Consider the following 72,089-nt stretch of genomic DNA (forward strand, 5'->3'; position numbering starts at 1 on the left):
TAAACCCCTGCTAAAAGCCCATAGAGTTAACACAGAAATCGCAAATTTAATGCAATTTCCGAATAGTAAAGTATAAAATACAGCTAGCATGATCAAGAACACAAGATAGTAAAGGCACAAAGCATTATAATTTACTTTACCGTTCGAAATAATGATTTGTTGGCTTTAAGTCCAGCTATTTCTGTTATAGTTTCCCCTTCTAAACTGACGTCAGCACCAGGAAGTTGCTGAGAAATTTGCTGAGTGGGCGGGCCGTGAATAGGGCTAATTGTCGGAGTGGCAACACTTCCATAGAGTTTAGGTTAGGGAGTGAAGACTTCAATATATTGTCCTATGCCAAGTCAAGGCCTAAGATGCAGTATAGAGAAAAGTGCTTTCGCCATCTTGTTTTTAAAAAGAAAGAATGTTGCAATTTTAAATTGGGTTGGTTCCCCTAGTTCATAAAATCCTACAGGTCATCTTGTAGTTTATGTCCTGTGGGTTTTATGTGTGAGACTGTGCATGGCACGATGGTCAAATTTCGTGAGCCAGAAGTGTTCTTATTTCTGACCGCATACCAATGGCTTTCAGATTTATACATTGTGCATAACTAACAACCCTATTCTCCCCCAATAATAGATTACAGTTATTGTCCACGACATTGCAAGCGGCGCGAAGGCCAGCGGACCTTGGTCCTGCTCTTCGTGCCCGAGCGCCGCAGGCGCGAGTGCCCGCGAAGAGCGGGCCAGGGCCGCGCGGCCGGCGGAGCGCCGCGCGAGTTACGAAGCCGTGGTGAATGTAATCGTTCTATTTATGCCCAGGCCGTAAGGCCTGGGCAAGCGCACGATAAACGCCATGATAATTTACTTACTTACAATAAGCAGATAAAACATCACAATAATAAACCAGATAATGTGTCAGTATATCAACAGCAATTCAACAGTAGCAATAGCTATTCAACCACAGCAACGGCTTATTCACTTTACATTTCAATAGATCTCCTTGGAGACGGAGCATAGTGGTCCTGACTTATCATACCTTGGGTGAGAAAGACCTCTGATGGCCCATCAGGACACTTGTCCTATTGTTCCCTCCAGGTGTGAGATGTGTTGATGATTCTGCTGGGTTTCTATCTGCCTACTGCTCTAGGGACATTAGTCTCCCCTTCATGTTCAGTCCCGCTGGAAACATTGTGTCTAATTTGTCTATCCACCGTCTCTCCCGGAATCTCCTTTGACCCATTGTCCAATGTGGGTTATGTTCTAGCCCGGTCACAGAAAGGGCTTCTATCCCATGTGTCCTAAAATGTCGTACAATCACTAATGTGTTTTGTTTGTCATTATTAATATTGTACTTGTGTTGGTTAATTCTATCTGCTATCGTATTACCTGTCTCTCCTACATATTGTAGGTTGCATTTGCTGCATGTGATCAGGTAGACCGAGTTGGTTGTGTTCTGGTGTATGTTCTGCTTTATTTCATATACTATTTTTGTGGTTTTACTTTTCACCAGCCTTTTGGGTTGAAAATATTCTGGTATGCGTGGTGGTCTGTTCGAATCCGCCAGTCTGCTTTTAACCAAATAATCCTTGAGATTTTTGTTCTTTCTGAAGGCAGATATGATTGTAAAGCCCTCCAATAGGCCCTCTGCTCTGTTCTCGAAGTTTCTTTTCAATCTGGTGTTTGCTATTCTACTCTGTGTAGAGAAGGTTGTTACGAGGGCAATTTTTGGCCTTTCGTCCCTCTCTCTTATCTGTTGGAAGGTATCATACGCTTTTCTCAGAAAGGTTCGTGAGTATCCCCTGTGTCTCAATGCGCTAAAAAGTGTTTTACAGGCTATTTTAAAGTCACTGACCTGAGTACAGATCCTTTTAAATCTTAAGAGTTGTGACTTTACTATTCCTGTGTAACAATGAGCTGGATGAAAGGATGTCTTGTGTAAGAGTGCATGTGTGTCTGTGGGTTTAAAAAATACTTTCAGATCCAGCTTTTGGCTAGTTCCAAACTCTGGTCCCTTGAACACTGTTACGTCCAAGAAATCTATTTTCTCTGCACTCAGTACGTACTTGATTGTGATTGACCTGTGGTGTGTGTTCAAAGTGTTGATAAACTCTTTGAAGTCCTCTTCACTATAAGGCCAAATCCCAAAAATGTCATCCAGGAATCTATAATAGTGGCTTGGTTGTTGCCTGCATTTTTGTAGGGCTGTGTGCTCCCAAAGGCTCATATAAATGTTGGCAAAACTGGGGGCGAATCTTTTCCCCATGGCTGTGCCCTTTATCTGGAGATAATACTTGTTGTTAAATTCGAAATCATTCTGCGTTAGATTTAGTTCTAGCAATTCCAGCAGTTCTTCATCTGGTCTGCTGCTATCTGGATACTTTTGGCACGTTTCTCTCACCGCTCGCAATCCAGCCTCAGTTTCAATGTTTGTGTATAATGAATCTATATCAATCGAGAACAGAAAGGCATCCTGTGGAATTGAAATGCTCTTGATTTTCTCCAAAAAATGATATGTATCCTTAATATAGCTGGGATGTCTGGTTTAGAGCGGTTGGAGAAAGTGTTCTATGTACTCAGCGGTGTGATACGTTTCACTCGAACAATCACTTACAATTGGTCTCCCAGGAGGTACTTGGTACGGTACAGTCCAGTTTTCCGGACTCTTGTGTATCTTTGGCAATAAGTAAAACACTCTAGGTCTAGGTGTGTCTTGACCCAGTAAATAGGTCTCTTGTTTTGCATTAATGTGTCTCTTTCTCCTCAGTCTCTGTATAATGTCCTTGGCTTTGATGGCCGTCTGTTTGTAAATGGGCTCTTCTAGTTGTCTGTAATGATCAGGGTTGCTGAGCTGCCGTTCACCCTCCAGCAGATATTGATGTCTGTCCATTAAAACAATGCACGACCCTTTGTCTGCTGGCTTTATAACAATGTCTTTGTTATTCGCTAATGATCTAAGTGCAGCTACTTGTAATTTTGTCAGATTGTCCTTTTCCCTAAAGTGTGCTGGGATACTGTTAATACAAATTTGGTCAGCTGTAATCAGCTGTTTTAGGCTGTTTGGGAGAATCCCGTTTGCGGGTTCCCAATTTGATTTTGGCTGGAAGGGTGGGATTTGCTCCTCGTCTCCTGCCCCAAAGTGGGTAGCCAGTTTCAGCCTTCTGTGAAATATTGCCATGTCTTTCTTGAGAGTTTTGGTTTGGTTTTTGTAAATGTCTAGTGTAGGTACAAATGAGAGCCCCATTTCTAACAATTCCCTTTCATGTTGATTCGGCTGGAAATAGTTGGATAAATTAATGAGGTTACTCATTTTATCCGTATCTAGCCCCGTTTGATTTTGGCTTGTGGGGCTGTCTAGTTTAAACAAGCTAACCAGTGGGTCAGCATATGTTCGCCTGTCTTGTCCTTCCAGTGGATAAGATCGTCATCAGTTTCGAAATCCCTTTCATCCAATTTGGGGATGAAATTAGCTTTTTCTATCTCTGTGTTTAAGTTTTCTAGAATCCTTTGTTCCCCATGGTGTAGTCTATCTGAATAGTTAATTAGTGGCATGTGTATCTTGGCATGTGGGAATGTATCCTGGGCCATTGTGAGAAGTGTCGCAATGCTTTTCTTACCTGAGACAGTGGTCCCTGCCTCCTTGTTGTTGATTCCGAGTGAAATAATGCAGTGTGCGACTTCCGTGTGGATTCTTGTTCTCTTCAGTAAATCCACTGCGTTGATGAACTTCATCCCTGAATAGGACTCGATTTGTAAATCCTTTCGTGAAAAGGCCGGCATCCTAGCGAGGTTTGAGTCTCCAAAGATGAGTATTCTTCTGTCTGCTCGTAGTGTCCAGTGCTGGGTCCTTCCTTTCTTCCCTTTTCGGTGGTATCCTGGTTTCTTTAGTTGTTCCATTCTTCTCTCTGATCTTCCGTGATTGGTGTTGTTTTCTGCGGCGGGGCCCGTGCTTTCCCTTGGATCCTGGTCTGTTTCCTGTGATCTTCTTGGGTAGGTTCTTCTGTTTGTTCTCTGTGGTTGTGGTCGTACGCTTCCATAGAGTTTAGGGTTAGGCATAGGGTTAGATGTCGGAAAGTAGACATGTAACCGTTGATGTGATGTGTGTGTGTGTGTGTTGTAGGAGCAGTATGTGTTCATCCACCAGTGTACGCTGCTCATGTGGAAGAAGAAGAAACAGCAGTCCATCACCAGTGATGTCATCTACGAGAACGTCAGCAAGACATAATGACCGCCACGCTCCGCAGACTGTGAGACTGATTGATTTATTGATTAGTTTGTTGATTACTTTTGATCTTTTTTTTTAGTTACACTTTCCCAGCCTGGCCAGAATGGCTTGTCTGTGGATTAGCCGGAAATTTCTAATATTGTATTATGATCGGAGACATAATATTATGTTTATAAACATTCAGCCCAACCCTCCTCCTTCTTGGACGGCGCTGTAATTTTTGTCAACCGATTTAGTTTTAGTCATATTTTAGTCATCTGAAATGTTTTAGTTTTAGTCGACTAAATACCATAAGATTTTAGTTGACTAAATGTACAGTTGATTTTGTCGACAAAACATTTTGGGCAGGCCTTGATGGTGTCGTAATGGCTGATTTTACACAATTGTTTGCACTCTGAAAATAGCCGATCTACGAGCATCTTGTACATCTGCTATTTTCAGAGTGCAACACCCGAGTGCAACCAAACATAAAATGACTTGGATCTGGATCTCTTCTCCACTAGTCTCTACTGTGAAATTTTAGTCTAGTTTTTATTTGTTGACAAAATTGACAATATATTTAGTCATAGTTTTAGTCATCATTGCTTAGTTTTTATTTCGTTTTCGTCCGTGAAAAAAGGTAGTCGAGGAAGATTTTTCGTCATAGTTGTAGTCGACATAGTCAACACTGCACTGTAGTCCGTGCCAGGGAGAAGTGTCATGTTGACCAACACATTGTGACCTTTGTGTGTTGCAGGTTGTGATCTACAGAGCATCTGAGCCGCGTCCATTCTGTGCAGAGAGACTCACGTCATCATCACAAACAAACAAACAAACAAACAAAAAGAATAAGAACAACAACAACAACAGCACCAACTAAATATCTACACCAAACTGAAAAATAGTTCTTTGTTGGAATCAGCGAATTGAGCAGGTGGGGGGTTTTTTCGCCTTAAGGGACGGTACATTCGAAACACCGCAATCCTGCCCATACTAACTGTCCCTAACCCTCATGTGACAAGGACACTGCGGGGGGCGGGGGCGGGGTGGGGATTGGAGGGTGGGGGGACCCACAAGGGACCTACAAGTGGATCCGCCCCTCAGTTTGGTCCTCGCGAGGTCGACACGGGCCGGGAGTCAGTGTTTTATTATTTTTTTACCGTTCACGTTCTCGTTTTTTTTGTTTTAATCTCAGGATTTACGCTGAAAAACCAGCAAGCACACTGGCCTCTCCTCTCCCCTCCCACCCGTCCACCCAACTGCTGTGGTTCAACATGGGAAGGTTGGCAGTTGTCGTGCACTTGATCGTACTGTAGTGTTTATCGGAATGATAGCTTGTGTGACTGTACAGTATAGGATTCACTGGTTAGTTTGTAGCGTTCATTTTTCGTTCTTTTTTTTTCCTTTCCTAATAGTGTTCAGCATTGCCAGCGTTCAATAGAAGGCAAAGATTCAAGAACAGCTCGACCTTTAACTCTAGGGGCTGTTTGTCAAAAGACTAGTAACGGTTTCACTGCCACCCATGCCGTATATGGGACTAACACGTCCATATAAGGACTGACTATCTATACCTGCTGGAACACCTTGCTCACAACTACTGCTTTGTCAAGCTTGCGGACAGCTCGACGCGGGGACCGCTGACGCACAACGCTACGGACTACTTGTACCGTCTAAGGATTTACAGGAGAATCCTGCCAAGAGAGGGAAAGGGCACACACACAAACGTTTATGGGAATGCCTTTCTTTGAGACTTGATCGGCCTCATGATACCAGGTCCTCCTGCTGTGAGGGTCGTACTGTAGCTAAGAGACCAGTTTAGATGCTAGAAACCGGCTCTCTACCACTACCAGAACTACGCGAACCGTGGCCCGTATTTCACAGGTTCTGGATGTGTTTCTGTATTACACGACGGCTCTTGTTTCACATACGGCTCTCTCAGCCTCATTTGGGCACCTGCTCAGGAGGTGGTACTTAACCCTGAGTTCGGGGGAAAAGCCAGAACTCAGAACTATATCGGCGTTGTCGGTTGGAAACCTTGTATGTCCAAAACCGCTCGTTTTGCATTTATTATTTTAAAAGTGATTGAAACTAGTGAAAACAGCCGATCTACAAGCACACAACGCCTCGCACCGCTTGGCTGTTTTCACTTTCTTCTGTGCGACGGCCTTGTGTGATGAAGCAGGGCTTTGCTTTGCCAAAAACATACAAATCTGAAACTTGGAGATAAAAAGGTTTCTGCCCGACAGTGACAATATACTTTAATTTATTTTTCTTGTGAGAAATTTTGAAAATAGCATATCTACAAGCTCACAGCGCGCCGTATGGTGCGACGATGTGATCTCATAGATCGTCTATTTTCGCTCTTTAGATTGTTTTTGCTTTTATGATGTAGCGTGACAAAAAAAAAGGAACACATCACAGAACTTCACGGGTTCTGGGAAAGTTTCAGATTATGGAAGGTTTCTGGTGTTTAACCCCTTCGTAGCGGTGAAAAGAGCTTATAGAGACTCTTGGTTGTAACTTTGCACTGAGGCCTTTGGGAGGCGCCGCCACCAGTCTGACCTGCTGAAGACGGGCGAGAGGAAGGAAACCGGAGGCAACGACCGTTGTTTTTTCCCCCGTGGCTGCTGCTTCTTCTGATTGTGGAAATATTTTACCTGTACAGTATTTGTCCATAGTTATTTGTACCGTTCAGTGCACCACACAGCGGCGGATCCCGTTTCTAACAAGAATCTGCATTTCAAAGGACAGATTTATGCGCAGAGTGGCACGTCGTCGACCGACGTGTCGCACTGCGCGTCTCTTAGCGCTGCGATTCTCAAACGTCAAAACATTTATGAAAAGGACCCCCAAATTTGGACAAGGATCCCATCTGAAAATATTATATGCCAGGGACCCCCCCATATAAGATTGTGTTGTTAAAATGTTTACAGTATTGCAAATTTCTCAAAATTGATTTTGTAGATGTAGGCTACTGCATATCCGGTGAAAGTGGTTAAACAGATTTTGATGCCATTTTAACTCATTTTGCTGGGGACCCCCGGGCCTCAAGTGCGCCTGGGGGTCCCCGGTCTGATGGCATTCATACGGTCTGCGAAATGCTGACGATGATGACGGCATGAAACGTAAACAAAGGAAGTGGACGTAGTCTCGCACATCTTCCCAACCGATCACCATATGACATGTTAATTAAAGGTAGGGTAAGTGATTTTCTATGGTTAAAATAAGTGTTAAATAGCTACATTTTGAAATCGTTTGTTCAGTAACAGGAGTCTCCTTGTCTCTCCAGCTCTTTATTTACAGTCTATTGGTTCCCTTGTCACTGTGACATCACTCTGACATCATGCTCTGATGTCATTTTCAGGATATAGAACTCAGCCAGGATACACATTAAACAAGTGAAATGTATCACTTCACTAGTAAAACAGACTTGATTTGCACTGTACCTGATGAGTTCATTTTCCATCTACGAAAACTCTCTTCACCAATAATAGCAGATCTACAAGCTCACAAGGCGTCACGTTGTGACACGTTGTGAGCTTGTAGATCGGCTATTTTTTGGTGAACCTTCCCCCCAGAATAGGCATGCTGGGGTTCAAGTGGTTAAACGTCAAGTATAACGTTATTTTCAGTCAGTTCTGATGGAAACGGATATTTCTCCAATAGGATGTAAGATTCAAAAAATGAACAGTGTAATTCAGGGGTGCCGTGGATGAAAAAGTTATTTACAGGGGTGCCCTGAGTCAAACAAGTTTGAAAGCCCCTGATCTATAGCAATGATTACTATCAGAAAAAAGAGCTTTAACCTTTTAATAAAAAAAACATTTTGTTTTAACCCACAAATATCACTTACTCTACCGTTAAGCTGTAACCTCTCATTACCAGAGTTACGCGACACTACTGACCGTTCCTTGTCGTTCGGACATCACTTTGGTAGCCGTGGTCACGTCGGCCGACACTTAACTTGGCCTTTAAGAGTAAGAGGGATGTCGGAAAAACATGAAATGGAGATGTTTTGACTCTTTTTTTTTTTTTTTTTTCTTCTTTTTTAGATGAACGGTGTGTGTTAGAAATTGAGCATATTTGGCACTTACAGTAATCCTAGCTGGTCTAAAGATAGTAAGTAAGTCGTTTTATTACCGAGGTAGTGGAACTGCCTGTAACATTTCCACGTTGATGTCGGATCACATCAAGACCTGCCGTAATACCTGGCTTCCCTCAACGGTTTTCACTGCACTGTAAGTAGTAGGGGGACAGAAACATGCCAGAAACATATCTTATCAGAAGCATATCTTTCGTATGCCCAGAAAATGTATGGTTCTTGTGGTTTCCGCAAAGAACCACCACCTTCAAAATAACCTTTATTTAGTGAATGGTTCTTCGTGTTCCACATAGAGATGGGATTTATGGTTCTTTGAAGTGAGCCGGATCTCTGGGATCTGTTCCTTTCAAAGAGCCGTTCAAAAGACTGGCTCATTTTAGTTACTAGTTACTTTGTAGATTTTGATTATGATTACAAATTAGGCTACTTAAACCCTATATACATTTCTGCCATTTCAAAATAGACGATCTACAAGCTCACAGTGTGTCGCAACGCGACACATTGTGAGCTTGTAGATCTGCTATCTTCTAAATGTTATTCATTGGAAAACTTGTGAAATGGGACATTCTGTATAATGAGTACCTTCTACTATTGATACTTTAGGTACATTTTGATACCAATACTTTTGTACTTTTATTCAAGTGCATTTTAATTCCAAACTTCTACTTGTGGCAAAGTATTTCTGCATTTAGAAAGGAACGGCTCCCTACTGCAAACCGGATCCCATCGTTCATTTCAAAGAGCCGTTCAAAAGACTCGATTCGTTCAAAAGACTCGATTCGTTCGCGAACGTCCCATCTCTAGTTCCACATATTGTTAGGGAAACTTTTCAAAGAATCAAAGTTCTTTGAGGAACCACAAATGAATCGTCTTTTGATGGGTCTTTGACTCTTACCCACTTAAACCCCAGCATCCCAATGTTGGGCATGTCTTAATAGGCGCACGTTCGCCAAAAATATCAGATCTTACAAGCTCATTGTGAGCTTGTAGATCTGCTATTGTCAATAGAGGGATTTGGTATAGAGATTTCTTTCTTTTTAAAGGAAGTGACCGGGAGACACCGGTTCCATGAAGTATAGGCTTTGAGTGGTTAAGGGTTCTTTATTGAATAAAATAAATGGTTCTTCGGTTGGGGTCTGAACCAAACACATCTGGTGAGGCCCCTTTCCCACTAAAATAACTTTGGTTCTAGAACTAGTTCCCTCCTGTAGGTTCTTGGAACCTTGGTCTTGGTGCTTTCACGGAACTGACCGTAAAACCAGCTTGAGTTTCCACCAGTTTTAAGCAGAACCATTATAATTGGGGGCGGGATTAGCTGATCCAGAAAAAGATTGAGAACCACTGGTTTTATGTGATCTGTCATCTTTCTATTGGAGGGTGGACCAGCAAAAAAAACAAAAAAAGAAACAACTGATTTCACACCGCCAAGTTTTGTCGAATATGTGTGATTAACCACTAACGCCTGATTCATACTTCAGCTATTTGAAAACAGCTGATGTACAAGCTCATGACGCGTCTTCGCATTGCAACGTGTCGTGAGCTTTATTATGATCACAAGAGTGGCCAATGGGGTTCAGCCAAAGTTTTCAAATTGGAGGGTAATTTGCTATGATTCGTTATGTTTTATGAATTGCTAACTGAATATGTAACAACTGAATATCCATCACGGGATCAATGAAGGTCTTATCTATCTCTTATCTAAATGTGTTATTGCCTAAATGGAAAGCAACAAATGTGTCTTACAATCTACTTAGTTCACTATTGAAGTGGGTTACCTTTTATTATTATTATTATTGTTATTAAGGTTTTATTCCCAAAATGTCTGGCAAGGTCAGTGTTACTAACATATTAATGATTATGGAGCAATTGTAGCATATCGTAGATATCGGGAAGAAACCTCATATCTCCATATTTAATTTTCATTATTTAGTATGAAAATGAATATTTTCAACTCGGGCGTCTGGAAGCGTTCCAGGGCAAGCGCAGCGACATTTTCAGACAGAAAAAAAAAGGCCAAGTGGACATGGCGCCTAACGGACATACAAGGTTCTCCCACAGACAATGTTTCCTGGTTCATGGCGATTGAGAGTGTTTGGGCAGGTTGTCATGGACCTGGAGCACAGTCAGATGGCTTTACAGTTCCGTGCAAAATGCCTGTTTGGGATTTATCAGTAGCAGAGCTGATTTAAACGTATTATTAATTAAACCCAGCGCCCCGACTGCAAATGCCATTGTTCTGGGCAGACTTTGTACAGGCACAGGGGATTATGCACTGGCTAATATGAGCACAGTGGCCTGCCTACGGACAGCCGAGTCCCCCCCCCCCCCCCCCATACATTCTGACATATCAGATTTAATTGGATATCGGGAGGATATCTCCAAAAGAATGCTCTGGAAATCACCTTCGCTGTATGAAGACATAACATTAAATTTCCTTGGCCATATCATCTATCCAGGTTACCACTGTGTGTGTGTGTGTGTGTGTGTGTGTGTGTGTGTGTGTGTGTGTGTGTGGGGGGGGGGGGGGGGGTTATTGAATGTTCACAAGAATTGAGATTAGACAACACCCATGGGGTTATTGAGCACTTCGTGTTTACTTGTATGAGGGGATATCTACTATGTCCTCTTGTATGAGGGGATATCTATGCTATGTCCTCTTGTACAGTATAAGTGGATATATATCGTCGCTGTCGGGTGAAAACCTTGTACAGTATGTCCAAAACTGTTCATTTTGCATTTATCAGTTTAAAAATTGTTTAAACTAGTGAAAACAGCCGATCTACAAGTACACAACGCCTCGCACCTTTTGTGCGATGGCCTTGTCTGATGAAGCAGGGCTTTACTTACGCGAAAAAACGTAGACTTTTGAAACTTGGAGATACGAGGTTTCTGCCCGACAGTGACGATATGCTATGTCCTCTTGTATGAGGTACCTAAGCTATGTCTGTTTGGTTTCTCATACTGGCCTTGGATCTCAATTGTCCCTTCACAAGCACACGCCTGTAGACTAGAGCAGTGGTTCTCAACCTTTTCAGGCCGCAACCCCCGAAATAATCATATTTCAACTGGGGACCCCTCACCCTGACAAGCACTTGGCATTGTACATTTAGTTTGACTCCCTCTGTTGCATTGTGAAAATAGCAGATCTACATGCTCACAATGCCTCGTGTATCGAGGCGTTGTGAGCATGTAGATCTGCTATTTTCACAATTTAGGCCTCTAATATTTGACAATTTGGCCAATGTTTGACCAGAGGTACTAAAAAGCTCGTAAAAATCCTTAATTTGTCACTTTAGAAAAGTGCAGATACCATGTATACACTTATACTGTATGTTGGTCAGTTTACTGTTGAGTGAGAAAACAATGTTAACATTAAGCTAAACATCTGGGAACCCCCCCAAAATAATTTTGGTCCCGACCCACGGGTTGAGAACCACTTGACTAGAGGACCACTCTAATGTTAAGAGACGTTTGATCCCAGCACGGTTCACCGCCTACTCACAATAGTAGGTTGCATCTCACGATTACCTATCAAATGTACTGTACATACTACTTACTGTGTAACTATTTGGTTTCTATGACAAAGTAATTCTTGTGGAAATGATTTGTTATTTTATGTTTCTTTTGTATTATTATTATTATTGTTGTTGTATACATGTGAGTGTTACATGAACCCAGTTCCTTTACGTTTGTCTCATTTCTACTGTTTCTACGGTGTTAAACTTTTTGAGGGGTGGGGTGGGGGTGGGGGGCTCATGTTCTGAGGTGAATAGTTGCATTTTGAAGCGACTGCCCGGTCATTTGGGGTGCATGTTGGGACACACAGCATTTCGGGTGCTCACGAGCGCCACCGTGTGGACGTGGAACGAACGCCTGGGCTGTGGCCAAGCAGCCAAATGCACTTTGTGTTTTAAAGTCTGATTCATACTTCATCGTGTACGCCAGTGTATGCAAACATAGCTGAACTGCAAGCTCCCAATGCGTTTGCCAGTGTTTTTCACGTCAAAGACCCATAAATTAATATCTATATTTTGCCCGGAGACCCCCTCAACTGAAAAGGGACCCATCTTTGTGACTTAAAGCTATACTATGTAACTTTTTAATAAAACAAATCTTAAAATTGTCCTAACTATTAAATCGCTAAAGTTTTAGAACACCCACTCCGTTTATTTCAGCCCCAAAAGCCTTTTCTTTATATGTTTTCTACTGAGCCCGTGTGGCCGTGACCGGGACTGTTTTTCCCGGCAAAATTACGTCATCTGCATCATTCCGTATACGTGTCTCCCAGATGATACACTACCGGCCAATCACAGCGCGGATCATAAACGACCGGCCAATCACAGTGCGTCTTGCAGTCTTCTCAGGAAGTAGCTTGTCTCAACAGCAGTGTGAGGAGTCATAGCATGTTACACCCGATCCCCTGGTCACAGAGGAACGTGAGACCCCTCTATGGATTCATCTCGGCGAGGGCAAGGCAGTCGCGGTGTGGCGGCTCCAGGTGAAAACGGCCGAAAAAAGCGGTCGCGATCGCGTTTTTTTGTAAAATACTTGCAATAGTGCTACTGACCAGTAGTCGAGCAACTTCCAGAGTATAACTTTAAACTGTTTGAAAAATATTCAAGGGGTCCAGCCGCATACCACTTAGGCACTGCCACATAGGCATTGATGCCTGACGGCGTCGCCGGTTCGATTCCCGATCTGGACGACCTTTGCCGCATGTCACTACCCATCTCTCCCCAAATTTCCTGTCAGTCTACTCTCCTATCAAATAAAGGCATAAAAGCCCAAAAACAAATCTTTAAAAAAAGAAAATATATATATATATATATATTCAAAATTGTTTCACTTTGAGAACCACTAGCAGATGCGATGGGTGCAATGCGCTGTGTGTGAGCTTGTAGATCTGCTATGTTCGGTGCGTAAATGAGGCGTTGCGGTGTGTTGTCATAACTGACCCAATATGTAGAGACATTTCCAGTAGATAAAAGCACTGTACACAGTTTGAATACCATGTTTCCCCTGCTCAGTGTGTCCAGTCAAATCTTGTAAATTGTTGGTGCCATTCTTGTGCATTGTGTCACTTGAAGTTAGCGGGGTGATCTCGGAGCTTCCGATCGCCGTCACAGAGTTTTATTGTACATGTGTGTGCGTGTTGGAAAAAGTAAAATAAAAGGTTGCAATATCACTTCTTGAGAGCCGAAACAGGATGACAATTTTTCTTCTAGGTCCAAATAAAGGAGTAGGCCTATAGGTCTATTACTTACTACTAGTAAGACGCCTCAGGGAGACATGCGACCTCGCCCTTATCTGGCCAGTGATGTATCTTGGACCAGTTACCCATATATGGAGACCCCTGGTACCCATATATGGAGATCCATTATTGTACTGTATATGGTACATCCCTTTAATGCACATACATGGAGATCCCTGTCTGAACCAGCCACACAGATATGGGCTGTCTTCCTCCATATATATGGGCATTCCCATATGAAGTCCTGTTAGATATGGGCTTAATATTGATGACATCAGGAATCTCCATATATGGGCATAAAGGGGATTCTGTTAAGAGTGGTTCCCATGACATCACAACATACAATCCCTTTTATGCCCATACATGGAGATCCCTATCTGAACCAGCCACACAGATATGGGCCATGTCTTGGCCATCTGGCCAGTGATGTATATTATCGAAGACATCAGGGATCTTCATATATGGGCATTTTAAGCAGCAGATGAAGAAACAAGAGTGAATTAATGAGTTGCACTGAAGTTGATTACTTTGTCAAGTGCTTAGTCGTGCTGATGGTTCCATGTGTCATGACTGCTCCCTACTGGCGAAAACCTGTTTAGCCTTGTATTGTAAATGGTAAATGGTGCATTAACTGCATTTATATAGCGCTTTTATCCAAAGAGCTATTTACATAGAATGTGCATTACATTCACCCAGTCACACACACATTCACACACTGAAGACCAGGCCTGGAATTCCGTCCTCTTACGGGCAAGGCCAATTGGCCTTTGGTGTTGTCCATTTTTTGAGGGCACAAAGGCCATCAAATAAAACGAGATGTTAGTCCATTTAAATAATTAATTGAATTTAAGGGTTACATTTAATATGTAGAATATCTTCTGTGAAATAAATAAATGGGTATTTACAATCTGATGCTCAGCCCTGCACAAATCAAAGATACTGGATTGGTTTAAAAATAGGGACTCAACAAGACACTGGTGTCTCTACATGACAAGAAAGACACTGGTGTCTAGATATTGAGAAGACAGAGACAGAGGAGAAAGTGGTACAGTCAGCTGTGGCATTAAGGCCACTGTGGTCTCAGGTCATGCCATTGGTTTGAGGGGCACAAGGCCAAACTGAGGGGCAACGACGGCCATGGCCTTCATGGCCTCCCTGAAATTCCTGCCCTGCTGATGATGGCGGGACACTTCGACACTAGTCTACTCCTAAGCCACTGCCACCCCCAAAAGTGCATTGTAAACTTAAGAATGTTTTCAATAATCAATTTCTAAACGATGGATCAACTATTGACGGTATTTTCTTATGAAATAAGTTCTACTTGCAGGAAATAAAAAATAAATAAAAAAGAAGAAGAGATGTTTACTTTACGTGGACGGTGTGCGTGCGTGCGTGGCTAATATGACCAAAATCTAGCAGGAAGGGACAGAGCAGGTAAAGTAAACAAGAAGAGAACGGGAAAGAGACTGACAGGCAGAAACAAGAGAAGGTAAAATCACACGCACACACACACGCACGCACGCACGCACGCACGCACGCACACTGATGACTAATTTAAGTGGTACTGCGGTTGCAACACAAACTAATTAGGTGTCCAAGACGAACGCAGACAGGTGAGTGATTGTGTGTGTGTGTGTGTGTGTGTGTGTGTGTGCGTGCGTGCGTGTGACTGTGCATGCGTGTGTGTGTGTGTGCGTGAGTGAGTGAGTACACGTGTCCGGTGAAGACAGAAAGGTTAAGTTTCAAGGCAGAAACACAAGAATAGGTTGTCTCTCTCACAGCACTGCTACTGTACCTGCTGTCCAGTCTGATGGAAACACTGTATCCTGTGAGTATCTTTCATATATACAGTGTGTGTGTGTGTGTGTGTGTGTGTGTGTGTGTGTGTGTGTGTGTGTGTGTGTGTGTGTGTGTGGCTATCACAGCTCCATGTGAATGTGAAGTTTATCAGAATCGGAGTAAAACAATGTGGGTGCTCACTGCTCAGGTGGCGCAGGGGAAATGTACCTTTCCTCTTGGGTCTAGGGGTCTCTAGGGGTTGGAATCCGTTGCGTTACATCCAGCTATAGTCAAGTGTCTGTTAAGAACACAACTGGCCTGTGTTCGGGATGGAAAGCCAGGCCAGGAGGGTGATATTTATGGCACCTGTTAGCGGGGAATGTTAAGCGGGAGGAGGAGGACAGAGGTGCTGCGACGTCCTCCCAGTGGGGGCTCCTCACTGGCAGGTGAGTCAGTAAAGTACAATAGGAGTAGGGATGGGACGATACGCAATATTATCGTTTATCGTGATAAAAAACACTCACGATAATCGTATCGTGGAGATTTAATTTATCGTGATATCATCCTCTGTCATGCACTGGGATCAATTCACCTTTTATTTGCCGAGCTGCTTATCCGGTACCATTTAAACCCTCTATATTCGGTAAAAGGTACTTATAATATACGTACTTGAAATAGTCTTTTTTTCACTCTCTATCAAATGTCTTAGCCAAAAAATTGCCGATCTACAAGCTCACAACGCGTTGTGACGAGTTGTGAGCTTGTAGATCTGCAATTTTTTGGCAAATGTTCCGTCCCAGGATAATGGATTTTGAGTATCGCGATAATATCGTAAATCGCGATTTCTTTTGTAACAATAATCGTGATATGACATTTTCATATCGTCCCATCCCTAAATAGGAGCTGCAGGCAGTAGGAGGAATCAATTGGTATAGCGACTAAACTGGAAGGGAAAATGGGTAAAGATAATTGTTGGCTATATACAAAAAAAAAAAAAAACATGTATTTATTTAGATATCTGCTGAAACTCAAATTAAATGAAAAGAAGGGTTTTTAAGGTGTGGCCGTAGGAGGTTTAAGTCGTTCTTATAGCTTTTTGCTATAAAAGTGGACTGCTATAAGGTTTTAGATGTAGCGCTTATAAAGGACAACACGATATTCAGTTGTCAACTCATTTCAAGAGAAAAATTAAATGGCACGCTAGACCAGATGAGAATCTCTTATTTCTGACAGTGAATACAAGTGTCAGCTCCTCACATAAACAATATGGTATCAATATTACATCCACTCTGCCTTGGCTAACAGGTAACTAACCTCCATTCAGGTGCATGTGTGTGCGTGCGGGTGTGAGGGTGCATGTGTGTGCGTGCGGGTGTGAGGTGTCATCTTTCAGTGTGATGAACAGGTGTCTGCTGTCACCTGGACACAGGGGTGTTGCACCAAACTCTGGGCCCTGGGTACAAGGATTCACTGCATTATTTTGTGCTTTAACTACTGAAAAATAGCAGATATACAAGCTCACAGCGCGGCACTCATCAAGTCTTTGGAGTTTTTTTTGAAAAACCTATGTTTATATGTCAGTGGTGCTCAAACCTTTTCATGTGAAGGACCCCCAAAATGATGTGTATTTTGGCCACGGACCCCCATATAAAAATATTTAGTCCCAGGGACCCCCCAGAAGCAAAAATAGCAAATCTACAAGCTCGCAGCGCGGCACTCGGTGCCACGCTGTGAGCTTGTAGATCTGCTATTTTTCAATAGCTAAAGTTACTAGCCCCCCCCCCCCCCCCCCCCCCCCCCCTTGTGACGCCCCTGCCTGGACATTACCGTCTTGGAAGCCCTTCATCTCTCTCTCTCTCTCTCTCTCTCTCTGTAGACGTAATTACCAGCTTTCATTGATGTCAGCGGATACCACATCCTGAGTGGGTTGCCTATTGTTGTGTTGTATGTGCTTAATGGCAATGTACTTCTATTATACTGTACAGTTACTATTAATTATTTAATGTGTTGTCAATTACAGGAGACGGTGGGAGATCGGAATCTCTCTCAAATTCAGGAACATGCAAGGTGTGCACAGTACAGCACACACACACACACACACACACACACACACACACACACACACACACACACACACACACACACACACACACACACACACACACACACACACACACACACACACACACACACACACACACACACACACACACACACACACACACACACACACACACACACACACACACACACACACACACACACACCTTTTACTCTGTCAAAACCTCATCTCCAAAACTGTTACTTTTCAGGATTCAAATAAAAAAATAGCAAAAGTAGCAGACCGACAAGGTAAAAAAAATATGGAGATGAGTGAGAGTTTCTGCCCGACAGCAACGATTTGTTGAGTTGAGAGAAGAAACAGACAGACAGATAGACACAGAACTACTGAGGGGTTGACAGATAGACAGACAGACAGAGGATATGTAATGCGAGATACATTTTGACTCAAGATAACAAGATTACATTACTGTGTGTGTGTGTGTGTGTGTGTGTGTGTGTGTGTGTGTGTGTGTGTGTGTACATGCATGTGTGTGTGTGTGTGTGTGTGTGTGTGTGTGTGTGTGTGTGTGTGTGTGTGTGTGTGTGTGTGTGTGTGTGTGTGCGTGCGTGTGTGCGTACGTATGTGTGTCTGTAATATGTCACTCATGATCACCGAGGCATGACTGTAGAGGAGGGATACATTACTGTGTGACCAGGTCTGACCAGGGCTGTATTAACCATTGGGCCAGTGGGGCCGTTGCCAGGGGCCCTTGGCTCTTAGGGGCCCTTGGGGGAACTGGGCCACGTGGTCATTAACAATTTACTAAAGTTAAATGTATGGGTTAATTAAAAATCAAATGTGTGGGGCTCCTGTTGTCTACAGGTGCTTTCTTTCCCACAGATGATCATCGTGGCTTAAAATCTGAGCTGGGTAGTGCGAGTCGGGAGGGAGGGGGGGTCCTAAAAAATGATAGGCCAGGGGCCCTCACTGGGGTTAATCCGTCCCTGGGTCTGACTGTACACACATTGGACTGGAAACTCTGTGTGTGTGTGTGTGTGTGTGTGTGTGTGTGTGTGTGTGTGTGTGTGTGTGTGTATGTCAGAGAAGAGAAAAAGCAGGCTTCAGATAAGTGTATCATCCCGTCTCTCTCCCCCTGCTGTACAGTTTACAGTTTAGGCATTTAGCAGATGCTTTTAATCCAAAGCGACTTACAATAAGCAGATAATACATCACTATAATAAGCAAGGTGATATGTCAGAAGAACATCAACAACAATATAACAAATGCATAGAAATATCAATCTAGAAAAAACAATAACATAGGTAGACCATGCACCTAATCAGTAAAAAAAACGTTTCTAAAAACCAAAAAAAAAAATGCTAACTAGCTTAATGTACAGTATGGTCAATGAGTGTTACAGTAGTGCTATGGGTTTAGGTGGAGGAGTCTGTAGCTAGGGAGTGAGTCTGTAGTTCTAAGTGCGACAGGGAGTTTATTCCACAGTTTGGGGACCAGGAGGGCAAATAGTCTTGGACGAGTGGATTTTTGTCCTGTGGTTTTTAGCGAGGGTTCTGTCAGCATCCCTGTGTTGGCTGATCGGAGTGAACGGGTGGGGTTGTAGTGGTTGATCAGGTTTTGGAGGTGTGGAGGAGCCGTACCTGTAGTCCCTGAATCCTCTGTATTTTTCCTGTCACAACCAAGGACCCTCAAGAGAGAGAAAGAGATGGACGAGAGAGAGGAGGTGGAGAGGGGAGGAGGAGAGAAGGCAGGGATGCAGGCTGACCTGGCCTCGCTGCCTCTGTATGAGCAACAGAGAAAACTGGAGGAGAACAGGAGTCTACTGCAGGAGGTGAACCTGCAACAAACTACTTCAAACACATTTTTTGGACACTAAAATCACCCTAAGCGGCACACGCACTCCTTGGTTGCCAAACCACAACCTCCACCCCTCATTTCTCACATGGCCCTCTTCTAGCACCATCCTTAGGGCGATTCTTGCAAAACACATTTTTGGACACTGCTCCTACAGATTTTGCCCTAAAATCATGCAAAGCGGTACACAGTATCTCTACAGTCATGTCATCAAAATGCATCTGTCCCATCTAGCGCCACCATCTGGAGGATTTTTTAAAAACACATTTTTGGACACTGCTGTCATCAACATGGATCTGTCCCATTTCCCATATTCCCTCCTGATTGGCTACCATTGCCTTCTAAAGTTTGTGTATGCGACCTGACGGTCCCTTATCTCCCGATTTAGTGAGTCTTACTGGTAAATATCGTTGAGATGATACAATGTCTCCACAATATGCCTTTTCGGAGATATCGTATGTATCGTGATACAATGAGGGAGCCTTATAAAAGATCCTGTTGAATTGTTAATACAGAGATGCAATGCAGAATTCATTTAAACCTGCATTTTGGTTTAAATCAGTAGTTCTCAGACTTTAAAATGTCATGGTCTCCCCTGAACTCTGACAGTGTACAAATGAAACCAAATGGACCCGTAAGGGTCCATTTGGTTTCATTTGTATACTGTCAGAGTTACATACTTGTTGTAAGGGTCAATTTAGACCCCCCAAAAGGAACCCACAGAGTCCCCGGGCCCCACTTTGAGGACCACTGGTCTAAATGGTCTGTTACTCCTTTTTCCTTTAGTTTTTGTCACCTTGTAGGTGGTTGTACTGTTAAATAACTTGAAAAATAACCATAAAAACCAACATGAAAAAGAATCGTGATAAAATCGTCGTCTATCGTGACATTGCTTGGAAACATATCGTGATATTGTATTTTTCCATATCGCCCACCCCTAAAACTACCGCACGCACAATTTCGGATAATTGCTCAATTGGGAGAAAGAATATCTCTCCTCTCCTCTCCCCTCCCCTCCCCTCCCCTCCCCTCCCCTCTCCTCTCCAGTTAGCTCACATCGAGGCAGACCTGCGGGCGTCGCTGCGTAGGGAGGCTGACCGAGAGAGAGAGAGAGAGTTTCTCAGACAGCAGGACAACAGAATGAACCGGCAGTATCTCTGCTACCTCAGACTGAGCCAACGAGTAAACAAGTATGCATGCGCAAACTAGGGCATTAACGACTAGACTTGACTCAGTTGAGTTGAAGTCGACTTCACCGTTTGATAACGGTATTTATGATAGCATAAATTGATCCTTTAAGGCTTTTGTTTTAATATTAATATTATAGATTAGTTAATTAATGGCTGAGTGAAAACTCCCTGTGCTAGTGTGCTTCATTTCATTGACAAAACACAGTTGGAAAAGGAGAGAATTATGATAGAATAATGATAGAAAAATACAACTTTCGACTTTCCCTGGTGGGAGTCGACTCGTGTAATGAAGTCGACTGAGTCGACTTGTTGACTTTTTGGGTAATGCCCTAGTCAAGTGCACACAGCGCACGCACGCAAACACATAAACATATAACACGTTTGTGTTATACCTGTTAGTAGTACATCAACATTTTAGAATGGGGATTTTATGAATGCCACAACACAACTGCACTAATATCTTTTATGTACGACACCGGCACACGACTAGGTGATCAGGCACAACTCAAACTGGACCTTTTCTTAATTGTAAGGTGTAAGCCATAAAAAAACATAAAACAACAATTTCTCTTGCGAGGACCAGAAAAATGGTTCTCGCAATATTCATTTATTTGTATTGAAGATTCTATTGCGTTACAATAATTATGTTTGATATTGTTTTCTTTTTGTGTGTGTTAACCATCAGATCCTGGGTGAGCAGTTACTTCAGAAGCTTCCCCATGCACATCTACTGTTTACCCATCCAAACCATCAGCCACGCCCCCAAGAACAACGCGAGGCGGGGCAAGAAGAAGAGATGAGGGGGAGGGAGGAGCTTTCAACCTGGCCCGTCATGACAGTCCAACATTTTAATCCAATATTTAGATGGCTTGTTTAAAGTCCAGCACAGTCCCAGGATAATCGAACAGAATCCGTTAACCTCTTGAACCCCATTGCCCCCGCCGGCGGGGGCAAAAGGTGTTGACCTCTAAACAGCTGTCAATAAATGTCAATAAATCAATAGAGACCAAATCAAACTACAATTTCATTGTTGATTATTGTTACAGTGGGCCTACAGCATAGTAATCAGCTGCCATTGTACTTTTCATCCATACATTACTCATATTACAGTATTATTACTACTTATTGTTACTCGTTTTTATCATTTTTCACCCTATACTTTAACATTACTAATATTACAGCACTGCTCTCACTAAAACATCTGAAGAGTTTACATAGTTTGGAATAAAGTCATACAATTTTGCCTATCAATTGATGACACCTTGGTGAACAATTTCTCTATTCACTATATATGTTTTCATTGAGGTCTTGAGGCTCATTCACTATTCAGAAGGCAAAATTTTCAATCATCTATTCCTAGGTAAATGATCACAGCAGGACAATTTGGTAAGAGAAATGTGATGTTTTACACTGCATTTGTGAATTATCAGGGGTTAGCTGACATTTGGTGGGTCAAGAGTAGCCAAAATCATTGAAGTTTTGGCGGATTTTTCCCCTGGACCCCCCTGGGGCTTAAGCCACGCTATGTAACGTTCCTGTTCTACTCCGGATCTGAACCGAGGTCTCCTGTGCTGACATTTTTGTCACTGAGCTGATAGAGTCTGCAGGCTTGCTAAGTGTAACATTTTAATTTTGACCAACATTTTTGACAAACTAGAAACAGTAACATGTCAAAGATCATGTCACACATGACACAGGATTAAGGATGTCTTGAATAGAAGAGCAGACCAAATGCAACCTCCCCAGATGTAAAAGTGACATAACATACAGATTGAACTAAATACCTTACATAAGTTACATAATACAGCTTGATTTGACAACATAAATAATTAAAGAATTCACATATGAATTCATAATGAACTATGAGCCTGTTCACCCAAGCCTGCACCTGTTTAATACTTTCCAGGTAGCACAGTGCACTAATCAAATCAACAACCAACCTAACTAATAACAATAATAATAATAAATAATAAAAAAAATACTAAAACAAAGTTGCTGTGTACATTTATTACATTCCATCTAACTTACCATCTCATCTCTAAAAGGTGAATTTTTGCAACTTCCATGCCAGCATGGCTCATGAGTCATGTGTTCATAAACTGAAGGTTTTGCGTTGAAAAACTCTTGAAGAACAATTTCACTCTCCATCCATGGGTTAAGTATTATTAGGTTCTCGGTCGCTGCTTCCTTGCCAGTGTGACTCAAGAGATTAGGGATGTTTTAAGTAATTTAAGTAATGTATCTTAAGTACTCACCAACTCATACTCGGGTCTGGATGACGATATCATTCTGATATGATATTCACATCATTCTGTTGGAAGATGGAGACAGATCAGACACAGCTCAGTAAATGGAAAATATATCGATGAATAATTGAAAGCATTTTAAGCTGAAACACTTTGATATTCCTATAGAAACCCATTGTAACTTCAAACTCCATTCATCAAAAACACACCTTTTTTTCTGGTGACTCATACTACCCTCCTAATACGTGAGCTGGGCATGTTTTTTCAATAACTTTTTTCATTTGATTTTATTATTGGGGAGTGTCTGACAAACTGAATATTAAATATCTAAATATTGAATCAAGCAAATTAAAAACTCTCCACGGTGTTCACAAAAGCCTGAGTAGACGATAAAATGACCAAACTTGTTTTTTTTTAAGTGAAATATCCCTTTAAGACTATACTTGAATTTAAACGACTAATGACCTAACTGCTCAACAAACACCATACAATGAGTAATAACATACTGTAGGCTCATGGACACAAATCACTAATAATTATCATGAAAACATCAGTTTGTTGACCTTTGCCAGTACATAATGGGGAAGGTTCTGTCATGACGCTACAGTTGTGGCTAAAAGTATTGGCATCCTTGCATTTGTAAAACAGAAAAAAACAGAAAAGTCTTCCAGAAGCTTGGCAAATGAAAACATATTTTGCATCAACAAAAACATACAGTACAACATAAAACTAGAATAGATACAGAATCCTAGCTCATTCTACACAGACATTTGCATAAATAGTTAAATACACTGTAGTTGAATTTCAAGCAGGCTAATTCACCTGGAACTCACCTGTGGTGAGTCCAAGTTGACTTTAATCTTTAGTAACCACTAATCCACCCAGTTTAAATGGAGTAAATCCCTCATTCTGCTGTTTTGTGTCACACACTGAACATGGACCAAATAAAAAGGAGAGAATTGTCAGGTCAGATTGTATCCAATCATGGACAATCTGAAGGCTCCAAGTCCATCTCCAGAGACCTTGATGTTCCTTCACTGTGCGCAATCTAGACCATTGTGTGTTGTGTTTTTTTTAAAACAAATGCAAGGGTGCCAATACTTTTAGCCACGATTGTAGGTGTCGCTGACAGCTTTTCAGACAGAAAGGTTAGTGTAACTGTGTACATATGTGTAGTCTGATGGGATGTAGTTTATCTGCTCATGATGGTAGTGTGGATGTGTGTCTCTCTTAAAACAACATACTTCTAATAATAAATGCCTGGACAATGTAAAGACTTTAAGGATCATAGCTGTGTTTAAATATTTATCAATTTTTTTAGCATGTTGGCAGCATGCACAAATGTGATGCCAATCATTGCAGTCTACAACTCACAGTAGCCTATGCTTGACATTACTGTTGACTATTTTCATAAGCACTGCCTGACAGTCCAGTTAAAATTGTTAATTAACTTTTCTCATCTAGCCTCGGAAACCCACGCTTTTATTTTGGCGATTGGAAGAAACTTGTCAACTGGTCAAAAGGATGTTTTTTTTTTCTTTTTTTTTTTTTTAAGGATTTGTGGTAAATATGATGAATAAAATAATCGTTAATGTTACAGTACTTAATCATTTATTCATGGAATCTAATCGATAATAATTCAAGGTTAGCCTGAGGGTTCTGATGTTTTACAGTTATAAGTGGTACAGTTATAACAGTGGATTTGAGCTGATGTTGACATCTTCAGCAGATGTACTGTACATTTACTGTCATGTATTCAAAAGTGTTTTTTTTAGGGAACCAATAAGCACGACTAAATTGGGGCAAACATAGATTGCAACTTTCCCCAGACGGGCCGGTCAAACTAAGCACAGAGAAGGACTTCTCAACTCCTATTTCTTTTATCAGTACCTCTGAGAAACTATTGGATACCGGGTAAAGAAATGAACCTAACAACATCTGTATAAACAACACGCTCCGTAAATAACATTCTAAGAAAAATACGATAAGTTTATGGTGACTGGCCTACCTTTACATGTCATGTGGCATCGATCTCTCCATCTGGCGTCGCTCCTTCCCTCAAGGCACCGGGGGGACTGTGCATGGCAGGGGCGTCCTCCTCCCTGAGCCAAGACTAAGCTTGACCGCATACCAGGGACGTGCTGGGCCCCTGATTCAGCCCGGGAAAAAGAGTTGGAGAGGCCCTCATTGCGCGCTATAGAGAGAGATCTCTCTCTATAGCGATGCTGCTACTCAAAGATTTGCCATTTCAGATCACGACAAGTGACAAGCCAGTGGGCCAATTACTGTACATGAGTTATCTTTTGTCGTTGTCGGGTGGAAACCTTGTTTGTCCAAAACCGTTTGTTTTGTATTTATCATTTAAACAATTATTTAAACTAGTGAAAACAGCCAATCTATAAGCAGTGCGAGGCGTTGTGTGCTTGTAGATCTGCTGTTTTCACTACTTTTGTGCGACGGCCTTGTATGATAAAGCAGGGCTTTGCTTTGCGAAAAAATTTATGAATTTGAAACTTGGAGATACAAGGTTTCTGCCCGACAGTGACGATTTACTTTGTTGGCCGCCCAGCCCCCAAAATGTAACAAAGGGCCGTTCGGGAGTTGTCCCGCTTTTCCCAATGGCCAGCACGTCCCTGCCGCATACCTCAACTGGACAGGAGTTGGGTGGCTTCAGCAGGTTATCAAATGTTTATTTGGAATGGAAACTATAGGATACCAGAAACTATAGGATACCAGAAACAAAGAAGCTATCATCTGCCTAAACAACTTTGTAATCTAAGAATAAACACCTAACTTTTACCTTTTTAACTACACTGGTTTTATCTCTAGACTTTATTCCCTTATCCTTTGTATGTTTTGTTTCTTAGAACACGGAGGGTTACCAGTTCGATCCCGGGCTCCCCCAGAGTTAGTGTCGTAGAGTCCTTGAGCAAGACTCTGAACCCCTAGTTGCTCCTGGTGAGCAGGTTGGTGCCTTCATGGTTTCCACTGCCATCGGTGTATGAGTGTGTGTGTGTGTGTGTGTGTGTGTGTGTGTGTGTGAGAGTGTGAATGGGTAAATGTAATGCACAAGCTCTGTAAAGCGCCTTGGATAAAGGCACTATATAAATGCACCATTTATCTTTTACTTAGATCTCTTCTACACAATGGAAATGCTTATTGTAACCATTTGAGATTTACCCAAATGTACTGTGAAGTGCATTATAAATCAAATATATTATTATTATGATCCAAATAACATTCTGTACATCTGTGGTCAAGCAAAACTAATCTAATTAACCCATTTAGACCGGGAACGCAAAATGCGTTTTTACCTTTCAGGTCGGGAACGCAGAATGCTGTTTTACCTTTCAGACCGGGAACGCAAAATGCGTTTCCTGTAGTTTTTACCCTTTTCTGATCTCGTGGCCAATGAAATGCATCAGGAGGCGATGGCGTATGCTTCCCTATGACTACCGCAAAGCATTCTGTTTTTTTTTTTTTCTGTTTGGGAGGGGGCTGCACTGGGAGAATCCCAGTGAAGCTTCTCATAGCGGCGAAATGGAAGACGCGTTGAGCGAAGGCAAACCGGACCCGCTGGAATTGGCATTGTTATTGTTACGTGATATGTTTGAAAACGACGACGATGATGAAGTGTTTCATGGATTTCATGAGGACTGGATTACTTTTCACGGACGCACTTTGAGACGGCTAGTTTCAGAGACCAACACGTTAGCCGAACAGCTAGTCAACCCCAAACTCCAGAACAACAGATTTGCAGCTATAGAGGTAATAACACTTATAAAATGATTATGATGATATGGTTCATTCATTCACATACACAGGCGCACACACACACACACACGCACGCAGTGCACGCACATATAATAATAATGACAAATGTCGCTCGCCAGATTTACCGTTATATGGAGCTAACAACTAGAATTGAAATATTGAAAATGAAAGTTTTGGTGCTTGTTGTTTCTTGTCAAAGTGGTGGTCTATGGTGTAAGGCCTATGGTGTAAGGTCTCAAATATTTGCTAATTATGTTTCTATGAGCTACATAGGCTGAGAAATATATTATTTATTAGACGTTTTATAAGATTTATTAAAATTTTTGAGTTTGCAGATTTCTTTTAAAAAATTATAAAGGTCTGGACCATGACAAATAATTTCCCATGAAAGCCAAAGGTGTGAGCTATCAAACAGTTTTGAAATTTTGTTTCTAGCTGCTACAGAGGCTGAGAAATAAATGTTTTAGTAGACGTTGACACCTCTGTGAAGTTTTCCATAAAATCTCAGGTTTTAGGGGTATTTTTCCAATCGGCCATAGGTTTTTAAGGCTTTTTTCCAGGCGGACTTAGGTCTAAATGGGTTAACAAAACATGTTAACATACAGTACCTCTGCCTAGTATAACTAGCAGTCGTTGATGTCGGGTGTTACTGTTAACCTTATATGTCAAAAACTATTACTGTTCAGGATTCAAATACTTTTGTGTGATACTGTAGTATGATGAAGTAGAGCATTCATTTATGAAAAAACAAGAAGTTGAAATATGAAGATACAAGATTTCTGCCCAATAGCAACGGTGTATCACAATAATTACAGTACCTTCCTGTTACTTATCCTCTCCTCCATACTGTACCTCCTCTCTTTTCTATCTCTGTGTCTTCCCGTCTCTCTCGTGCTGATTTGAGTGATTGACACAGAACAGTTTTACAACCAATGTAAATACATTTATTATTGACATTATCGACATGCTTTCAATGATACAATCTCACACCAATACAACATAGTTGAAAAAGGAAACAGTAAACGTATCATTGGCATTATTCTTACTGTTATTAAATTGCAGTGATGTAAAGTTCAACTCGGATCACACTGTACAGTATGTACAGTAGATCAGCCTGTCTATCAGACAAATGAACAGTCAGTCAGTCAGTATGTTTATACATCTCAGCTGTAGTGGAGGATTCATCCGTGTCATAAAATCTCTCTCTCCTCGACTGAAGCGCTTCACTGTCTCTGAAAAACAAACAGTTTTCCTGTTAGCTTCAGTCACTGAACCGTGTCCAGTCACTCTTCATGAGAGAGGTGACTGGATGGATGGTGACTAGGGCTGTCACAATTATTACATAATTTGACATAATCGCGATTATTTTTCATAATCGTCATAATCGTTTCCCTGTTGAAAAATGTTCATATATTTTTTTTAAAGTAAAAAATTGTGGAAATAGCCGATCTACAAGCTCACAATGTTGTAGATCGGCTATTTCCACTATCAGTGTTCTTTTTTAAGAATAAAGTTGTCAAATATGTCAGTAATTTCTTTGTATATTTAGGTTGTCATATCTGCCATGTGCAACTTCAAAGCCTACAAGCCAAACAGAATTGCAATTGTCAACGACAAATACACAATTAAATCGTTAATCACAATTATTTGAGTGACAATTAATCATCATGTAAAATGTTATAATTGTGAGTGACAGCCCTAGGTGACTGGATGGTTGGTGACACCAATAAAATGTACAGAGTGTATCTGAATCACAGTAATCAAAGGAGACGAAGCCGCTCATTTCATTGTCTTTATTTTTATGAATACAAATGTTACAGTAATTAATACCCCCCAGTGTCAATGATAGCTTAGTTGATTGAAAAGAGGCAAGAGGAGGACGCAAGGATGGACGTTTCAGTCAATGTTGATTTCGTCGACTAAAACTATGACGAAAAATGAGTTTTTTTCACTGTCGAAAACTAAATAAAAACTAAATAAAAACTAAGCTGTGATGACTTCACTAAGACTAAATATATTGACAATTTCGTCAACAAAAAAAAACTAGACTAAAACGTTAGGGAGGGACTAGTGGAGGAGAGAGTCATTTTATGTTTGGTTGCTCTCAGGTGTTGCCTGCTGAAAATAGCAGATCTACAAGCTCACAGCGCCTTGCGCTGCAACGTGTTGTGAGCTTGTAGATCAGCTATTTTCAGTGTAAAAGTGTAAAATTAGCCATTGCAATGTCATCAAGGCCTGCCGAAATACATTTCAGTTGACTAAATCAACTGTAGATTTAGTCTAAAATCTTATGATATTTAGTCGACAGAAATTAGACTAAAACTAAAACTTTTCAGGTGACTAAATTATGACTAAAACTAAAAGACATTTTATTCAAAAGACTATGACTAAAACTAAATAAAAAACAACACTGGTGTGTGTGTGTGTGTGTACTCACCCTCAGATGTGCGTGATTGTGTGTTTGTCTTGCAGACGAGAGAGAGAGGTCGACACACTGTGTTGCTGCTACACAAACACATCACATACTGGAGCACCGGGTCTGTGCCGTCTGTATCGCACACCTACACAAACACACACACACACACACACACACACACACACACACACACACACACACACACACACACACACACACACACACACACACACACACACACACACACACACACACACACACACACACACACACACACACACAATACAAACGCACTTTAACATGTTTGTATTATACAGTACTTGTGAGGACATTGTTTTAGGACAGCAAGTTCATGAGTGCCATTTTAAAAATGCATTGTGAGCTTGTAGATCGGACACAGGTACAAACAAAACCCAACCTCTAAATGTCCAATCCTAACCCCAACCAGATATTTTTCTTAATTGTAAACCTAACGTAAAGGGCTTTGCACACATGACCGTTGTGTTTTTTCCGTTTGCTGCATGATTAAAACGCATTGGATTTGGTGTGCAAGGCTGTGTGGAATCCACACTGAGGATCCGAAGAGGAGTCAATGAGTTTTTACCGCATGCGACAAGACGCACAAATCGAACTGGGTTCGATCGGGGGGAAAAAAACGCACAGTCGCAGCCACCTGCCGCATGGCAAATTCGGAGCCGGTGTCATAGATAATCATTGTTTTCTTAAAAAAAGAAAAAAAAAAAAGTTTTTTCTGTGTACAAAGCCCTTTGTGAGCACTAGAGCTGGGATCGGGCAATTTTTTTCTGTCCGTTCCGAAGCGTGTCCGACAGTTTTCTTATGTATTCTTATGTTCAGAGCATTCAGCTTGCCTGTTTGTTACCCTTAATATGAATATTAAGCCACACTGTGGCTTGTGAAAGTGTTATAATAGTACATCGATTATTAACTAATATAAATAGTAATGTGCGTTGCGCTGCACGTCTGGTATGACTACAGTGACTCGCTGCACAGGAGAGGACACTCATTCTGCAAGTTTCTCCGTCTATAGCCAATCTGCAAGCTCACAGCTCGTCGCGCAGCTCACAAAGCGTCGCGGATGCGAGGCGTTTAGTCCTGAAACATGATGGTCGTTGAGAGCTTGCAGATCAGCACACTTTTGGCAAAGAACACGCCGTGACGACGAAAAAGGTCTAGCTGCGAGCTCCCTTCATCACAACAACACGTTTACTTAGAGTTTACCTTAGAGTAGGCTATATCAAAAATATGACCGACCCGAATCAACGTCCGACAATTAATTATGAAAATACGTCCGCCCCTAGCCCGAGCCCGTCGGGTCAGTCGGTCCCCACAGGTTTTCGGTCGGGTATCCCAGCTCTAGTGAGCACCAGGAAAACTGTCTATTTATCAAATTCTACTATAGTTGTGGGGACATTTGACCCTCACAAGCACACACACACACACAGTCGCATACACGCACGCACGTGCACGCTCACCGACACACACACACACACACAGTCAGTGTTTAAATGGTACAAAAGTGACAAAAAACTATGCCCTCTCTTCCGAGGAAGTGATGTCACTGACCAGGCCACGCCCACTGGCGTAGATGCGCAGAAGACCCCTGCCCCTCAGCGCTCGCTGTAGCCCCTCCCACTGAGAATCGTCCAATCCCAGCAGACGTTGCAGCAGCTCGCTGGCAAACCAGACTTGACATTCACCTGTTCCATCTTCAACGCCACACCTGCGTGCACGCACACACACATCATCGACGTCAAACACAATATATACACATGTAGCGATCATAGGTGTCACCACACAAATAGATGCACACACGTACACAATACGGAGAGGAGAGGAGAGGAGAGGAGAGGAGAGGAGAGTCTTACTTGGCATGTCCCTTGAAGACAGAGGAGTTGGAAACACACTGCGTTCTGGAACAAGACTGAAAGTGAGAGAGAGAGAGAGAGAGAGAGAGAGAGAGAGAGAGATGCTAAATTCACAGCAGCAATGTCATTTCACTGCCACGTTCTACCACTGTGTCAGTGGTAGAACGTGTCACTATGCTTTGAAATAGGGGTGGAGTATGCACTACAGACTAGACTCACAACACTACAGACTAGACTAGACAAGACTAGCCTCGCAACGTGAGGCGGTGTGAGCTTGTAGATCGGCTATTTTCACAATTTTTGCCTCCAATATTTGACAATTTGGCCAATGTTTAATTTGTAATTTCAGAGGTATTAAAAAGTCCTTAAATTGTTAAATGTGCTACCTACACTTAAACTTTGTGTTGGTTTGTTTACTGTTGAGTGAGAATACAATGTTTCACAAGTTAATCATCTGGGAACCCCCCAATCCCGACCCACAGGTTCAGAACCACTGCAGTAGAGAAGTAAAGACAACCGTTGCACGTCTCTGCCAGCTTGTTTGTAAATGATCATGTCACTCACAACCACAGACATGCCAAATATATTGCATTCTACAAATGTTTCCAGTGTGAACATTGACTCAATGTTCCTGGAGTGAATTCACCCTTTGTCAGCCTTCTGATAGGTCCCTGACTGGCCAACCAGAAAAATCATTCACTTTTGCTACCGGGGGTGGAGTTATGCAGTGGGACAAAGTCCTTTCATTCGCGACACGGACGCGGCGCAGTACGGCGCTGCGCAGTCATAGTGATTCCGATAATTATAATGAATAAGCTTCAACAAACTAGTTCACATGAACGATATCGATGTAACTCTGATATTCGATTCGGTACATATATTTAAATGGGCAGAATTACAATTAAAATCCATTTTATGTTGAGGGCGAGGCTATAGTTCCTCTATTTCCTGGTCAGCACGAGTCACCCAAGATGCACTGCTCTCTCTCTCTCTCTCTCTGCCCTGTTCTTGTTTTTATAATGGAAGTGAATGGGAAAAAAGTCTTCCCTGGCTTTTTTGTCCCACCTAGTAACAGAGCGACAAGGGGTGGGACTTGACAAAGGGTGAATTGTCTACCATACACCATACTTAGTGTGCAATATGCATGTGTGTGCGTGTGTTTGCATACCCGTGTGTACACACTGCCACACACTGAGCATGCCCACTGCAACTGAAGCGATAGGATGTTCACATGACCCCTCACAGTACCCACAATGCCACGGTTCTCTCCACGCCGCCCCCACAGGCCCAGGTGCCTTATGGGAGGAGAGGGAGGGTCCTGAGGGGAGCTGATGAAAAACAAAGACAACAAAGGGGGGGAAATGTCACAGGTTCGAATCCTGAAATTCTCCCTGTTCACTCACTGAAAACACACGATACTAGTAAGACACCTCAGGGTGACTTGCGACCTCAGGGTGACATGCGACCTCGCCCAATTCTTGGCCATCTGGCCAGTGATGTATATGGGACCAGTTACTCATATATGGAGACCCCTTCATGATAGTTATGTTATGTCAAAACATGCCCATATATGGACATTACCAAATATGGGCATTCCCATATATGTCCTTAATATTGATAACATAATGTCCTTAATATTGACAATATAGGAATCTCCATATATGGGCATAAAACGTATGTTAATTAGTAATGCCAAGCAGGGCCTTGGTGAGTTAGGGCCTTGGTTTGATGCCTGTGGATCTCCATATTGGGCATAATGGGGTACCCTAACATTCTCATTTTCGGCCTGGGATTTATGACATCAGAAATCTCCATGTATGGGCATAAAAGGTTTTTTTCTTTTTCTGGGAATGACCATATATGGATTTTTATACCCTGAGAGATCTCGTAGCTTGTCTGACTGTCAGTACAGGAAGTGATGTCACATGACATCCTTTTTATGCCCATATACGAGTCATTCTGTACCACATCACTGTGACTCACTGACATCACTTCCTGTACAGCCAGACAGACAGACAAGCTACGAGGTTTTTCAGGGTATAATGCGATATTATATTTGCATTAATATTATACTGTTAATATTATATTTATTCCTCAAAAATAACTAATATTCTATCAATATTCTATTATAATATTCTACAATACTCACTGGTGGAGGCATTAAAAATTACTTTCAAATCAATAATAATAAAATTAAAGTTACCAGACGTCACCCAGACTGATGACTGTCACACTGCTGACAGGAAGAGACTTGCAGTACACATTTCCACTCCTGCACACACAAACAGTAAACATGATCAACACATGCTTTTTACTAGGGGTGTAACAAAATAGTAACTGAATCGAAAAATCTATTTTAATTTGCAATGATCTACTTATTCTACTATATTGATATGCAAAAGCATATAGCGTACTGTTTTGGCTTTGTATCGTATCGGTATCGTTTTAAAATGCAGATAATTGGTATCGAATCGTTTTGCAGTGCAAATAATTGATTGTATGGAAACTAAGTATTTGTGCCTTGTATTTAGCAATTTTAAGAAGGAAAATGAAAAAGATGGGTCTAATTACCATATAGCTACTCTTGGTATATCCATAAATGTGTAATCTGTTTTCATGTCAAGGTGCGGGTTTGTCCATATGTGTTGAAATACTTAATGTCCATGTATTGGCTAGAGAATCACAGTGTTTACTTAGTTATTTATATCCATAATAATAGATTAAAACATGCACTATTGACACATTTCACACAGACTTAATTTCTTTGCTAAATAGTTACTATATCGATTTTAAATCATTGAATCGAATCGTATCGTATTGCCATGAATGAACCAATATCGTCCATGTATCGTATCGTCAACCATGTATCGTGATGCGTATCGTATCGTTGTTAAAATGTATCGTTACACTCCTACTTTTTACCCATTATGAAATGAATAAACGACTAATAATGAACAGAAATGTAACAAATACATTGTGCCTGTGCATGTGCGTGTGCGTGTGTGTGTGTGTGTCACCTGGACACTCTATGTTGGAAGCCAGACAGCAGCAGAGTGTTGCCGGGCAACAGGCCAGGTGGGTAGGGGGTGTGGCTTAAGTCCAGGTATACCTGCAGGCTCCTCCCACTTTGATCACATAATGTCAGACGCACAGACAGACCCGCTACACACACACACACACACACACGCACATTATTTTATTTTGATGTACACAAGTACAGAAGTGCATAAATAACAGATCAGTGAGTGTGTGTGTGTGTGTGTTACACTGTGTGATCGCTTCATTACCCAATACTCGGGTTGCAGCGGTACTCGGTGTTACCGGTGTTGCCGGTGAGCGAGCACAACACTGAGTACTTTACTTGCACACCGATAACACCGTTAAATAAAAAGAAACGCAGCCGCTGCTCTGCTCTGCCCCGAGGAGCGGAGTAGAGATGTGACGTTCGCCAACGATTCCGCTCTTTTGAATAGCTCTTTTAAATGAACGATGGGATTCGGTTCTCATTCACGGGAGGCCGGGAGCTGTTCCTTGTATGGGCGTGTCGAGAATCAGAATTCAGAATCAGCGGATCATCCATGGGGCGAGGCACAGCCCATCAGACTGCATGATGTCTCGTCCCCACTCGCAGGGCACGTTCCTGGAGACTAGTTGTGGCTTTATAATGTCACAGCGCGCAGGAGGCGGAAAACAACGATGAGCCAAACAAGAAAACGCAGGGCTGTTGTAACACTAACAGTGTTGTTGCTTTTTTACAAAGCTGATTTTTTAATATGGTCAGATGGTTGTAGTTGTTTTACTGTAGCTTGAGGTAGCATTGGCTGCTACTGAGTGCTCACAAGACAACAAGACACACAATGGTGGTTGAAATGGTGTTACCGATAACCGCAGTGTTGACACAGACTATATTTTCTGTGTTAAAAATCTCATACCGTTGCAACCCTACCCAATAGCGGATGGATCAGTGCATCTGTGATGATGCGGTTGTTAAACAGTTGTAATGTGTGTGTGCACAGTACCTGCGTGTGTGTGCGTGAGACCTGTGTTGTACATCTTGTTGTCATGCAGACTGTTCCTCTGGGAGACAAACCCCTGGAAACACACCACATCTACTGGACTAACACACCCACAGGCACACGCGCGCGCGCACACACACACACACACACACACACACACACACACACACACACACACACACACACACACACACACACACACACACACACACACACACACACACACACACACACACACACACACACACACACACACACACACACACACACACACACACAGGAATGTTATATTTTGCCTGCTTATTGTCCGCATTGGTAGCACTTTACAATAATGACCTGTTATAAATCATTTATAAACATTTATAAGCAGTTTATAGATGAGTAATAAAACATGAACAAACTGTTTATTGACATTTGTAAATGTTTACCTAAACATTTATAACTGTTTTAAACATCATTAACATGTTATTAGTAAGGTATTAGTAAGTAGTAAACTAATCATGAATAAACCATTTATATACATTCATAAATGTTTACTAAATCATTTATAACCAATGCTAAAATTCACATAATGTGTAGGTAGGAATGCATTTACAAATGTCTGTTAAGGTGACCTCCATGTGTTGTTCATGTTTAATATACGCTTTGTAGATGTTATCAAGAGCCCTAATGTAAAGTGAAGACTATTCATTGCGACCGTGAGGTCGCAAGTTACTATACAAACCTCCACCGGATGTCCGTCACGTCACGTCACGTCACGCCACGTCACGTCACGTCACGCCACACTTTTGGCCCTACTCTTATCTCTGGCACCGTTGCCCCTATCCATGCCAAACTTTGCACACACTCCTTGGCTGCCAAACCACAACCTTCACCCCTGATTTCTCACATGCCCCTCTTCTAGCGCCACCATGAGGTTGCTTATCTCCTTACTGGTTATTTATATCTGTCTGTTAATGTGGCCTCCTTGTTTGTTCATGGTTATGCTTTGTAAAACATTCCTTAAATATCTATAAATCATTAGTAGATGTTATCAAGAGCCCTAATGTAAAGTGAAGACTATTCATAATTTACAACTGTCTGTTAATGTGGCCTCCATGTTTGTTCATGTTTAGCAGTTTGGCAAGTTTGGCTTGGATAGGGGAAACGGTGCCGGAGATAAGAGTAGGGCCAAAAGTGTGACGTGACGGACAGACTGACTGAGGGACTGATAGACAGCCGGGGGAGGTTTTCATAGTAACTTGCAACCTGATGGTCACAATGAATAGCCTTCACTTTACATTAGGGCTCTTGATAACATCTACAAAGCGTATATTAAACATGAACAACACATGGAGGTCACCTTAACAGACATTTGTAAATGCATTCCTACCTACACATTATGTGAATTTTAGCATTGGTTATAAATGATTTAGTAAACATTTACAAATGTATATAAATGGTTTATTCATGATTAGTTTACTACTTACTAATACCTTACTAATAACATGTCAATGATGTTTAAAACAGTTATAAATGTTTAGTTAAACATTTACAAATGTCAATAAACAGTTTGTTCATGTTTTATTACTCATCTATAAACTGCTTATAAATGTTTATAAATGATTTATAACAGGTCATTATTGTAAAGTGCTACCTTTGCGGTAGTTTACATGCTAGAATAGTGACTTGAGAGCTGTTTCACTGTGCAATTTAAGTCAATGGAGGCTATTTTTAATATCAGTTTCTAATAAATGGATTAACTACAGTTTACAGTTTAGGCATTTAGCAGACGCAAACTACTGAAGACATCTCAGCAATCATAACAGGTAACACACAACCCAAACCTCAACCAAACTGTCATTGTGTCTTCAGTCAAAGTGCTCAGTTTATGCTAATGGTCTGATTTGATTGATTGATTGATTGATTGATTGTTTGATTGATTGCTTGACTTACCTGCAGTCTAAAACGTTGGACACTGTCATCACGCTGGAGGGACGTTGCTGGAGAAAGACAGAGACAAAGACACATCGGTGCGTGTGGGGAGGGCGACATGGAGGACATTCTGATTACCAGACGTCCTCTTTAGTAACCGCACCTTTTTTCCCTCTACACACCAAATCTCTTTATTAAAACCCATTTAGGCCTAGAATTATTGACTGCTTTAACCAGTGAAGAATAGCACATATACAAGCTCACATTTGTAGATCTGCTATTTTTTGAAAAAGCCGTGAAAATGTGTGCAAATCTTTGACTATATGCATTTTCAAAGCGAACGTTTGTAACTCAAAGTTTGCTTCTGGGTGGTCCCTGGAACTAAATATTTTAAGATGGGGGTCCGTGGCCAAATAAATATCATTTTGGGGGTCCTTCACATGAAAAGGTTTGAGAACCACCGACATAGTAGTCTCTCAAGAACAGGCTAACTGAGCTCCATTTAAGTGAAAAGGACCTTTTCTTTGACGATGGCTGGCCAGATTGCTGACATACTGTAGAAACATAGGGTTTTTCAAAAACTCTTAGAAGGATTCAAAAGACACTTATAGAATCGGGTCAAAATTCAAATTTTCACAATTTTTCTACAAGCTTGCAGCGCGGCACTCGGTGCCGCGCTGTGAGCTTGTATATCTGCTATTTTTCAATAAAAATAAAATAATGATACACAATAATGTGTACCGTTCTGAATGGGTTAAACAGAAATAAAATGTTCAGGTCAGGATACCAATGTCATCCAATCAGGAGAGAGAATTCATCCAGCGTGTTACCTGGTTGGATGGAGACATGAGAAGTGGGCGTGTCAGCGTGTAGAACTTCCAGTCAGAACGCACCACGAGGAAGGAGCTAGCATGGAGTTCCACCCCACGCCGCCCCACAACACACGAGCCAATCAGAACACTGGAGTCCTGCAAGACACACAGAAACCAATGAATCAGAAGACTGAAATGCTGTCAGAGAGACACAAGGCAGCCAATCATAACACTGGAATCGTGTCAGCCAATCAGAGCATTAGAATTATGTGAGGAATAATATATCTTATCACATTAGTACTAGCCTCGCGTAGCCAGGCTTACTCATCTACGAAGAGAAAAGCCTGGTGACAATATCAGGCAGAGACTGTTCAACTTCCGCTGTGAGAATTTCAACGGAAGACTACAACGCATGACGTAACTTCCGTTAAACACAGCACTTCCGCCACTTCCGCTAGAACCAACCGGAAGTCATATTGTGGCCAGGGTGCATTAGTACCTAGTTAGGTTACCTTCGACTTTTTACTAGTAGGGCTAGTTTCAAACTTCAGCCACCTGTAGGTGTTCTTTTAGAGTAGTTAGGCAATCAAAACATTTGCAACATTGCAATCAAAATATTGTAGTTGTGAATACATCCTACATTAAAACTGACCAGAGGGTGGATTGAAAACGGATAATGAGAAATGTAAAATCCGGGTTTGCGGGGTGCACCGTTGCTCCGATCCACACCAAACTTGGCACAAACTTTGTTCAGGGGACTGCCATCGGAATAACAGCTACAGTTACTTCAGGACCATGGACAGCAGCTGCAGTTACTTCAGAACCATAGATAGCAGCTGCAGACATCTCTAACAAGCACCATTACTCCAATCTTCACCAAACTTGGCACTTAAAGTTATACCGTGTAAGTTGCTAAACTAGTGGTCAGTAGCGGTATTGCTTTTTTCGGCCGTTTTTCGCCGGAAGGGGTAGAACGTATCTTTTCTGGCCAGGATTTGGGGATTAAGAGGTTAAGAATCCTTCACCATGGTAAACACTGTAGCTGAGCGAGGCTACTTCCTGAAGACGCGGCAGATAAGCTGTGATTGGCCGGTAGTGTATCATGTGTGTATGATTCACGATGTGATTGGCCAACGTATACAGATGATGCAGATGACGCTATTTTTCCGCGAAAACCGGACCCCGGCAAGGATCATAGAAAACATATAAAGAGAAGGCTTTAGAAGTTGAAAATAACGGAGTGGGTGTTCTAAAACTTTAGCGATTTAACAGTTAGGACAATTTTAAGATTTGTTTTATAAAAAAAGTTACATGGTATAACTTTAAAGTACAACAAGTACAAGTACTCATTATGCAAAATGTGTCATTTTTAGTTTTAAAATGTGTACACATATTTTTTAAATAGCAGATCTACAAGCTCACAATGTGTCGCTTCACGACACATTGTGAGCTTGTAGATCGTCTATTTTCAAATAGCCAAAATGTATATAGGGCTGAAGTTCTTGATGCAGGTTTTGTAATAATAATCAAAATCTACAAAGCAACTAAACCTCTCAAATAATTGTTGTGGACACTACAAACACGGTTCAGTGGTCTGTCATGCAATAGTGAGGGGCCTCGGGTGGCCCCAGGCACACCATAGCTCCAATCCGCACCAAATATGCCACAAACAATGTTGAGGGGTTGGCCATGAGAATAGACACACCAGGGGCCACATTAGAGGCCCCCGGGGGTCACAGGCATACTGTTGCACCAATTCGCACCAAATGTGGCACAAACACTGTTCAGGCTGCCGTGAAAATAGTCATATATACTTTTTTAAATGAACACACATGGGGACGCTATAGCATGTTTAAGACGTGTGTGTGTGTGTGTGTGTGTGTGTGTGTGTGTGTGTGTGTGTGTGTGTGTGTGTGTGTGTGTGTGTGTACCTGTGTGTCAGTAACCACCAGCCTGTAGCAGCAGTCAGGTTGGAGAACAGGAAACCACCGCACACACTGACCTGCGAACACCAACACAACCTAACACACACACACACACACAAAAGCAAAAGGTAAAGGTATTTCAATGTTAGCGTCCCTCACTTTAAAACATTTCAGAACCACTGGTTAAAACACATTCACATGAAGAGTGCACTGTCTGAAAAGCCCTTTTTGTTTTCAAAATGTTCAAACTGTTGTTGTTTTTCACCTTCTTGTTTTTCTCTCTCGCCCATTCTCGCTCCGTAATTGGTCCGTTCCTGGGATTCAACCCCCATTCCACTGCTGGACCAATCGCATCTACTTTGACAGAGAAACCCAGGGATAGGCCCGGCCCCTCGGCTCCTGAGCCAATGGCAGCGTTCTTCCAGGCCACGCCCTCTTTCTCCTCCACGTGGATCACCATGGAGACGCTGGGGCGTGGTCTGTTGTTGCCAGGCAACTGGGTTGTCGGAGTAACAGTGGGTGTAGGTTGGGCGGAGTCTGTCGCCATCCTCTCCTCTTCATCATCCTTCACTATAACCATTGAAATAAACACACCATCCTTCACTGTAACCAATGAAATAAACACACCATCCTTCACTATAACCAATGAAATAAACACACCATCCTTCACTATAACCAATGAAATAAACACATCATCCTTCACTATAACCAATGAAATAAACAAAAACCCACAACTGAATGACCTGAACTTAAAATAAGAACTATGCATTATCTACAAGCTCAGCATGTACAACGTGTAACTGCTATTTTCTTACTGTTTTCTGATTTGTATTATGACTATGCTGATATTTGGAGGGTGTTGCTACCTAAGTTTAATTACGATTTTACAGCAATGACAATACACATCTCACTTTTTGTCTCATTGTCAATATGTCATTCCTAATCACTTGTACTGTAGATCAGCTTGTACAGTAGTTCACTATTTTCAATGACCTTTTTGAATTTCACCCCTGACTAATACATATTACAATAAAATAATACAACTGAAAATAAAATAAAACCACGCCTTTCCACAAAATAAAAAGTAAACTAAACAAGCAGGAAGAAAACTAAAAGCTAAACTGAAACAGAGAGGTCAAAACTAATGAAAACAATAAAAACCTTGTTCTTCACCTCCTCTCCCCTCCTCCTCTTCTATCTTTCTCTTCTTCCCGCCAGGCTCGTTGTGCTCTTCTCTCCTCCTCTTGTCTCCTCCTTGGCTCATGGCCACGGAGGGACTCAGGATGTGAACGTCACCCAGGCTAAACTGCAGATAAACTCTGAAAGAAGATTGGTTGAAGTAATGTCTCAAACAGTTACAACCGATAATAAAATAAAATAAAAAATAAAAACATTAAAAACTGTTACAACCACTAACAACTAGTTACATGTACAAAGCAGTTATAACCAGTAGTGTGAACCTGTAGAGTGTGTGTGTGTGTGTGTGTGTGTGTATACTGTACCTGTAGTGTGTGTGTTTGATGTATTTGTTGTTCTCCAGGTGTCTGACAGACGGGAAATCTGATTGGAGGAACTGTTCCGTTACCACGGTGAACTTCTGAACACACACCAGGCAGCCTGTAAAAGACACACACACACACACACACACACACACACACACACACACACACACACACACACACACACACACACACACACACACACACACACACACACACACACACACACACACACACACACACACTATACATAAACAATGTATTAGAGTGACAGTATTACAGTTCATACATGCACATCATCGATGAGGATTCCAAACTAATAGAAGCAACAGCCTTTCACTTACAGTATATAGAAAAAGGTAAAATGACCAAACATTCCTACTGATTATGTCACTGGTGGGTAGGTTTCTAAACGATCTACAGCCCTCCTCTGAGGCACAGAGTAGGCAGACAGAAGTGATGCCAGCCATCTTAAAATGAGCATTAGTGAGGAGTGAGGACCAAATCGTTTATATGAAGATACGTTGGAAATGGCTGAAGTGCTCCTTTTACGTTTGTCTGTTCTGCCCAGAAAATGGATGCTAGGGTTCCTGTTAGACATGTGTATTGGTCCATCTGCTCTTTCACATTTTAGTCTCAAACCATATAGTGTTGCATAGCCAGAATTTCAGAGATGTCTGCCTACTGATCTGGTGAAGTTCTAATTCCATGGTGGCTGGAGGTAGCCTTGCAACAGCCAGACTCTCCCAGGGGAGAGTCTGGGAGTTCTCCATAGACAACGCATTACGCGATCACTTTGACTGACAGGTCCAGTCAGTAGTCATCAGCACATCGTCGGGAGAACAGCAAATACGTCTTTTCCAGACAGATATTCCAAAGGTGCAAACTGTTGTTAGTTTTTAAGTTATGAGATGCCGTTGATTTCAGATAAAACTTCGCAGCTTTTATTTGCGATTTGTGAACTCGCGTCGGACATGGGGTCCGCCATGTTTGTTTACAAAATGCGAGAGCTGTTGCAGCCGCTCGATCAATCAGGAGCGGTGTGAGGCGGGTTCGCTCGAAATGCAGCCTTTTGATTGGACATTAGAAACCCAAGTTCTAATAAAGACGCTTGATGGGAGGGACACCAGACCGAGAAAGGAAGCACATTGGTGATGACGCAGCTCGGGATGGCTTGCGAAGCTAGGCTGGAGGTGGCTGGTAACAATTCAAATATTTATTTTAAACAACCCTGCATTGTAGAACCAATGTGAAAGACTGAAATTATAGGCCTGTCACAATTATTAAATAATTGCCTAATCGCAATTATTTGAGATAATCGCAAGTGTTTTGCAATACAGCCATGATCATTTCCATGTTGAACATTTTCAAACATTTTACAAAATAGCAGATCCAAAAGCTTACAAGTTACAACACCTCACAAAGTGACGTATTTGTTATTTGTCTTATTTGCCCTGTGCAATTGTGATTCATATGTTCCAACGCTCAATGTCAAAAGCACAATTACATTTTCATTATTTGTGACAAGTAATCGTCAACTTAAATTTGTAATCATGACAGCCCCTAGACAATTGTGTAATAACTGTGACAGGCCTGTCCGTGGCGCTGTAATCTCTCTCATATGCTGTGTTTCTGCAGAAGCACATAATAGCCAGTTTAAGCAACGCAACGGCAGATGACAAAGGTAACCGGAAATGATCCGCGCTCGATAGATAAACCTGCCGTCGCCGCAGCAGTCTATACAACGCCAGAAGGTCCCTTCCCACGTAGCGCCTACTCCGTCTGCTGCGTGTACGCGTCGCCATGGGAACCAAAGCGCTCAGTGAAAGGGGTGGGAACCCGTCGCCACCGAGGCTTTGCTTAACCATTTTGACCGCTACGGCGATTACGTCATAGCAGCCGTAGTCCTGCCTCACGTTGTGGTAGTAGAAACGGTCTGCTTAATGTCGCTAATACTTAAATGCTACTGCGGGCAGTCTGACAAACTGCAGGTGATGTGGGATGAAACCACTACAATAGCAGGACTGAGAAAAAAGGCCTGTCACAGTTAATACATAATCGTATAATCGCAATAATTTGAGATAATCGTAATTGCATATTAATCGTCATCATCGTTTCCACGTTGAGAAAGGTTTATACATTTTGTTCAGAAATAAGTGGAAATAGACAATCAACAAGCTCATAGTCTCGCGTAGCCAGACAACTATTCCACAATCTCTGAATGCTATATAGAGTCTGGAACTACAGCTCCCGAACGACAAGTAATGGAAACGGGCATTACCGTTCAAGACAATATATTTTAAAATGTCATGTCTGCTAAGCAGCCAGCTAAATATGTTTAGATAGTTTTTATTTATAAAATGATAAATGTGCGCGATGTGAGACAGAAACGGAAGTGATGAGGAGGCTTCACTTCCGCTTTAACCGGTTACTCATCGTTCTTCTCTCGAAATCGCGGAGTCAACAGTCTGGCCAGGTGAGACAAGCTCACTATGTGTACCATACACACAGTACTGACAGGCATTGATGCGACGCGTTGTGAGCGTCCATTTACATGGACCATTTTGTGACAAATCTTTAGTAGACAATATCAAATACAGTATGCCGTATTTTGGCCATAATACAACATACATAATTTATTTTGATTATTGGTATTGACTGTTGTCAGTACCAACTTGTTTATTTAAGTTCTTGTCATCATCAGCCTCCCAGCATCTTTAGTTTACAAGGCCTATCCACCTGTTTCTGCCAGAATTTACTGTAGAATTATTTATGGGACACATCCGGTTAACAGCAGACATCACGTCGCGTGGCGCAATGCACGATGGGACGTTGGAAACAGGTGGATAAAAGCCACACAATGAAATTGTTAATCGCAATTATTTGTACTTAACACAATGGAAGCCAAGGTTTCTAACATTTCTAGCTGTTGCTGGTGCCGCCGTTCACTTACGCTTTATTTTGAAGAGCCTCAGAAGCTTCGTGCGTGTGCATGTGAGTGTCCGCTGACGATTGAGAAGAAGATCCGTTTGTTTACAAGCGCTTGCGAAACGAAAATCCAAACCGGGGCCGACCATCGAGGTATAGTGTCGCAGTGAAAACAAGCAGATCTCTGCTTCCCTGGCGTTCTTAGCACCTTATTCAGAGATAAAGCCCTTTTTATGTTTCAGCATAGAATGGAAGTGTATGCAGCCTAGACGCACCATTTTGCTTCTGTGCACGTCACGTCACGACATATGCACCAGGGTCTCTCACAGGGCACACAGCATGGATGCAGCTGCACGTATCAAAGTTAACCCTTTGTCTCGTCTCTCAACGAGACAACTGAGTTTTGGCACAGCGACCTCCAGTTGCCATGTCTCGTTACTGAACGAGTTTGGCGTACAAAATGTTAATTAATCGTTAAAGGAGTAGTTCACCACTTTTCAACCTGTCTTCATATAATAGGTCCTCACTAATGTTCACGATAAAATATCACAATTTTTTTCTACTCAGTCTACAAGTCTACAAGTCTCCTAGGAGAGCTGTGGGAAGTTCAGAATCCATCATCTTGTGACATCACCATTTTCCCAAAAAAAAGATTAATCAATAGATTTTTATTATCGCGAGAACAATGGCTTCCACTTTAAAATTGCAACTTTTCAGGAATAGAAAGCCTGCAGTTTCTATAAGCTGGATTGGCAATCGATGATGTCACAAGACGATCAGTTTCTGACCTGCCCACAGCCCTCCTCTGAGAAAAAAAAGGAAAAAAAAAGAAGAAAAAGCTATTTTTGAGTGAGGACCAATTATATGAACATAGGTTGAAAAGTGGTGGAGTGCCCCTTTAAGTAAAACGTCATAATAAGTCCCACACAGGGCTCTCTCTGCAGGTGTGGGTGCGTGAGTGTGTCGTACCTATCCAGGCGGTGTCGGACACTGCCCTTTGTACACCCTCATCATCATCATCCTCACTGGTCTCCGTGACGACACATGCCACCGCCCCCGTCTGGTCTCTCAGACAGAGTGTGTGTTGTGAACAGTGTGCGCGTGATTGCGTGCGTTGTGAACCGTGTGCGTCTGTTGGAGTGTGTTGTGCACGTTGTGTGTGTTCCTCTGAACAGTCAGTGTGTCTTGGCAGCTCCAGAACTCCCACTAAAACCAGGGGCCTCGTTCTCCTAGAGGAACAGAGTGACACAATATACAACTTGTTTTTAGTCAGAAGTGAAACTCAACTCCAGGGGTCCTTGAGGGGGCTCTAGGGGGTCCCAAACGAAATGATTCTAGAGTTAGAACAAAATGGACCCTTACAGATCCGTAAATCTGAGAGTAAAAATGGGGATCCGGGCCTGGGTCACTGGCGCAGTGGTCCAGGCACCTAGGCTGGTGATCTGGCCTGACTGCGTGTCACACCCCATCTCTCTCTCCATTTCCTGTCAACCTACTGTATAACTGTATCAATAAATGCATAAAAAGACCCAAAAGATATATTGAGGGGGGGGGGGATCCATGGCCAAACATGATGTTCCTTAAAATGTTTTTGAGTACGACTGCCTGGTTTAGAGGTTAACCGTGGACATTTTGATAATTTTTGTTGTCACTTTTGTTGTCACAGTACAGTAGCTACTACGGGAAAACAATGTCATGGGTGTATACAATATACCAAACGTTATGCACATGTACAGCTGAGGATGCTTTTTACATTCTCTCTGCTCTTTTGCACTCTCTTTCTTTCCCAAGTCATTATTACTTATTTTATCTTTAGATGTGTTGTGACTTTTTGTTCAGCTGTTATTTTATATATACACCACTGCATTGTCACTGCAAGGAAGCCGGACAAAAATAAGTTTTACTCTTATGTACCTGTACAAAAGACGTAATAATAAAGTACAACCTTGAACTTTGAACCGTCTGGTGGCAGCCGAATTAAAGACATTTTACAATTGTAGAATGCGTAGTAATCGAAATGACTGGTTAAGAGGTGAATTGTAAAGTAATCGAATGAAGATACACACTTCTAAGTTCAATAGCGCTGACGGACAGACAGGGGTGTTTTTTTTTCTGACAATATCTACTTCATAGTACTGTGTTCTATCTGTCTGTCATTCAATGTTATATGAGATACATAAACGTTTCCTGTGCAAATAAGCCGAAAAGCTTACTAGGATCTCCTTTTAATTGACCTTGTACCAGTGAACTGTACTATCATGAAACTGTCCCTTTTCCTGTGCAAACTTCTAATAAAGTCAGCCTGGTGGTGCTTGCTTATTACCTATGTGCCTGCGCAGCGCGGTGCGACCAGGAGAGGGCAGCGTTGAGTTCAGTCTGACACAGACTGGACGCTCCAGCAGGGGGCACCAGAGACACTCCCTCTGACTGGAACAGTGACACAAACTGCCTGACACTCACACACTCACACACACTGCCATACACACAGTACTGACACACAGACACACAGACAGACATACAGACACCAATTAAGGCTCTATCAGTCAGCATTCAACTGGATTAGCTGCAGTTTTAGAACGAATGGCTTCAGGGGTCTGACATGCTGCTGTGTTAAAAGGGATACCGGTAGTTCACTACCAAAATGACTTTTTTTCTAGCGATTATAATCACCCCATGGCAGTGTTGTTTTTGACAGCAAATTTTGATTTTCATAATAGTCTTTTGAATAAAATGTCTTTTAGTTTTAGTCATAATTTAGTCACCTGAAAAGTATTAGTTTTAGTCAAATTTTAGTCGACTAAATATCATAAGATTTTAGGCGACTAAATCTACAGTTGATTTAGTCAACTGAAATGTATTTTGGCAGGCCTTGCTGGCTTCGTAATGAGTGATTTTGAGTGATGAGTGAAAATAGCAGATCTACAAGCTCACAACGCGTCGCAGCGTGGCGCGTTGTGAGCTTGTAGATCTGCTATTTTCAGCATGCAACACCTAAGAGCAACCAAACATAAAATGACTCTTCTCCACTAGTCCCTCCCTAACGTTTTTGTCTAGTTTTTATTTTGTTGACGAAATTGTCAATATATTTAGTCTTAGTTTTAGTCATCACAGCTTAGTTTTTATATCGTTTTTATTTCGTTTTCGTCAGTGAAAAAAACGCATTGTTTTAGTCGATGAAATCAACACTTCCCCATGGAGCCTTGAATTCATGGAGATTTTTCTTTTTTGTCGCATTCCTATGCCAATAATTTGATGACCGGCAGAATCTCCTACCGGAGAGACAAATTATTGGCTTAGGAATAATTAGCGACAAAAACATATTTATGGGGTGTGTAATTGATTTTCTGGGGTGAACTATCCCTTTAAGGCCCTGACATTCCCTCTAAAGCAGGGGTTTTCAAAGTGGGTGACGGGGCACCCTGGGGTGCCGCAACGGCAGTCCAGGGGTGCTGCGAGATCATTTGATAATATTTGGAATTTATTTGGACACTTGAAAAAATATTAATATAATTTGAATATAACATATAACTTAAAGTATACATTTATTTTCAGTCAGTTCTAACCAAAATGGCTATTATCTCAACGTTTTCCTTGCAACATAATCACTAAAATATCGTCACTGTCGGGCAGAAACCTGTCGCACAAAATTAGTGAAAACAGCCGATCTACAAGCACACGTGAGGCGTTGTGCGCTTGTAGATCTGCTGTTTTCAATAGTTTAGTACATTTTATAGATGATGAATACAAAACAAACGGTTTTGGACATACAAGGTTTCCACCCGACAACGACGATATGCTATAAATATAAGGTGCTGGGAGTGAAAATTATAATGTAGGGGTGCCTCGGATTTAAAAAATATTCATGGGGTGCCCTGAGACAAAAACGTTTTGGGAACCCCTGCTCTAAAGGTACAAAAACGTGGATTGAGAACGAGTGACAAAGAAACTGTAGTACGTCTGCATGGTAGCCATGTCTTAGTCAATCGACAGTGTGTGTGTGTGTGTGTGTGTGTGTGTGTGTGTGTGTGTGTGTGTGTGTACCTGGCTCAGCAGACAGCTGTGAGGCTCGTTCAGCATCTCTTCGTAGATGTCTCTCCTCCTCCTCTCTCTCTCTCCTCCCCACACACACTCTAGAAGGCAGTGTGACATCGCACACACTCTCCCCTCTCTCACCAGAGTAGGAACCAGGCTGGAGACACAGACAGACAGGCAAGCACACTTAAGCCCCTTTTCCACTGCAAGGTGGAACCAGAACTTTCAGGAACCTGAACCTTTTTTTTTTGGTTCTGGTTTTGCGTACGGCCCGGTTCCAGACAAGGTTCCTGGAAGCTTTTTTAGGTCCTTCTCCTGAGGTGGAACTAAACTTTAGTTCTGGGAACATATGGGCGGGGCCAGCAGGGCTGCTGGTCTTTTTTTGGGACCTTCCCGTTTAGTAATGTAAGCAGAACTTGGTCCCGGAACTTCACAGGTTCTTGAAAGTTCTGGTTCTAGTTCTGGGTTAGTCCTACAGTGGAAATGGGGCTATACAGACAGACATCAATCATGTCTTGAAAACGTAGGTGGTCCGAGGTCGTCCTACGTTTACTAACGTTAGTATCGTCAAATTCCGCCGATTTATTCAATGTAATCCAATGCAGATGGACAACTTTGAAGCCCATTTTCTTTGAATCTATGCATTTCTGGAAGAGGACAGCCTTTATTCGCGGCAAAATTTGCTACAAACAATAACATTAGCCTAGAGCAGGGGTGGGCAACTTTGATGATGGAGAGGGCCACTATATTTCCAACTTCACTCCAGAGGGCCACATTGCATAGTCCTACTTTGTCATTCTAGTATCTCATACAAAAGTAGCAAAAATAGCAGATCTACAAGCTTTTTTGCTTCTTTTGAATTGGAATCCTGAATAATTTGTTGTTATTTTTTAATTGAAATCCTGAATTATTTGTTGTTATTTTTTAATTGGAATCCTGAAATGTAACATTTTGAATTCATTTCAAACACGTTTAATTATATAATCATGTTAACTTTATGAATTTAAATACAAATAAATACATTGGACATAAAAAAATAAAAAATAAAACACATTTTAATACTAGTCATTAAGCTACTAATATAGACCGAAGGAATTAAAGCAGGTCATGTTTGGAATTGTAACAGCTGAAATCAATAATATATCGGTATTCCGGTATTATAGGTGATACACCATGAAATTTCACTTTTCCTATTTTAAAACCTTTTTTGGGGGGTAGAAGGTGCTAGACCTTCTATCCTCACAAAGTCCCATTTCAGACCGTTGTGTCTTTCTCTGGTTTTGGGAAGGTGGAGGTTAAAAGCATCCCACGGGTCTTATAATGAGCATTTTTAAGTGCCAATTAAATGAAGATATGGTTGAAAATGGGGGAATTGCATTGTAAAGTTGTTTTAATAATAACATTAAAATAATACAAAAGTCATTTTTTTAAGCATTTCTTTTAGTACAACAAAGACAAACACACACACACACACACACACACACACACACACACACACACACACACACACACACACACACACACACACACACACACACACACACACACACACACACACACACACACACACACACACACACACACACACACACACACACACACACACACACCTGTGTCTGAGTTGATTGGTCACATGACTCAGCCAGAGGTACTGAGCCAGGGTCAGGTTCTTCTCCATCAGTAACCGTGGCAACAGCCCGTCGTCGCGGTTACCAGTGACCCCCGACGCCGTCGACCTGCTGAAGGTCATGACCTTTAGGCTGGTGCGCAGACAGGCGCAAAGCATGCTGGGAGACGAGTCAGGACAGGGCCGGTACAGGAAGTGCACGTCATGGAGCTAATGAGGAGAAAACTATTACTGCGTAATACATTACTATAGTAATATAGTTAGTAATACACAGTGTGTTCTAGGGAGAGTGGCGTCACGCTTTGAACTCGCCGCAGACCGGAAGTGGCTTCGCATGGCGTCCTAGCGAGACTCTACCCCGTCCGCCCCCATTCTAGCCGAGTCATTAATTCGCTGGTAAGTAGACCAAATCACGTCTTTTTCACCATTTAACCCATTTAGGCCTAACCTATAGAATAGGGCTAAATCAGAAATTAGCCTACAAAACAAATATGTTGCTACATACTGTACATGAACTGTAAGCCCCTCCCAAACAGCAAAATGTGTTCCCGGCCTGAATGGGGCGCATTCACAGGCCTCTCTAAGGTAGATAACATTATTAAAAGAGTGAAAAAGACGTGATTTAGTCTACTTACCAGCGAGTGAAAAATTAATGGGGGCGGACGGGGCAGAGGCTCGCTAAGAATGAGAACAGGCTCCAGTAAGCTAGGCTAAGTTAGCTTCCCACCATAGAGTAAATAGGCTTTCCACGCTTATTATGGGAGTCGACGTAAGTGACGTAACTCTCTCTATCAATGGGTCTGGTAATACACATTTAAAATTGTTGCACATAAATACAGTTTTCAGATTTTTTTTTAAATAAATAAATAAACAAACAAATAAAGGTATGTTCGATCAATTACACACAACATGAAGTGGAGTTTTTTATTTTTTATTTGATAGCCGGAGTCTCCAGTAGGTGACTTTGCAAGTCTCCTACCGGTCTCTGCCGGTCATCAAATTATTGCCAATTCATATTTTTAAGTTTGGGTCCCCGGTAGACAACACGAGATACCATAGATAAGATGTTTGGGAACCCCTGTTGTAGAGAAAGTCAACAGAAAGCTCTCTATGGAATCCAGAAATGACTGAAATCAGTCGTGGCGAGAACTTAAAAAGGCTAAAACACTATAAAACAGAATAGTGGGAGTCAAAACAGCCATCCCAAGAATAACCATCGACAATTCACCCGGCGATCACTAGAGGATTTCGTTATTTATGGGCTATTCATGAGTTTATACTACCTGTACATATCACACGTGAGCCTTGTCTTAACACATCTGGTGCCAACCCCGAGTTTCCCGAGTTTGAAAAGGTACTACCGCCGTGCCAACCCCGAGTTTCCAGAGTTTGGGCCGTTTTTGAAAAAATAAAAAAATAAAAACATTTTTTTTTTTACCTCCAGAAATGTATTAGGCATGATCGCGATCGCGAAATTGCATGTTTAACCCCCATACCAACCCATTCTTTCAAACATGGCAGCCATGTTTGTTTACATCTGAAGAAAACATAATGGCTGATAAATCATGAATGCCTGAACGGATTTCCAAGCGGATTTTTTTGTTTGAAAGCTGTGAACAGTGTGCACACACGTGGTGCATCATCTAGGCATGGGCGTGCACTTTTTACACAATTGCGCAATTACATCGAAGTCTATGGTAACCATGGCAATGCGGGACATTGAAGAGAAAAAATCATAGCAACATAAGTGTTAAGATGAATCCTGGGCTTGAATTTAGATAAATGAGGGCCTTTGTGTGTTTTCAATGTTGTGCAGTGTGCGACAACACGACACAGTTCCAGTGTTGATCGCCCTCCCGGGAGACCTAAACAGGCGTAAGTAAGTCTCTCACCTCTACTGTGTCTCCTGGTCTCAGGCTCCGCCTCAGAGTCGGCTGAAAGGCGAGGCAAAGTCCCACCTTCCCATCAACCACATATAGCCCCGCCCCCTCGCTCACAACCTCTGTGACAACGCCCTATCAGAGAAGAGGGGCGGAATCAGGACTGTATCCATGGTGGCCATGAACAGTAAAATAATACAAATATACATAAACCCCTAAAAGGACCTCTAGTATTGTTGGTTTTCTATCCTGCCAGGACCTCTGGTACTGCTGGTTTTATATCCCAGTGTTTCTCAAATGTGGGTACATGTACCCCCAGGGGTACGCAGAGGTACTACAGGGGGTACTTGAGAAAGAGTGGAACATGGAAACATTTATTTTACCGTTACGTTTAATGATAAAACATTGACATAATTATGTATGTGAACGAATGTGCTGCTCCGTAAGGTTTTAAACCAAATTAAGTAAGAAGTTTGACTGGCACTACTAACTTCTATTTTCAACATATTGACATCAAAACTGGACTTTTGATATCAGTATTTTCTAATCAAAATGTTGTTGTCGATTAAAGGGGATACTTGGATTCAGCAATCAGGAACAGGGGGTACTGAAGCCCCAAAAGTTTGAGAACCACTGTTATATCCTACCAGGACCTCTAGTACTGCTGGTTTTATATCCTACCAGCACCTCTAGTACTGCTGGTTTTATATCCTACCAGGACCTCTAGTATTGCTGGTTTTATATCCTACCAGGACCTCTAGTACTGCTGGTTTTATATCCTACCAGGACCTCTAGTACTGCTGGTTTTATATCCTACCAGGACCTCTGGTATTGCTGGTTTTATATCCTACCAGGACCTCTGGTGGTATTGCTGGTTTTATATCCTACCAGGACCTCTATTACTGCTGGTTTTATATCCTACCAGGACCTCTGGTACTGCTGGTTTTATATCCTACCAGGACCTCTGGTACTACTGCTAATATTGGTTTACATATCTTATTCATCCAATCAGAATACAACTTTTCCTCACCTGGTAACTGATCATCTTCGACTGCTTGACCCTCGCCACTGATTGGACGCTCTCTGGCCCCGCCTCCTCTGAAGTGTCAACAACGTTTGACATCGCTGGCACATCTGGTGTGTCTGTGTCCATTTGTGTGTCTGTGTGTGTGTCTGCGTCACACTGCTCAAAGCTCAACTCCACCAGACTGAGTGAGTCTTCCACGTAGGTGTTGTGTGCGCTGTGTGTGTCCTGTGTGTGTGTGTGTGCGTCTGGTGTCAGTATGTGTAGCGCTGAGCGGTCGGTCGTACACAGAATCCTGTTTCCTCTCCAGGTCCGTAACGCGCACACACGGAGCGCAGACACACACACTTTCTGGTCAACTGAGAGACAGTCTTTCCACCACAAACAACTGGGCTCCTGATAGAGAGAGAGAGAGAGAGAGAGAGAGAGAGAGAGAGAGAGAGAGAGAGAGAGAGAGAGAGAGAGAGAGAGAGAGAAAGACACACACGCACACGCACACACACACACACACACGCACACACACACAGAACAATATGAAAGTTAAAGAGGTTAAGTGTCTGTGGCTTTTATGAATATTGAACAATAGTATTAACAAACGCTTGTGATTAAATAATAACTACACTGGATGATTTTCCTGAAAAGTAACGGTTTAGGACATACAAGTTTACAGGCGTCAGTTATGTAATGTTACATAAACACAGACTCGAAATGAAACCTGGTGACCTTTGACTGGCGTAAGCACGAGTCTCTAACGGCGACGTGAGCAATAATTAAATACCATAATATGATAGAATACTTATTGATTATTATTATCTCCTTGAATCAGAAAACATTTTAATTTTCATTTAATTTACAATCTCTGCCGTCTCTCCCAGATCTCTGTAAATTGCCTTGGATAAAGGCACTATATAAATACACCATTTACCGTTTACACACAGACAGTACTCACAGTGACCAGCACAGACAGCGTGTGTGTGTTTGTGTCATCGGTCAGTCGCAGGATGAAAAATGTGTCGCCACGAATCACCAGCAGGGGAAGAATTGAGCACACTGTTCCTTTAACATGGAGACGAAGTCCTTTTTTTCTAATAGAGAGAGAGAGACGCACACACACAGAGAGAGAGAGAGAGAGAGAGAGAGAGAGTTATTTGCGCCAGCAGAGCGTGCAAGTGCTGTGTTCGGCTGCGTATGTATGTCGGTGTCTGTGTTGGTTTAAGCCTGTAGCCCAATCAGGGACCAGCATTACTGGCAACGTCATCATTAACAGCCAATGAGGGACCAGCATTCTTGGTGATGCCAGTGGTGATGTCACTGGCATCGACAGTGGTGATGCCAGTGGTGCACGCATAGAGTATATATAAAATAGAGAGCGGACGAGCCCCGCCCCCACTATCATTTCAATGCAAGTGCTCAGTGGCGTTTTGAAGCAACGGCTACGTGCTAGCATGTAGCTAATCCAGGTGCATTCTGGGGGAAATTGGCCACTATTTAGAGACCACAAATGACGTCACGCTGCTCTCCGCTCACAGGAGTAGTGGGGCCAAACCCCCAGAATGCACCTGGATTAGCTACATGCTAGCACGTAGCCGTTGCTTCAAATCTAGCCCTGGGTTCTGGGGGCTTGGGTGCACGCACCTCATGGCATGCTCTGCTGGCGCACAAGTTGCCATGTATGGCCTACTTGTGCACAAGTGGCAAGTTGGCACCTTGACAGATTGCTGTTCTAGTTTGTGAACAAAGCATGTTCACAATTGTATACAGTAACGCGCGCGCACACACACACACACACACACACACACACACACACACACACACACACACACACACACACACACACACACACACACACACACACACACACACACACACACACACACACACACACACACACACACACACACACACAGTGGCTCAGGGGTAGAGTGGGCGGTAGAGCGGCCGTATGGAGAACCGCAAGGTTTCCAGTTCGATCCTGGGCTCCCCCAGAGTTGGTGTCAAAGTGTCCTTGAGCAAGACTCTGCACCCCTAATTGTTCCAGATGTGCTGGTTGGTGCCTTGCATGGTTTCCTCCTCCATCAGTGTATGAATGTGTGTGTGAATGGGTGAATATAATGCACAATCTACGTAAAGTGCTTTGGAGTAAAGGCACCATTTACACACACACCTGTTAGCTAAACATTCTCTCGCCTTTCTGACCCCCACGACTCCACTAAGCTCCGCCCCTCCAGGTTGAACAGCCAGTCCGCCCTCGTCGTTGGACAGCAATGGCAGGGGACAGCCAATGAGCTCCAGGTAGCCTCCAGCCTCTTCCTGGTTGTGTTGTGGTGCGTTGTGGGGGATGTAGTTCCAGTGAGGCAGGAAGAAGGCACGATTTATCCAGAGAGGAGAAAAACTCACACACTAGGAGACAGAGAAAGAGACAAGAGACAGAAAGAGAGAGAGAGAAAAAAAGCACAAGAGAGAGCGAGACAAGAGAGGGAGAAAGAGAGAATGGCAGAAAGAGATTTTTACAGATTTGTGATCAGCCGAACATGCACCTCTCCAAAAGTTAAACTATTTTCTACTTCAGAGCACCTTGCCTGAAAACACTGGATGCAGAGGAGCACTCATAGTGCATCTTTAACATAGACTAAATAAGTACAAGACTTCAAATGAAAAACGTGACATTTCAAAAATGTCATTTCATTGTACCTGCATATCAGGATCTACAAAGAGTACAATCAATAAAATGCTGTACTTTCAGTGTGTCCACTACCATTTTTTTTTTTAAACAATGTGTTTATTTTGTTTTTCAGACAGACATACAAGACAAGTTATACATTACAAGACAAGGTTACACTCAGACAAAACAAAAATACAGTACAACATACAAAAGAAAACAAAAAACAAAATATCTGACACTAACACAACACATAAGGATATTAAACAATTATGACACAAAGAGCACATATACCATTAACACCTGGGTTCCTATGCCACAAGGCCGGGTAAATGGCTGCAGAGGGAAATCATCTATCCCACTCCCGGTTCCTCCATCAAATAAGAAAGGTCATTGCCCTCGACATACTGAATAAAATTCACCCATATTTTCTCAAATAGCTCTTGTTTGTTTTTGAGAGTGTATGTGATTCTTTCTAAAGGAAGGCACAAAGATCCACTACCATTTTAATTCAGTTGCTTCGTATTGTTATTCTGTGTGTTCAATTCTAATTTCAAACTTGGTTTTAGTAAAATGGAGCTGCTCAGTGGCAGTATAGTGACTCAGCATGTTTTTAAATGTTTTTATTTCTCCAAATATTATGTTTTAGCAAATTCAACATAAAAAAGGCGGAACCAGGGCAGGACAAGGCAGATAGAGCCTGCTGGTTGGTCAGTCAGGGACCAACCAGAAGGCTAACAAAGGGTGAATTGGCTCTCATTTTGTAAATAAAACCTGCAGCCTGCATTCAACACAATCTAACTTTAAATGGGATTATCGAAACTGGACAATTTTCGACCATTTTATTCTATAATTTTTCAAAGGTTAGTGAAAACCTGGAAAAATGCAGGCAGAGAATGATAAATAAATACATAAACACTGGCAGTAGACAAGTTAAGATCTCTACAATAGAGTGACAGACAGACAGACAGATTGATTACCTTACCTCACATCGTACCTCCCCGCTGCGGTCAGTCAATCTCCACTCTCTGCCCTGCCCCTCTCTCAGAGAGCCAATTAGCAACAGGTTAACCCGAGGCAGCACCTTGCCATTGGCCAGGGATGATGACTCCGCCTCCCTCACCCAGGCTCTGTGTTGATTGGTGCTCCAGGACAAGTTGCTAACGCAGGGCACATGTTGCTGGGCAACCAGCTCGGAGACAGGCACAAGCCTAGAAACCAGATTTCACACACACACACACACACACGCACGCACGCGCGCACACACACACAAAATTAACAAAATGAGGTGTAATAATACATTACACTGTGCATGACTCACAATACCAAGATAATTTGATCATGTTTATTCAAGTGGTTAAATGACAATTATAAAGATCATTCAATCTGTCATAATGGAAATAATATATACGTTTTCCTTGTGACATAAGCTCCGACGGCTACGGCTACAGCAACCGGAAATGGATCAGCGCTCGATAGATAAACCTGCTCGCCGTCGCAGCCGTCCCTACAGCGGCAGAAGCTCCCTTTCCACGTAGTGGCTACAACGTCTGCTGCATAGACGCGTCGCCATGGGAACCAGAGTTCAGTAAAAGGGGTGGGACCTCGTCGCCGGCGAATGTTGGCTTAATGATTTTGACTGCTACGGCGATTGCGTCATAGCAGCCGTACTCTGCCTGGCGTTGCCGTCCTGAAAATCGTCTGAGCTTAAAGTCCCTATTGTCTCTTAGGGGGAAGGATTTACATAGCTATGTACTGTAATATGCAGTGGTGTAAAGTAACTAAGTATATTTACTTAAGTAATATACTTAAGTACAATTTTTAGGTATCTGTACTTTACTTGAGTATTTCCAATTTCCAATACTTTTACTTCTACTCCACTACAGCTCAGATCCAAATATTGTACTTTTTTACTCCAATACATGTATTTGAAAACTTTGCAGATATAAATTATAATATAATAAAACATACATTAATCACTTTAGCCCTAATTTATGCGGTGGATGAAAAGGTTATTTACTGGGGTGACCTAAACCAAAAAGGTTGAGAACCATTGCAGTAGGGTGATCTTGTGTGATATAGGAGCTGTGTTCCAAATATGTACCGAGAAGTAGTTCAGGAAACTACAGTGGGAGATTACGTGCCTCACCCTCCCCACTGAAGCAAGTCACACTCCATCAAAAACATTTGCGAGATTCTTTAGATTTTCTGACATTAGTTACCAATTTGTGTTATTTATTTTGTTTATTTCATGAAACAAACGATGACGAGAACTGAGAACAACGCTACTCTCCTACAGAAATAATAAATCCAGTGCAACACAACGTGCTGTTGATGTCTTTAGGTCATTTTTAAGTTTGAGAATTGTAGTCATTTTGTAGGCGGCGATTTATTTTCTTAATCTTTGCATTCCCATATGAAGTCCTGTTAGATAGGGGATTAATATTGATGACATCAGAGAACTCCATATATGTGCATAAAACGGATTCTGTTAGTGTGACATCACAGCGACATCAGAGCGTGATGTCAGAGCGATAAACCCACAGAGCCACAATGTCAGGCCTTATAGACAGACAGACAGAGATATGGAAAGATGTGCCGGTTTTCATAGTTAACCTACAGTTGCAACTAAACTGCAACCTACGGTCGCAAATTAATCTAGTTTCGGAGCATTTGTCTGATAGGTAGGAGAGATACATGAAACAGAGACCTACCTGTAGCTGAGAGGTTGTATGTATGTATGTATGTATGTATGTGTGTGTGTGTGTGTGTGTGTGTGTGTGTGTGTGTGTGTGTGTGTGTGTGTGTGTGTGTGTGTGTTGCAACCTACCTGTAGCTGAGAGGCAGTGTGTGTGCGTGCGCACCAATGGCCTCCTGTATCCTGGTCACCAAAGAGACACAGGCCTCACACACATCCTCTTCTGCACAGAGCAGCTGGCCAGACACACACCCAAACAGCTCCTTTAGCCAATCACGTTCCTGGAGAGGAGAGAGACCAGCTGTCATTTAATGCACTGCTTCTCAAACAGTGGACCGGGACCCAGTTTTGGGTCGCGGACCCATTGTTATCGGTAGCGAGCAAATATGCCAATATATTTAATATAAGTATGGAAGTATTTTGTCAGGTACATGTGTATCTTGTACATCAGGCCCATTGCAAGTTGCTGTACTCTGTCATCTACTCTCAGCCACCCCACGCCCACTCTTAACTGGTGAGTAGCGGTGAGGTGAGTCTGAAAGGGAAGGTTAAGCAGGACCCTAATTAGTTTATTTTGGGCTGTTTGGAGTTTAGTTTTTAGGGCTTGTGGGGCGTCACGATACCATACGTGGACTCCGTAGTCAAAGAGGGGCTGGATTATTGCACCAGCTATGGTCTTCAGTGTGTTGAAATTGACCATCTGGGCGATCCTCTGTAGGAAGCGAGTTTGTTGGTTGATTTTTTTAAATTACCTTTGAAGTCATCTTTTCGCTGGAAAGATTAGCTTCAAGGATACATCCTAAGTAGCAAAACTTTCTGGCATGGACGAATCTCTTGCTACAGTGTCGATAGACTCTCAACTGCAAAAACTAAAAGGTTTGGGAACCACTGATTTAACAGACTCTCAAAGTGGGATCCATGAGAGGGCCTGAGCTGAGGCTCCCAAGCAAAATCAGAGTACTTTTACTTTTGGTACTAAGAGTACATTTTAATACCAACACTTTAGTACTTTTACTCAAGTAAATGTTGAATTCCGGACTTTTAATTATAACAGAGTATTTCTACATTGCAGACAGTATTGATGCTTGTACTTAAGAGTAAGAAATGTGAGTACTTTTTCCATCACTGCATATTTATATTCCGGCATTTATTTAAAAAGAAGAAAGAAAACTACAATGTTTAACATAAGAGCCTAAAGAATTGTCATTATAACGTCAATGTGAACACGAGTTACATTCAGTAGAGTAAATACTTCTAAATACGAGTATCTAAATAAAAGTAGGCTATAAACACTGTACTCACGGCTTCACTCTTGTCTTTAAAGTGCTTCATAAAGTCCTCCATTGTGTCTCACGTTACGCGTCACTCACGTTACATTCCATGTTGCATTATTGTATGTATTTATTACACACGTTACATGAACATTACATTAGTTTATGTGTTTATCTTGATGTTGTAAACAACATGCGCAGCTCCCGCAATCTGCCTTCAAATAGACATCCTGTTCCGTGTCTGTCCTTCAACGGTGGCCGAAGAGGTACAAAAAAAAACCCATTTATTTTCCACCCGAGGACGAGGTTTATTACATAATATTAATATTCCACCCAAATTAGCTGCGATGATTGTGAGTATAGACCTACTTATTATAACTCTAGACCAGGGGTCTTCAACAGGGGGTCCGGGACCCCTAGGGGGTCCTCAGAGACAGAGAGTCAGAGTTACTACAGACCAGGGGTCCTCCAAATCTTTGTGTGAAAACCTTGTTTCTCCCTTTTTATATTAACCACTTGAACGGTAGTTGAACCCTACCCCTAACAAAAAGAGGCAAAGAGGTTTAGAGGGGAACAAGAGCAGACTAAGCACAGAGTGAAAGGTCAAGTTTATTAGTTATTGACGGTTCAAGTGGTTAAATATCTGAAAACACAAATTGACATGAATCCAAAATACACTGATGAGTGTGCTGTCAAACAATGAAACTATATGGAATCTATGAAAAGGTTGTATTGTGGCGGTCCCTGCTTCATCTCTCTGTCAACTGGGGTCCTTCACCTGAAAACGTTGAAGACCCCTGCTCTTCTAGACCTTTCCTATCTCACGAACAGTGCAGTCATCCTATTGTCATTCAATGGACAGTATTGTAAAGCAGTGGTTCTCAACGTGGGGTCCGGTCCGGGGGTCCTGGCTTGAGGGGGTTCCAGGGGGTCCCTAACTCTGTGGTGTTAAACATGACAAAAGAATATCCAAACATTTTCAAAGAATGTCATTTTTTTTTTAAATAGCTGATATCCTTTGCACCCCCCCCCCCCCGGGGCCCGGACCTTTCTACTGTAATAAATACCATTTATTTTTGCATTGTGTTTTTTACGACTGGACCCATTTGCTTCCATTTGTACACTCTAGTTATGGTGGTCTGTGGGTTCTCAGGAGACCCCCTTAGGGCCCCATATACCAGGCCAGCTATTTTCAAAAGATCTAGACATTCTTTGAAAATGATCTAAGCACGAAACCTTTAAGGATGGGGGTCCGCGGCCAATAACACACACATTTCTTTTTACAAAAAGGTCAAAAAGAAGTAGCCTAAACTTGTTAGTTGAAAATAGAGCCTTTGACTCCCTCTAGCGGCCATTTGTTACAAGTAAATATAGCAAAGTGTTGTGTTGGTGTGAGTTCTCATCAGTTCACTTTCAGTTTAAAAGTTAATTTAAACCAAGTAATTATTGTAAATTATACTTACGTTGTCTATTTGAGACTAAAACGTTATTATTATTTTTTGTATGTGAGCCGTGTCCGTGTATATACTGCTCTGAGATTGTTTGTGTGAGATTGTTCTGCCGTGCCAAATTATGTAGATCTACAAAACACTCACAGTTAACGTCCAGTCAATCCCTGATGTTTACAGATGCTGCATATAAAAATATATTTTATATACCGGTATACTGTGTCCTATGGTCGGTGCCACAGAGAAGACCTACAAACTCCCCTCAAGTCGCTTCCATGACGTGCTGTGGGCTTGTAGATCTGCTATGTTCGGCGCGCCACACCGTCGTACGACGACCAATTAGATTAGGTACATCAGTGGTCACGTGTACATGTCCCATGATGCACTGCGTTGAAAACAGACCACAATAATTCACAAACAGAATACGTTAGGCGTTATGAAACACATAATTAGATAATACAAAAATACGTTGTATAATAATTGATAACTGCACGGTACACGTGTATATGAGTTTTATATTAGTTTTAGTTTTTTTTGCACCGTCACCAACATGTCATTGTTCCGCAGTCCAGTACGCCGGCCCATACTTTTAATATTCAGCTTTGCGCAGTGGCAGTATCGTAGCCTATGAGGTTTATCCGAGGCGCGATTATTGCTAGTTGAAAACTTTACCCAATACCCCGCCGGGACGACTTGAAATATAGTCGGCCTTGGCAATTTTTGACGGTCTCTACGGAGACTGATTTAAATGTCTAAACAAAATATTATAATCTCACATATTAATAGAAATTGGGTCGTTTCTGCTATATTAATCCATTGATCTAGGATTACTCAAACCCACATAATTATTATAAACCTCCCCTGCCCTGGCAAAAATCAGTATAAAATCCAAATAGCCTACATTTTGGGGCCCCTGGCCTGGTATTAAAACGTGTGAGAACCACTGATTTCTACAGCATATTGGGTTAGCAAGCAATGTGATTGTGTGTGTGTGTGTGTGTGTGTGTGTGTGTGTGTGTGTGTGTGTGTGTGTGTGTGCGCGCGCGCGCGTGTACGTGTGTGCGTGCTCGCGTGCGTGCGTGCGTGCGTATGTGTGTTTCAATCACATGATCACCATTCACAAGTTTACCGTAAATTTTTATTATAAGCCTAGCTATCATCACTGAGTATTTCTAATGTCCAATACTTTTACATCTCGGATCCAAATATTGTACTTTTACTCCACTTCCACTACAATTATTTGAAAACTTTAGTTACAAGTTACTTTGTAGATTTTGATTATGTTTGCAGAATTTACGGCCGATTTCCCCCATCTAATGACGTTAGCCCTGAAACATGACCGTCGTTGATAATCTGACGTACGACGGTCATGGATGAGGATTCACCTCGGTTGGAGGACGCGAATTGATTCGCCTATACAAACTACACAAACATTAAAATTTCACAAACAAAGTGCTTTATAAAGTCACAACCAGTTATACATCTTGCCCGGCTTTGTGTTCTTCAATAAGAAGCCTTTTTATCCGATCGTTTTCTGTTTTCCCATGCATTTCCGGGCCTATTTTGGCAAGGCCACGCCCACATCTCAGTGTTGAATAGATGGCGTTGGTGCGCATGGGGAACGCCAGGAAACGCACGGGAAAACACAAAGCGATCAGATAAAAAGGCTTCTTATTAAAGAACACAATGCCGGCCAGTAATTATACAATGCCGGCCAAGATTTATAACTCGTTGTGACTTTATAAAGCACTTTGTTTGTGAAATTCGAATGCTTGTGTAGTTTGTATAGGCGAATCAATTCGCGTCCGCCAACCGAGGTGAATCCTCATCCATGACGGTCGTACGTCAGATTATCAACGACCGTCATGTTTCAGGGGCAGGGCTACTAGTAATGACGTTTGGTTTTGCGCAGCTACAGCGATCATTACGGGACACGAACACGTACTACAGCTGCGACCCGGGGGTTGCGGCTTTCTGTCTTCCTGACTGCATTTCTTTCAAACTAGAAAATAAGGAATGTGATGCACGCATTCCACCCCCGGAGTCCGGATCCATCGCAGTGTGTTATAAACAATGTTGCATGGATAGATCTTTGAAGGTCTTTAGTAGCAGCAGTAGCAGTAGTTTTACAGTGAGTGAACCAGCCTGGTAACTATCTGTTTATAACGGTAGTGAACCAGTATGGCTGCTAGAAAACGCAGCCACCCGCGCATGGAGGGAGTCCCGGAGGAGGAGGAGGAGGAGGACGGGGTGCTCTCCTCCTCCCAGCCCCAGCACAAGCACGCTAAAGGCGGACACAACGGCAAGAGACACATCGCTGCCCTGGTGCTGGCCAGGGGGGGAAGCAAGGGCATTCCCCTGAAGAACATCAAGATGCTGGCCGGTGTCCCCCTCATCGGATGGGTGCTGAGGGCTGCTGTGGACTCCAAGATGTTCGACAGGTTAGCACTTAATTTACTGGATTATTACACATTACATTATTATTGCATTGTAAGTTTAACTTTAACAGAACGTGACTGTGAGTGTGAGGGGATTGATTTTAAATTCCAACAATGCACACACGGAATCCTGTTTAAAAACACGTAGGCCTGCCCTGCCTACATTATTATAGGCTCAGAAAGCCCACAGTTTGGATTCCAGGAAGTGGTCGATTACATTTGTTGCAGTCTGTTAACAGGGGTGTCGCACCAAATTCTGGGCCCTGGGTACAAGCATTCACTGTGGGCCCCCTGCCCCCTCATGTTCTTCATAGGGGGAGGGGGTTTAACCCATTTAGACTGGGAACGCATTATTTATTACGCATTATTTTGTGCTTTAACTATTGAAAAATAGCAGATCTACCACGCTGCGAGCTTGTAGATTGTGAAACTTTGTGCAAGTCTTTGAATTTTTTAAATCCTTCTAAGATTGAAAAAACTATCTTTCTATGTCAGTGGTGCTCAAACTTTTTCATGTGAAGGACCCCCAAAATGATATGTATTTGGCCACGGACCCCCATCTCAAAATATTTAGTTCCAGGGGCAAAATTTGAGTTACAAATGCATTGTTCGCTTAAAAATTGTTCACTGCATCGTTACTGTCTGGACCCACACATGAACACACTGCTTAATGTACTTCACCATTTCCTAACTTTAATGTGCTCATAATTAATTAGTTGTATTGCTAAAAATCCATTCATTAAAATACATATGTTTCATAGTGTGTGGGTGTCAACGGACCACGAAGAGATAGAGAAGGTAGCCAAGGCCTGGGGAGCCAAGGTCCACCGTAGGAGCCCTGAAGTGTCCAGAGACTCCTCCAGTTCACTGGAGACCATTCAGGAGTTTGTCAGGCTCAATCCAGGTACAGTATGTGCACACAGAGACACACACACACACACACACACACACACACACACACACACACAGACACACACACACACACACACACACACACACACGTGCGCGCACGCTTAAAACCTTTCCATTTCAAAGATCCCCAAATTATTATGGTTCCGGTTCCCAAGCGGCCGCTCTACCTCCTCCTGAGCCACTGCAGAGCCCCTTCTGAAAATAATGTGTGAGAGACAGTGACCCCCTAACAAGATTAGGGTTGTTAAAATGTTTAAAATTAATAAATACAAAGCAGATCTGAGCAATTCTCTGCTATATCTATCTATAGGGGTAAAGTATTTTGGTAGAGTGTTTTCTGCTCGTGTTTCAGTCCGAGTGTATCAAAGGGTGCTTTCGTAAATGCGCACCGGGTGTGTGCTCAGTGTAGTGAGTGCCTAAACCCCACCCTAATCCTAACCCTAACCTCAGTAAAATTATGCCTAAACCCAACCCTAACCCTAACCTCAGTAAAACTATGCCTAAACCTAACCCTAACCAGACCCAGTGCGCATTTCCGAACGCACCCTTTGATACACTCGGACTGAAACACCAGCAGAAAACACTCTCCCAAAGTATTTTAAGTGGTTTTGATGCTATATTAACTAATTTGCTGGGGACAGCCTGGAACCCCCTCAAGGACCTCTGGGTGTCCCTGGACCCCTCTAGCTGGATTTCAACTGAACCACTGCTACTTTTCAACTGAACCACAAATATTCTCTCTCTCTCTCTCTCTCTCTCTCTCTCTCTGATGCCATGCCATTCCATTAAACTGGTTTGGCATCTGATGAGCTAGACCTCACCTCTTAACTCATCTAGTGCCAAAACCGAACATTTTCGGTTTAAAAAAACGTATTAAGAAATACAAAAACCGAACATGTTCGGTTTTTTTTTTTTTTTTTTTTTTTTTTGGAAAAATCACATTTTGATCTTTAATCTGACAAAGATCCGTTGTTTTGCGATGTTGTCCATGTGCCTAGGACATCCAGTGAGCAAGTGATCACTTAGAATCCTATATCATTTATCAAGGATAACTGCCCATTTCTCTGCCTTTTATTGTATATTATACAAATGTATGGTTGATTTCTGTGGTGCACGCAGCACAGCACGGCTTTCGGCTCTGACAGCCAGAGGTGTCAATTTGGTATGAGAGGTGTCAATTGGGTATGGCAAGTTATGGCAGCTGCCATCCCTTGGCTACAGGGGAAATAATAAAATGTACTTTTCATTGTGTCTGTTGCTAAGGTATGGCAACATGACTGTTGTCTTGCATGCGCATGAGGGCACGCAACCGTGCATGCAAGACACCAGTCATGTTGCCATACCTTAGCTTTTGCTGAACTGACGCCACTGTGGCAGCAGCAGCCCCCACCCCTGGGCACTGCGTGTGAACAGATTGCTTGTTGAAGAACCAAGGCGTCGTGCTCGTGTTCGCCGGTCACTGAGGTTAGGGTTGGGCCAACTTGGGGGTTAGGGTTAGTTTTATGTGTCGGAATACCTGCCCGTAGTTGGCTGCGGACCCCCGGAATTTTGCTCGTCTGTGGATTTCACGATCAGCTCGGATATCATCTACGCTACGGCCGTTGAAGCTGGTTCCTCACGCATGCATATGGATACAGTCAGGTACACTACTAAACATTAGGGTTGTTAAAATGTTTAAAATTAATAAATACAAAGCAGATCTGAGCAATTCTCTGCTATATCTATCTATAGGGGTAAAGTATTTTGGTAGAGTGTTTTCTGCTCGTGTTTCAGTCCGAGTGTATCAAAGGGTGCTTTCGTAAATGCGCACCGGGTGTGTGCTCAGTGTAGTGAGTGCCTAAACCCCACCCTAATCCTAACCCTAACCTCAGTAAAATTATGCCTAAACCCAACCCTAACCCTAACCTCAGTAAAACTATGCCTAAACCTAACCCTAACCAGACCCAGTGCGCATTTCCGAACGCACCCTTTGATACACTCGGACTGAAACACCAGCAGAAAACACTCTCCCAAAGTATTTTAAGTGGTTTTGATGCTATATTAACTAATTTGCTGGGGACAGCCTGGAACCCCCTCAAGGACCTCTGGGTGTCCCTGGACCCCTCTAGCTGGATTTCAACTGAACCACTGCTACTTTTCAACTGAACCACAAATATTCTCTCTCTCTCTCTCTCTCTCTCTCTCTCTCTGATGCCATGCCATTCCATTAAACTGGTTTGGCATCTGATGAGCTAGACCTCACCTCTTAACTCATCTAGTGCCAAAACCGAACATTTTCGGTTTAAAAAAACGTATTAAGAAATACAAAAACCGAACATGTTCGGTTTTTTTTTTTTTTTTTTTTTTTTTGGAAAAATCACATTTTGATCTTTAATCTGACAAAGATCCGTTGTTTTGCGATGTTGTCCATGTGCCTAGGACATCCAGTGAGCAAGTGATCACTTAGAATCCTATATCATTTATCAAGGATAACTGCCCATTTCTCTGCCTTTTATTGTATATTATACAAATGTATGGTTGATTTCTGTGGTGCACGCAGCACAGCACGGCTTTCGGCTCTGACAGCCAGAGGTGTCAATTTGGTATGAGAGGTGTCAATTGGGTATGGCAAGTTATGGCAGCTGCCATCCCTTGGCTACAGGGGAAATAATAAAATGTACTTTTCATTGTGTCTGTTGCTAAGGTATGGCAACATGACTGTTGTCTTGCATGCGCATGAGGGCACGCAACCGTGCATGCAAGACACCAGTCATGTTGCCATACCTTAGCTTTTGCTGAACTGACGCCACTGTGGCAGCAGCAGCCCCCACCCCTGGGCACTGCGTGTGAACAGATTGCTTGTTGAAGAACCAAGGCGTCGTGCTCGTGTTCGCCGGTCACTGAGGTTAGGGTTGGGCCAACTTGGGGGTTAGGGTTAGTTTTATGTGTCGGAATACCTGCCCGTAGTTGGCTGCGGACCCCCGGAATTTTGCTCGTCTGTGGATTTCACGATCAGCTCGGATATCATCTACGCTACGGCCGTTGAAGCTGGTTCCTCACGCATGCATATGGATACAGTCAGGTACACTACTAAACACAAGTGGGTTTCTAACTGACTGAATGTAGAAGGAGGATGGATCGCACAGTGGCAAGAGTTGATGTTTTCTTTATTCTTGCATTTGCATGGATGAGAAACAAACGTTTCGACTGTAAGCCTTCTTCAGTGTGTGCTTCTTCACTGTGTGCGATCCATTCTCCTCCTACATGTTGATCTAAAGGGAGCGCGGTGGTAACCAAAAAGTTTACTAACTGACTGAATAGCATAATAATCATTGTAGCACAGCACTGCACGCTGTTATCGCTAACGCTATGGACCAGAGCTATTGAGACTATTGATCCTGTTGAATTCAATCGCACGTTTTTTTTATACAAACTTGTATAAAAACCGCATGGTTGACGAGGGTCAAGTATCGCGTCAACCTAGCTATTCTTTTTATTCTAACTGTATTAGACAATGACTATAGACTATGAATGTGATGACATTCATTCAAAGACAAAATAGATTGTTTGTCATGACTATGTCCTGAGACGTAATATGTTCATCTGACTGCTAGGTGGCAGCATCGTTGTTTTTTTGCTTTTGTTGTTTTTACACTTCTCAAGGCAATGAAGGCATGAACATGCAGGCTGTATATGCCGATCATTATATATATTTTTTTGAATAGGGGGCAGGTATTTATAAGAATTTATTCTTCTGCTTGCTCCTTTTCGTTCATGTGTGTGTACTGTAAAATATTGAAATTCTGAGTATAAATATAATATAACTGTAATGTACACTACATGTGCGAAACAAAAATAAATGAAATGAAATGAAATGTTCAAACCCCTAGCCTACGTGGTTCACCCGTCCCCTCCCGCCCCTCCCCCCCTGGCTGGCAGGGGGGTTTGATTGATTGATTGATTGAAGACTTTATTAGAAGTTTGCATAGGAAAAGGTACAGTTTCATGACGGTACAGTTCACTGGTGATCCATGAAAAGCCTAAGCTTATTTCCACTGGAAACCATTGAAGTATCTCATATAACATTGAATGACAGACAAATAGAACACAGGGGAACGTGAAATGATCCGTTCACTGAAATGAACGAGATTGCCTATCACTAACACAACGTGAGCTTGTAGATCTGCTATTTTGGCTTTGTCAGAACTAAGTAGCAGGGGCTGCATAGCTCAGGGGTGGAGAAACCGTTATTAGAACACGAAGGGTTCCCGAAGGGTTCCCAGTTCGAATCCGGGTTCCCCCTGAGTTAATGTCGAAGAGTCCTTGGGCAAGACTCTGAACCCCTAGTTGCTCCTGGTTTTGATTGATTGATTGAAGACTTTATTTGAAGTTTGCCTTGAGTAGGTTGGGCCTTCACTGCCTTGCATGGTTTCCTCTGCCACCGGTGTATGAATGTGTGCGTGAATGGGTGAATGTAATGCACAATCTATATAAAAGCGCTTTGGATAAAATCGCTATATAAATGCACCATTTACCATTTAGTAGCCTCGCGCAACGCGTTGTGAGCTTGTAGAAAATATCATTGATCAATCTTGTAAAATAGCCGATCTACAAGCTCGCGCCGCGACGCGTTGTGAGCTTGTAGACCTGAAAATGGTAAAGGCAGCCCCAGCCTTGAAGCCTCAAAAGTCTAGTATCTCCCCCAGATCACAAAAGATGTCTCTTTGGTCTAGTGGTTAAGTTATTGGACTTTCGCGTGGGAGACCTGGGTACGAAGCCGGGTGGGGAAGTTCAGATCATCTCCGTTACATATATATATATATATACACAGGGTGCACTTTTCGAACAAATGGTATAATCTTTCTTTTCCTCAAAATGCATTTACACTCAGCAACCACTGTTATTCATACACTGAATTCTCAAAGCCCAGTGTAATGAGCTTGAGTTACTGAGTACTCTTCCACCTTTTAAAGTACTCCTCACGCCGCCCGGAACCCTTCCCAGGTCCTAAGCCCAAGAAGTTACCGGATCTTTTTAAAATGAAACACTGTCACTACACCTTTAAGTTCACAAACAATTTCCCATTTGTGTAAACCTATGTAGGTGTACTAAGTTCACAAACAGTTTTAATAACCTTCCTTGCTTGTGTAAACCTACTATTACACATATACATATACATATTTAACACTAACATAAATACACTTCTCTGAATGAAAGCTGAGCTATCAATGAGACCCTCTTTAACTGGTGAATATTATTACTTTCTACAGCGACTATTTATTTTAGAGACCAAGATATGCACCTTACTTTAGAAATGTAGACCTTAGGTCTGAATGGAGAATGCAAAACCACAAAGACAGTGTAAAGTGTGAGTCTGAACTTGTAGCTTCTCTCGCCAAGGGCTCGGGAGAGACGCAGCTCAACTTATTAGCACAAACCGTCCAGAGTGAACATCAGTTCATCCGGTTAGGGGTTTTGGAGATTTGTGCTTTATCTGTCAAGCTCGCCCACCAGCTCAGCACGCGCTGAGTTGGCTTCTGATAGGGTGAAAAGACTTTTAACCTAATACTCTTGTTGAATCTTACCAAAAGTCTCAATCAGTCCCACAGCCAGGAGATGGTTTCGAGTGCTTGAAGGTGTTCAAAACCTTCCTCCCATGAGTGCAGCCTTCCCCGTAGGGAAGGAGAGAAAGTCAAACCTTTAAAAAGTTGTTAACTCTTGAAAATGAATTCAGACAGACACCAAGCAAAAGTGAATAAAAAGCTTTAGTGAAATAAAAACAGTTACAAATTATAAGCTCACCAATACAGAAATTGGCGATGAAAATTAACAAAAGAAGTACTATATAAGTACTCAACTAAACAGAGTCAAACTCTCTCTAAGTAGAGGAACAAGTGGTGCAGAAATTGCACTAAGTACAAACAGGTCCATCCCCGACCCCTAACGGGCCGGGGATAGCTGCAACAACTCAACTAAAAAAACAACTCAGACAGAACAGGAGACACGAAGCAGTCTCCTTTATACAGTAGTCCGTTGCAGTCACAGTGACGTGATTTACACACAGAACATATTTTAGCACACACACGTTGTCACGCATCTGTGCACGTACATGCCCTCTCATGCACAGCCTGACGCAATGGAGACGGTCAAGGTGAGGCTAGGACTCCCCTATTCATTCGAGATTGGGGAGTGTCCGCCCTAGTCTCAGAAGTCTCTGGGAAACACGCTCTCCCCCAGGATGTCATATCTCTTATCTCGGATAAGAGATAACAGCACGGCCCGAACGTTAGGGAGGGACGGGCACCTGTCTCACTCACGCTCAGTCCCAGGTTGGTTTCCCAGACAGAGAGCGTCTTGTAGATGCAGCTGTGTTGGCAGTGTGCCAAGGCATACTTTCGTGCTTGTGAGAATGTCCCATGTTTGTTGCAAACACACATTACATACAGTATATGAGAAAAACAGCAGCTCTTTTGACTAAAAACCTACTTCTCATGTATTATAAAATGATGAGAACTTTTCTACACAAACAACAATGTATATATGCATTTTATACTACTAAACCAAGTATTTCAATATATATTTATGCCCTTTTTCCACACTAACATATAAGGATTATATCAGGACATAACTTTACTTGGCTTCTTCTTCTAGCGGCGAGAAGTGTAGTGTCGTTTCTCCTTTCGCTTCCCACTCTTGCCCTCCTGGGGGGCAGAGGTCACAGGTGGAGTGGGAGCTGGGGCTGGAGCTGGCTGGGGGCAGCCTGGGTTTGGATATAGGGGTTGTATTGCTTGCATTGGATAATATGCAAGTTGTGGCATGCCCACGGGCACCTGGGCAACTGGTGGAGATGGAGGTGGCGGCATGGCTTGGCGGTCAGCCTTGTCAGCAACAGCAGGAGTTGGAGATGGCTGTCTCTCTGATCCCACAGACCCTCTGCGCTTCTCCTGGTGCTGACGGTCCTTGTGGCGGTTGTCATGCTGGTACGGCTTGAAGGGCCTGGGTGCCACTTTCTTGGGGTCCCGGGCCGGAGCCCCAGGGCCCCTAACACCCCCTTTGGCACCCTGGCTCCCCTCTCGTGCTTTCGCCTCAATGGCAGCTGCGACAGCATCAGATGGGTATATGGCAGGATCTCGGTAGGCATCCCGGATTCCTGTTTGTCCATTCTCCCATTTTCCTCGAACTATGCGAGTTCCCAAAATGGCTTCCAGGCAACCAAAGCGATTCTGCCCTGATCCCTGAGTTTCAATGGTGGCCCACACTTGGCCCGCCTGGTAACGCAGAGAACTCACCATCACCCTGTAGATGGTTACACATGCAGGCACGATAGAGCGCCAGTTGTCTCCTATCAGGCGGGAATAGTTCACCAATCTCTTGATGGAGTGGCCTTTCAGTAACACGTAGTCTTCCCAAGTAGGTGTCAGGAACGGCTCTCTGTTGGACAGGTGTCCTCGTCTGATGCCCGCGATCTGCTCCCAAACTTGAGGAACCTTCAGGGCATCGTCGTTGATCTTGTTGCCTTTGATGCCATATAGCTGCATCCTGGGCATCTCGTAGTCTTCATCGTCAGCGAGGTCCCCCAGAAGTGAGGGAAACACCACCTTCCAGACAGCACCCGCAATGGGCACAGAGGACTCCGCTGGTTGATCCACTGGAGCCGGGGTGGAGGCACCACTCCGATCTTCCTCTGGGAGATATCCAGAGATCTGGTTCTCCGGGTGTTTGCTATTATGCAAATCAATAATGTGCTCATCTGGACAGGCTGGGCAGCCGCTGACACAGCCTGGACAGCCTGTATCTCCAGAGTTATTAGCAAGAAGATTGTCATCATCCATGTCGTCCAGGCAAATGGAGATGATCTGCTCTTGTCCTTCGCTGGCCATGTCTAGGTCGTCGTCAGGTTCCAATTCTCCACAAAGAATAGGAAGGTTTGAGAAGTGTCCCATATGATGGTCAGCAGACGTTTGTGACGAGAGCTTGCCTGAGGAGCTCCTTATATGCAGAGCCTCAGGCCATAGCTCCTCCCTAGGGAGGGGGTGCCCCTCCCTCCGGGTTCCTCCTCTCTCTTCCCACGGGAAATATATCTCCCGTTGAGAGATAAGAGATAAGAGCTCATTAGTGCCGGCCAGCTGTGTTGAGGTGTCACCCTAGTTCAAGGCCACCTTGTCTAGCTGGATGCATGAACACAGAGCAGCTTTGTCAGCAGTGTGCAAAAGCATGTATTTCTCTCTCTATGCAGTACAAATAGTGCATATGGATTAAAAGGACAGGGGGCCATATTCTTGGGG

At 42.6% G+C, this 72,089-nt stretch overlaps 3 protein-coding genes across 3 annotated transcripts in view; 2 read left to right on the plus strand and 1 right to left on the minus strand.

Moving 5' to 3' along the window:
- The window catches only part of ptpro (protein tyrosine phosphatase receptor type O), a gene marked incomplete at both ends in the record, with an annotated part of 113,271 nt that extends 109,068 nt beyond the window's left edge, over positions 1 to 4,203 (plus strand). Inside the window, one exon of the mRNA XM_080754357.1 lies at positions 4,099 to 4,203. Within this exon, the coding sequence (XP_080610483.1) occupies positions 4,099 to 4,203 (105 nt within the window). The remainder of the gene's footprint in view (positions 1 to 4,098) is intronic.
- A 23,935-nt stretch (positions 4,204 to 28,138) lies between these two features.
- Positions 28,139 to 59,100, minus strand: ctc1 (CTS telomere maintenance complex component 1; the record flags this gene model as incomplete). Its single annotated transcript, XM_080754358.1, has 25 exons — positions 28,139 to 28,146; positions 28,878 to 29,001; positions 30,441 to 30,597; positions 30,743 to 30,798; positions 31,911 to 32,070; positions 32,946 to 33,014; positions 33,760 to 33,904; positions 34,783 to 34,834; positions 36,694 to 36,726; positions 37,503 to 37,640; positions 39,416 to 39,505; positions 39,675 to 39,979; positions 40,583 to 40,728; positions 40,912 to 41,026; positions 44,806 to 44,903; positions 46,160 to 46,263; positions 47,878 to 48,025; positions 49,479 to 49,705; positions 51,388 to 51,510; positions 52,406 to 52,795; positions 53,349 to 53,484; positions 54,564 to 54,799; positions 56,044 to 56,269; positions 57,889 to 58,037; positions 59,059 to 59,100. The coding sequence occupies 25 exons, from the start codon at positions 59,098 to 59,100 to the stop codon at positions 28,139 to 28,141; spliced, it is 3,477 nt and encodes a 1,158-aa protein (XP_080610484.1).
- A 3,340-nt stretch (positions 59,101 to 62,440) lies between these two features.
- LOC308308692 (N-acylneuraminate cytidylyltransferase-like) overlaps positions 62,441 to 72,089 on the plus strand; it is a 24,359-nt gene continuing 14,710 nt past the window's right edge. Inside the window, exons 1-2 of the mRNA XM_080754137.1 lie at positions 62,441 to 62,916; positions 63,675 to 63,817. Coding sequence (XP_080610263.1) covers positions 62,657 to 62,916; positions 63,675 to 63,817 — 403 coding nt within the window. The 5' untranslated portion in view covers positions 62,441 to 62,656. The remainder of the gene's footprint in view (positions 62,917 to 63,674; positions 63,818 to 72,089) is intronic.

Source organism: Nannobrachium achirus, assembly GCF_963921795.1.
Source record: "Nannobrachium achirus genome assembly, chromosome: 23".
Classification (NCBI taxonomy): Eukaryota; Metazoa; Chordata; class Actinopteri; order Myctophiformes; family Myctophidae; genus Nannobrachium; species Nannobrachium achirus.